Source organism: Cupressus sempervirens, chromosome 7 (assembly GCF_028749045.1).
Source record: "Cupressus sempervirens isolate cs-2001-9-10 chromosome 7, ASM2874904v1, whole genome shotgun sequence".
In the NCBI taxonomy this organism is placed as follows: domain Eukaryota; kingdom Viridiplantae; phylum Streptophyta; class Pinopsida; order Cupressales; family Cupressaceae; genus Cupressus; species Cupressus sempervirens.
This window is the reverse complement of record NC_143124.1, coordinates 847,986,026-848,058,114: the sequence shown is the minus strand read 5'-3', so window position 1 is coordinate 848,058,114 and position 72,089 is coordinate 847,986,026. Positions and strand designations below refer to the sequence as shown.

Below are 72,089 nucleotides of genomic sequence, written 5' to 3'. Positions count from 1 at the left end.
CATTTTGACTTGCAACTTGACCCTGGACATTATTCCACAAAACTTATTTACACTTTTAGCTTTTGACATAGTTCCTTTTATGACCATTTTCTTGATATAATACATTTTTTGGATTTCTCTAATGAATACAATCTCTCTAGCAAAAGTTTTTTGGCGGCTACAAATACTTAGGGTTATGGGCATTAGAATAGAATGAGTTTTTTTTAACTGATAGAAAACAATTGTTATGAGGACCTCAAAATATAAAGAACATACTATAATTCACCAAGGAAACCAGTTAGCTTAGTCTTCACCACCTTCTATCCCTCGAAAGTAGTTATTATGACAGTTATTTTCCTGTTGCTAATGAGATCTCAATGGCAAAGTGAAGAAGAATCCATTCCCTACTTTCTAATTACATTCTTCTTCCTTTAGTTTAACAGTGTCACAACTCTTAGTGTGAGATAGTGCTTTACTATCAACTTGATAAGTATTACAATATATTTGTGATTTTAAATACCAAATTCTACAATAAAACAATTTGCACAAGAGAAGAATATAATAGGAAGTGCACTATAAATACTTGATGAGATGTCACTTGTAGGGTATAAACCAAAAAATATCTCCAATATGAACTCAATTCAATGCTTCATAACAAGAAATTAACCAGAGGCTTGTATATAGTCTCTACCCATGCTTTGGATGTCACTTGGGTTGACAGACATATGACATATTGTCTAATAAGTGCGGGTTTATGTGGATGGATTACATGAAGATGATTTCCATTTTATAGCTAGTGCTTTATATCCATCTATTCCAAGGACACTTCTTACGAAATTAATAGAATTTAATGTGCAAGTTCACACTGACAGGATGATTCAATGCAAATATGGACAAACTGGATCACCGCGGGAGTTTAACTTGCGTGATATATTGTGATCAGGTCGTCTGATTGAAGGTTGTGTGTGATGTAGCAACCAAGTTCATTTGTCTGATTACATTTTGCTTTCTAGTTCATTAACATTGGTAGACATTGCTCAAATAAACCCTCCAGTATTTTATTCCATGGCAATTGAATGTATGCTATTTTATGCCGCAATATGGATAATAGAGCAAGCTTCTTCTATTGACTTAGATCTTTGCACTTGTTGGATTTCTTGGTTTTCTTCAAAGGTTGTGTCATACTTCCCTTTCTTTGTGACTATCATAGAGAAAGAAAATGTTAACCCAATCTCAAAAATGCCTCACATATGTTTGGCAAGAATTGAAATACATATTTTTGAGAAATTTAGTTGTTATCGTCATTACCATATTTTTCAACCAAGTCATTAAAATCAATTCCTTCAAGTGAGATTACAAATCCAATCATCAAAAGGTTGCAACAACTTATCAAAAGGGTTTCTATTCTCAGATGCATCCTGTGGCAATGAAATTGTGGGGATGAAACATTCAAGGCAATTCATAATAGTTCTACAGACAAGAGTTATGCATTGGTTGCTAAAATGTTTGTGTGGTCATATCCTATCTTGAAGAGTCCCAAGGAACTTGAAAATGAAGTTCTTATATTCGGTACATAATTTGTTTGTGATGAAAATGTTGATGAGCTATTCATGTGGGGGCAAGAAAACCATGTTGCATTGTGGAAGGCAGCTAGCAGCCTTGTTGATTCTAATTTGTTAATGATTTGTTGGCAAAGAGTGAAAATTTTTGTAGCCCAAATATTGGATCATGTTCCAAATAAGGAATCTGTTTCCTAGGTATTTGCATTTTATTTATTATCTATAACTTTAATTTTTTGAAGCCTATTATTTGGTTTTTGTTCTATTACTAGTGCCCATTGATACAGGCACAATTTAGCTATGATCCATTATCAAATTATTATTTTTGAATTTTAATACAGGCACTCGCCAAAATATCGGCATCTCGTAGTACATTTTTCAACGAGGATTGTCATTGATGGCTTGACATCCTCGTCAAAAAGCCACCTTGTTTCGTCAAAATTTTGACGTAATAGGCCAATTATTTCAATGAGGACTATCGTCAATGCCTTGGCATCCACGTCGAAACAATATCCTAATTTTATCATACTTTCGATGACATTTTGCAGGATCTTACTACTTTCAAATGTAGCCTTTGGATTGTTTTTCAACAAACTTATTTGTCAATAAATAGATGACACATAGGTTCGTTGAAATTTCAATGATAAATTAGCAATGTTCACTTGTGTCAAAAGTTTGACGATTTCGTGTTGAAAGTTTGATGAACTGTCGTCAAAAAATGGGTCTAGATATACTAGTGTTATGACAAAGACCAAATATAAAAGCATTAGAAGGCTATGTTAGAATCCACCCAATTGAGGGATTTCACCTATTGCAATTGTTAGCGAACAATGGAAAGAATGATTTGTGCAACAACACTACCTCTACCTGATTAGATCCACTTAAAATGAAACTCACTTCTCAACACACTTCTCTTCTTCCTAGTTGGTTTTCACCTTCCACTTCTTCACCACACTAATTGGAACACAACCAACATCAAACATATTCACCTTCCATTTGTTTATACTAGTTTTCCATTTCCACTCACTTAACCAAACTATAAACATATTATTGTTGTGAAATTCAAATATTTCACTCAAATCCAACCACCATAAGAAAATATCATGTGTCACAAACCACTTTACATGGTTGCACCAACTAATTTATCCAATTCCAAGCCAGAGGTCAAACATGTTTTGACCTGTCATATGCTTTCTCTAGAATCTTTTACATAGACTATTCTCAAATAGTGTAATGTCAGATCATCACCTTCACATGTACATCCATGTTACTGGATCATGACTAATTCATCTAGATTCACTACAACCTTAACACATATCATTGATGACTGTTTAACCAATCATTGCTAAAGAACTCATTTTTCTTTAACCTGTCTACATCACAACTTCACTAGTCACTTGTCCTTCCTGAAACTTTATCTGTAATGATAATGAGTTTCTATCATAACTATATTGGCTTCATTGTCTTGTGAACATTATCCTATCATTCCTTTATTTCATTTATCATAGATATAATAAACCCACCAAATCACATATTGTTTCTCACTAATTGTTCTCACAATTTTACTATGACTTCATCACTTAGCTTACTCTTCTTTTCAGCAAATGGTCAACATATACTCTTCAAGAGACAACCCCAATGCTCTCTTGACAACCATACTTACCGATCCTTATTGCAACACTCTATGTACCATAATTATGCTTGGCAACATACTAGGAACACTAGGTCAATAATTAACATCAATGACAACACAATAACTAATCATCATGTAATCAATTCATGGCTTATCACATCATCATGTATGTCAATAATATCCCCATTTGGCATTAATGACAACACATGTTATGCTTCACTTGAATTCATGCACAAACCTATTCAACAACAATCAGTAGGAAACAAAGTATCTCCACTTCTATTGTTACCTCAACTTCTATAGATTCTCCCCTTACATTGCACTTCATTGTTACCACTTTTATTCCTTCATTACTTCCTCCCCTTTGACCTTTGATGAAGCAACTCAATCACTTTCTCCCCTTTTGACAATAATGCCAAAGGTTTCAATAAACACCTATTATTTCTTCTACAACCTTTGTTTCTTCAATACGCATCTCTTCATTCTATAAGTGCTTCCCCTAGGAGTAGCCTCTAATGATAAATTCATATCATAAATATATTCAATGAGGGCAATTGAATTAATGCAACTGCATCTTCTTCTAATTCATCTCAGGTGAAGGAATCACCCCTAACCTACCATTTAGGTATTCATACTTATCCTTATGTAGTGGCTTTGTGAATATATCTATTACACATTCCTTAGTTGGCACATACTCTTAACTTTACTTCCTTTTCCTGAACTTGTTCTCTAAGATAATGATACTTAATTAGTCTCAAAGTGCATTACTTGATTCTTTTAGATATTTATGACACTTGTGTCATCATAGTAGATAACCACTGGTTCAACTATCTTCTCTTGTATTCCTTCCAAAATTTCTTAACGCATATTACCTGTGTACAACTAATTATATAAGTTGCATACACAACTTCAAATATTGACTGAGATACACAATTCTATTTTTTGCTTGTCCACGAAACAAGTCTTTTACCAGAAAAAATCCATCACCACTTGTGTTCTTCGTACCATCCACATTAGGTACCAAATTAGCATCAACGTTTGCATTTAATGAAAAATCTACTTTGTGTCCATACCATAATCCATAGTCTTCAATTCCTTTTAGATATTTGAAGATTCTCTTTACTGCAATCAAGTGAGATTCTTTTGGATTAGATGAAAATCTTGCTACTAATCCAACTGCTTATGCTATATCTATTTTGTTGTGCACCACATACGATAACTTACCGATCATAGATTTGTATAGTGTCTCATTCACTGCTTTAGAATCATATTCTTTGGATAGCTTGAACCCTGTTACCATTGGAGTACTAATTGGTTTTGACTCTTCTAGTTCAAATGTCTTCAATATCTCCTTCACATATTTAGCCTGACTTTTGTAAATGTCATCCTTAAGTTGATATATCTACAAATCTATGAAAATTTTGATCTTGCCGATCATAGACATTTCAAATTATTCCTTCATTACTTTTAAGAATGTAATACACATCACATCGTTACCTCCAAAGATAATGTCATCAACAAATATCTCTGCAATCAACAATTTGTCATCATTTTATATCTTTAAGTACATGTTGTTGTTGTCACTTGTTCTTGTGAACTGAATCTTGATGTATGAATGCAACCTTTCATACCATACTCCAAGTGTCTATTTAAATCCATACATATCCTTTTGTAGCTTTCACACCATGTTCTTGCCTTGTAAATTTGCAAAACTTTTAGGTTGGTCCATGTAAACCCTTCTTCTAAATTACAATTCAAAAATAATGAGTTGACATCCATCTAATACTATTTAAAACATTTGCAAAAGATAAATGCAAGAAGTGCCCTTACCCCTTCAAATCTAACCACAGGTGCAAAAGTTTCTCCATAGTTTAGGCCTTCTTGTGAATAACCTTTGCAAGCTAGTCTTGCCTTGTTTCTAACTACATCACTTGTTTCATCCATCTTGTTTCTAAAAACTCACTTAGTTCTAACTACATTCTTCTCCACTACTCTAGCCACTAATGTCTAGGTTAGGTTTTCTTCAATCTGTTCCAATTTCGGCTCCTTCGTGGCTTTTATCCAATCTTCTTCCTTCAATGCAACCTTTATTATCTTTGGTTCAAATTGAGATAGTAAACAAGTTTTTTCTCTTGCCTTTCTTTGTGTGAGTACACCAACATTCTTATCACCAATTATTTCATCTAGTGAGTGATTTAACATGATCACATACCTTGGCAACACCGGTTCTACTATGGAAACTTCTTCAACCACTTGGACCATTTCTTGTGCACTCTCCAGTTCTTCCACCAGTCCTATTGTGGCATTTTGTTCAATAGATTGTATATAGACAAAATCTATGGTAGTCAGTTGGTTCCTTTAACTTGATTCATCATTATGTTATGAGTTCTCATCAATTCTCACATTTGCACTTTGTATTATCTTGTTTGTTCTCTTGTTGAAACACTTGTAATGATCACTCATACAAGTGTTTCTAATTATCTAATTATCACCGATGTCGATCACGTCTAATTTTCTAATCATCATGTAAATTCCTTTGTTGAGTTGAAATCTATATCCTTTGTTATTTAACTAAAAAACACCTAAAAGATTGTACTTTAATCCTTCAACCTAATAGACATCTTCATAATTTCTTTTATTATTCAAGACAATGGTACCTTTACCATTCACAACACAGGAAATGTTGTTTACAAGCTTCATCGATCCTTCATTACATTCTTCCATTCTAATGAGTTTTTGTTTATCACTGGTCATGTGATGTGAGAAACTGACATCAATTACCCAATCTTCATTATGACTCATACTAGAGACTAAAGCTTTCTCATTGCCTTCAATAGGATCTTCTTTGACTGCAATGGAAACAAATTCTTCTTCTTCTCTTCCATTAAACTCTTCATTGGTAACACTTCCTTCCATAACGTAACATGACTTCTTGTTCTCCTTAAGTTTCCTTTCCTTTTCTATTTCCTTCTTTGTTTTTTTAGATCATCTAAGAGCAATGTGACTTTTCATATCCGAACTAGAAACACGTCATGTTTTCCAACAATGAAAAAATGTCACATTTTACAACATTTTAACATGTGTTTTAACGTGTGACATTTTGCAAGACCACAAACACATCCGAGTTATCAAATATTGAGAACAAAATAGGTTTCAAAATAACTAAAACATGGTGGGATTTCAAATGTCTTTGCCTAATTACAAGTGAGCCCTTTGTGTTTATCGCCTGCTTGCAACTATAGTTCTAAAACCTTTTTCTCAAGTTATATTTCACTTCCACTCAACCTTCCAAGACCCAAATTATACATTTTTATTTATTTTGAGTAGAGCTTCGTTGTGAATTTCCACTACAAAACAAAAAAAACAAGTATGATGCTCCCAAACTTGTAACTTGCAATCTAAAACCTGAAATGCAGCCTTAAGATGCATATTTTACATTTGCAATGCTAGACATTCTCCCCTCAGTTGTAGTTGACCTTCCAAAACCCGAATGTAAGCCAAAATGCACTCAAAATCACTTGAAAGTAGGTCTCCAAGACCCAATTACAAGTACAAACATGTAAATTCCTATTGCACATATGAAATGCATTTTCATTTTTCGCATTTACAAGTAAAATATCTATGGTTTTCCCCATCTACATTGTGTTTATAAAATATCAAAATTGAGTTTTTTTCGCTATCTACTTTACAAAATTGTTTGCTACATTTTCACTTTTTCCCTCTTGTTTAATGAAAGTCACTTCCTTTTTAATCTCCCAATGTAGCATTGAATAATGAAGGCTCGTCACTTGAAACAAGTCACCTTTAATTTAATAATTGGCCACTATAGTCCCTTCATTAATTAAATTAAAATAATGATAAAGTTAAAACTTCGATTTAGCTTCATAAATTAATAACTTATTTAACTTAAAAGCCCTAGACCATATGAAATGTTGAAATAGTTATCAAAACCAAACCCACTAACAACAATAAAAATAGTAACCCTACCAATTGACCCAACTATTACTAAAAATGGTAAGCATTGGATAATTATCCCAAAATTACTCTAGAAAAAGGCATTTTGTTCATAAACCTAATGAAATCTCAACTAATCACTCAAATACTACCAAATTATTGGATAATTGTCTCCACAGTTCCCCTAACCCTAACTCAATAGCCTATAGGAACCCACTAGATAGGTGAAAACACCACCAACTCCACTAATTAGAAAGGGACATTACACTAAGCATCATTAGATTTGTTCAATTTTTATTGTTGATATCAAGCACTTCACTGAAAGGTCAGGATTTAAATATGATTTTGGTACTTAGTTTTGTAGAATTTCAATCAATTAATATTATGTGGATGGTTAGTTTCAGAATATTTCTAATGAGCAGTTAAAGGGAGCATGGGGATAAAGCTAACCAACTGTGAGCTATTAAAGGTAAGGCTAGGGTTAGCAGCTCAACTAAGTACTAACTTAGACCATCTCAGGTGCAAGGCCCAAAGTGGAGTGAGAGGAAAGGATTTGCAAGTTTTGTAAAAAAGGTGTGATTGAGATTGAATCACACTTTATCATTGAGCGCATGGCATATGAGGACATTTGGATCATGTACAAGGTCTTCTGGAAGGTTGGCATAAGCCTCACAATTTATTTGAGGATGAGATAAGGAAAACTACTAGTTTGATAGTCAAGATTTATAGCAAGACATCAGATTTAGAAAGGAATGTGGAGTTTGTATAAGGTTGTGATTCGTGGTCCCTTAGATTCAAGGTCTTGTGGACATCAATAAAAATCTTCATTCATTCATTCAGTTAGTATAGTTGTTATAATTTCAATCAATCGATATGATATGGTCTATCACTTTCCGAATATTTCTAATTAGCAATGAGTATTAATTAGTAATTAATATTTGCTTGTAGAGTATGTTGATTAGATTTTGCATTGTGTCCTTCATGTCTTGTTATGCAAACCAACACATTTGCTAATATTGTAGAACACATTTAGTGTATGGCATATGAGGACATCTTAGATGGAAAAGGCCCAAAGTGGAGTGAGAGGAAAGGATTTGCAAGTTCTGCAAAAAAGGTGTGATTGAGACTGATTCACACTTTATAATTGAGTGCATGGCATATGAGGACATTTGGGTCGTGTATAACGTCTTCTTGAAGGTTGGCATAAGCATGCACAATTTATTCAAGGAGGATAAGATAAGGAAGATCACTAGTTTGATAGTCAAGATTCATAGCAAGACACTAGATTTCGAAAGGAATGTGGAGTTTGTATAAGGTTGTGATTTGTGGTCCCTTGGATTGATGGTCTTGTGGACATCAATAAAAATCTTCATTCATTCATTCAATTAGTATAGTTGTTAGAATTTCAATGAATCAATATTTTATGGGCTATCAATTTTTGAATATTTCTAATTAGCAATGAATATTAATTAGTAATTAATATTTTCCTGTAGAGTATGTTGATTAGATTTTGCATTGTGTACTTCATGTCTTGTTATGCAAACCAACACATTTTCTAATACTGTAGAACACATTCAAACTTGCAAAGCAAAATCACTCAAACCAATCAAATTAAACAACATCCAAAAACTGCAGACCAAATTTCAAACCGAAAAAAATTAGCAACTAGCAATAAGTCATTTCTTGTAAAGTTGCATTCCAAATTTCATCAAACAAAAATATAAATTGTCTTTTCAAAACCAAACACGCATATGAAACATGATGCATGTCGTTCACACACAAAACATTTAACAAAAGTCACTTGCTATTAAGGAGTATGCAACTTTCTATCAATTTGACAAAACTAGTATCCTATCTCATAGACACCCTCTCAAACCAATCTAAATCTCACCAAGCAAACTCCTTGGCCATCGTAAGAGCTTCATCAAACTTCCTATTTTTTAAACTTCTTATGTGGGTCCCTTAGAAGCCTATTTTGAGTGTATTTGCTTGAGTTTCACTAAAAATATTAGCAATTTGTGTTGGCCAGACACCAAGAAGTGGTGTTTGCCTATTTTGGCACTTACAGTTCTTTTTGTTGTTGTTCGTGTTGAAAAACATGAACAAACTCAATGCAAAACTAGCTCATGTTTGCAAACTAAAACTTGCTCTGACACATAAAATTATTATGAAATGGTTTGCTATCGATAACTATTAGCAACTAGCACTATTTAAGTAATTTCTTATAGGGTTGCATATTAAATTTCATCAAAAAATATGTAAAAACCCTATCTTTCAAAACCATACTTGCATACAAAACATGATTCATGTCCTTCAAACAACAAAACATTTCACAAAAGTTCCTTGCAGTTTGGGGGTATGCAACTTTCTATCAATTTGACAAAACCGGTACCCTATCTTATACCCTCTCAAACCAATCTAATATCTCACTAGGAAAACTCCTTGGCCATCACAAGATTTTAATCAAAGTTCCTATTTCAAACCAAAATAATATTGACAACTAGTAGTGTTTAAATCATTTCTTGTGAAGTTGCATTCCACATTTCATCAAAAAAATTTAAAACCCTATCTTTTCAAACCCATACTCGCATACGAAACAAGATTCATGTCCTTCACACAACAAAACATTTCACAAATGTCCCGTGCAGTTTAGGAGTATGCAACTTTCTATCAATTTAACAAAATTGGTACCCTATCTAATTGACACCCTCTAAAACCAATCTAAAATCTCACAAGTAAACTCATTGGCCATTACAAGAGCTTAATCAAAGTTTGTAATGTCTCCTTTTTATCATGACCATGATAGTGGATGGATTTAGGCTATTATTGGGTCCTTGAAGGCTAACACTAGGGATTACTAGGATCCTGTTGAGGGTTATGACTCCATATGGTGGGACTCATTATTTATAGTAAGTCAATGGATAGTCCCGGTGAGCTCAAATGAGTTACAGGAGTTGAATGATTCTCTCAGTTTTTATATGGCTTTTCGTTTGGGCTCCAAGAATCTTGGAGGGAACATCATTTTTCAGTGAATCACCCCATCAAGTTCATTCATTGTCTTTTTTCATCTGGATCACTCGTGTGCTGTTAGATTTTGATTTTTATGCTTCTTTAGTCATTTTTGCAAGACAACTAAATTATGATTATTACTTAATTAAATACGCTGAGGTTGTTATTTTTGTTGGTATTGTATATTGGCCAACTTCATATCATAGCTCATTGAAATTAGTTTGAAGAGTTTTAAATCTTGGGCACAGAAAACAATATCCTTGTGTATCAAAATATCATAATATTGTTGAAAAGGTCATTTTTGGAGCCAAAGGGAGTTAATAAGTTACATTATTCAAATATTTGCCTAAGTATAATGCAAAGGGCTATTAAGTGAAAGGTCTATCTAAGAAGCTACATGGTGTTTGGTGTGATGGTGAAGATTTGGACTTTTAAATGTTATAAAAAGCACTCCGTGAGAAGGATCAATCGTCTATTGCTTGTGTTATTTTATTGTGCACTTCGAAACATTGTTGGAGAATCGTTGGTTCTTCACCAATTTTAGCACTTTGAATCTGTGAAACACCGGTTGAATTGTGCTCTATCTGCTGAGTATTGGTTTGAGATTTATCTGAGGATTGAATGGTGTTGTTGTACACCATTCAATTGATTATCTGACTATGTTTTGGAGATTGACTGGAATGAGTCTCATGGCGTTGAATTTGTTGCAACGCTTCTGCAAATTTGGTGTCGTTTTGATGAGCTATAAAGTGGCAGCGATCTGCATTTTATAGTTGCGATTTCATTACTTGGACTTGCGTTCCAAGTCTGTGCTACGTCTTGTTTTCTGGCAGCGTTTACTATTTACACGCTGCATATTTCCATCTGTTGTAACAACATTTCATTCATTGGGTTTGAATTCTTCACAATATGGAGGGCGTGGTTTATTCTGAGGTTGTGGTTAATAATCTAGGAGTGGCGTTACAGCTAGAGACTATTAATTATTGTAGATCACTTCTAGCCTTCAAGTTGAATCTACTATATCATCCAGGTTTCCCAAGTTCATTAAATGTTTAGAATTAAATTAAATGTTTCTTGGTTGTAGGCGTAGATTTACATGCAAGAATTCTTATATATGCATTTCAAATGATTGAGAGTACTTGTCATTGCTTCTTGTTTCTTTTCTTAGCCATCGTTGAGTTATTTTGCAAGTATTTGAACATCATTTAAGACCATTCCAAGCAAGCAAATAAAAACTGAACATAAAGGACAGCAAGATATAGATTTCATGCAAAGTGTTTTACAAAATGTCAAACATCTAGATGTGAAGCAATTTGATGTTTGCTAGAGTTAGAACCAGCAGGGTTATTACAAAGTTCCTATTTCAAACGGAAAAATATTAGCAACTAGCAGTGCTCAAGTCATTTCTTGCAGGGTTGCATTCCAAATTTCATCAAAAAATATTTAAAAACCCTATCTTTTCAAAACTATACTTGCATATGAAACATGATTCATGTTCTTCACACAACAAAACATTTCACAAAGGTCCCTTGCAGTTTGGGAGTATGCAACTTTCTATCAATCTGAGAAAACAGGTACCCTATCTCATAGACACCCTCTCAAACCAATCTAACATCTCACCAAGAAAACTCCTTGACCATCACAAGAGCTTAATCAAAGTTTCTATATTTGAAGCTTTTTATATGGGTCCCTTAGAAGCCTATTTTGAATGTATTTGCTTGAGTTTCTGAAAAAGTCTCAGCGGTTTGCCCTGGCCAGACACCAAGAAGTGGTGTATGCCCATTTTGGCACTTACAGTTCCTTCTTTTGTTGTTTTGCACAAGCGTTGACAAACATGAACAAACTCAATGCCAAAATGGCTCATGTTTGCAAACTAAAACTTGCTCCGATACATAAAATTATTATGAAATGGTTTGGCTTCAGTAACTATTAACAGTTTACCTTCCTATAGCAGTGACAGTTTCTCCCTGCAGTAAGATGTTATGCAGGCAGGTTGCTTGTATGGCACAAACCTTGGACACGTCAACTAACATGGTGCAACATGGATTAAAGGTAGCATTCCCAAGATAAGAATGTGGTCTCGCAAGGTTGGCGTGGATTTTAAATTAGCCTGATGAGTAGTAAAAATGCCACTTGGCAAAATGGCAAAAACAAATTTAAAACCCACACATTTTAAGCAACAAAAGAACAGTTCAAACACTATTCAAATTTAAGTTCAAACTATTTCAAACTCGCTTATATTATTTTGTCAACATTGGAATGATTTTGACTAAAGTTCAAAGAGATTTTCCAGTAGGGATATTTATCTTCTATAAAGTAAGCCTTGTGATGAGTCAACACTAACAAAATGGTATCAAATCCATGTAAATAATCCAAGACTTAATTGATATTCAGGTATGATGAATCTATGAATAATTTTTTAACAGAACTTAATTAAATAGTGCTATACATTACATTTTTATAGAAAGTATAAGTAAACTATGAACCTAAAACAGATGAGTTCTAAAATGATTTTCCACATAATTTCACATTTATTTTAGAATATATTGTCTAATTAAACTCAAGGTCCTGGCAAAAGAAGTCTCTTAATGGAGAAGAAATTAAAAGTAACTGGTATTCAAACAGAGATAATTGTTTGCTAAATGTTACAAGATTTTTGGGGTCGCTACCTGCTTCCTTATTGTCAGTGTCATTTCACATGAACTGAATATACTCTTTTCAAGATATCCGCTGGGATAGTAGTTCGAAAATTCTTGTTAATTGAGAAACAGATAGCAGAGTGGAGCAGAGACCTCCATTTATCCTGCGATTTATCATGCATAAAATAAACACCAGATGTGATAAAAAATTAACTACATAACCCATGAAATTATTAAGAGTTAATTGAGGAAACAAGCCTTTAAGAAGACCTTTAAGTCTGCTGCAGTACGCAACTTAAATGTAGAAAAATACATTTCTTTAATATCTCGCCACCTGGAGAATAAAACAACATCAGAACTTTGGTGCACATTAGACAAAACCAAGAATAAACTTAAGATGTTAAAACTTTGCACTTTATTTAGAAAGACCACCATTAATATGAAATTGTTTGTATCTATGCATTGACTATTATAGTAAGTCTCATAAAATGCTATCTCAGTTTTCAAATTAGAAAGAAAGCCCATGAAATGCAAATAAGGAATTCAGTAATCTTAATTTGAAGATATGATGGTTCACATTCTACAAGAAAGATGTCATCAAACTTTTTACGCAATAGCCTATTAAGTTATCAAAACAATTTAGGTATTTTAATCAAGGCTACCTTCCAGTTCCAAACTTTTCAACAGCACAGACCAGGCATTCTACTTCTAATTCATCAAACCGATGTGATGGCCGTCTCAACCATGCAGCTTGGCATTTGAGCCTCTTTCTAGAAGTACAATGGTTCTTTTCAGTAGAGGTGTGTACTTCATTTAGGCTTTTTTTCTTTTTCTCCATACTAGGTCGCTCTTCTGTATAATGTTCCTTGAAAGCATATGTATGTTCTGCTGTATTTGATCTCTGCTTCTCACCTGTATTTGAATTCAAAACTTTAACCTTGTTTACTGGAGATTCTGTTAATCTGTTGCTAAGACTATCCATCAAATCCATGTCTTTCCACATCTCTTCTCTAAAAATGTCCTTGTCAAATTCATTCATGCGTTCATAAGCTTGCGATGGTTCAATGGTGTCATGTCTATTGCAATGCTCTGCTGAAGACGATAGCTCCAATCCATTGTACTGCCTATTCTCCTTATTACAGTTGATACCTTTTAATGATCCTCCACTGGTTTGAGGCAACTGAAAGTTTGAAATGCTACCATTATTTCGCAAATCCTTGCATTTTTTGGAACTCTTCTCTTCAACAGAAAGATAGGAAGCGTTTTCCTTTTTGTTCACGAGGAAAATATTCCGCTTACAGATTTTAGGAGGACAAGTATTGGGTGGCATATCCAGCACATTAGTTCCACCATTGCAATGCATGCATGTCATGGCAGTTTCTGCATTGTTTGTCAACTTAGCATTCCATGGCTTCACTGTTTCATGACTCTGTTGAAGAGAATTTATTTCATTTTTACTAATTACCACCAAATTCTCATCCATTCTACAAGATTGAACTGGAGAACTGGGGGAACAAAGAAATCCATCCAGGAATTCATCGTCATTAACATCCTTGCCTTCTTGACCTGAATTTTTCCTGTCTCCATTGTGTATCTGTTGTTTTGAAGAATTATTCATTGATTTATACTTTGTGCATTCCTGGAGTATGTCCAAAATCTTTAGATAACCTTCTTTAGCTTTATTGCTACGTTTTTTCAAAAGAATTTTCTGACAGACAAAACAAAATCAAGTCAAACACAAACCTTCTCTGAAGAGAAACAAGAGCAAGTTTTATCTGCAATAAAAACCATTCATATGAACATGAGATCATATATGACATTTTAGAAGCAAAAAGCAAAAAGCTGGACACTGACATTTTACTGTTGACATAGTCTTCATCATACTTTTTATTTCTAGAAGATCAAATTGAAGGTCTTTGAACTTCTGTCTCTGCATGTCAGTCTGCTCTTGCATTGCAAACTCAATTTCCTGCAGCAGATGATCTGGAAAGATATTACTTCTTGGAAACAACTTATCAATGACATGCACAAAAACATGCTTGTGTGGCCTTAAAACCAAATTACTAAACTGCAATTTTTTATCCTCTTTAATGCTTGATTGAATTTTAAATGCAAATGCATCCACCAGAATATAGCATGTTTTCTGTGGCCTATAAACTGCCTCCTCGGAACCATTAAATAAATACTCTCCAATATTTTACCTTGCAAATACGTTCCACCCTTTTCAAACCAGAACTGCAATTCTTATTAGCGCCAGTTCTGCATCATTGTAACCAATAGCATGATGTTAAAAATTATAGTTGCTTGCCTAATGCTTTGAATAATAAATCATACAGAATATACAAATATGGCATTTAAAAAATTAAAAACAGGGGGTACTTACCTCTGCTTTTTAAATTTTGTATGTAACTCATTAAGGATACAGCAGATGGAAGTCAAAGATTCATCTAGTTTCTGAATTATTTTCAAGTTTAACTTTGCTCTTATTTTGTGCTTGATCTTTGCCATAATGAGCTTGATTTGCCTGGGTATGTTCAAATTCAGCAGCCCAAAAGTTAACGAAAGGCAAGTAATCCACTCTAGTAAAAATGAACAAGATAAGCTTCTCTTAAAATGAAATGATCTAATGGATGAATCTATTTGAGTACTTATCAGCTGATATGGGGCTATAATTTTCTGAATCAGAATGCTTCCAGAATTCATTTACAGGTGCTGACGGCAAACAATGTAAAGAACATCAGTAAATTTCAAATTTTGGTCTCAGACAATTCTCTTTCACCTTTTTGATAGACAACAAGTTTTATTGGAATATTTAATGTACCTTTGTATGTTTCTGATGTATCTTGAATGCCAATATTCTCTACCAAAAACCTCCTAGATGGTTCTTTGCACAGCTTTCCCACCCCTGTAAGCAATAAAATACAGCTATCAGAAAATATTAGGCAATGCACTTCTAGGACACTTTTTCTTACCTTCTTCGGATGGTGTAATATAGTTCTACAAGAAACTAGAGTTACGTAAATGAATGAAAATTTTGATGGGTCCTTCATGCTAAGGTTAGAGTCCCATAAGGGAGGCTTCAGGATCTATTTTAAGGAGTGGGAGGTCCCTTGAAGTCAAAAAGAAATTTCTATAGGATTAATTGGAATATTTTTTCTCAAAACTAGCAGCCCATACTTTTAGGGTTGCAGACTTGCACGGGTGCAGAACATCAGAGGCTAGAAATTGCCCCAACAGCATAGACTTTTTTCTGCCACTTTCAATCATCTGAAGTTTCTCAATTTTTATCTATAATTCCCAGCAAACTGTGCATATGACCCTAGGTATAGGTACTCACCCCCAAGACCAAAAGTGGCTCCACAACACTAATGCCCATCAAGCTCTGTATCACAATGGTACTCCACTCCTTGTAGGGAATCAAAGAAGTTCTCCATCATGCCACATTGATCCCATCCATCATAAGAAGCAAAACAGGCATCTCTCAAAATGAAGATTATGAAATGATAACTCTACATCCATATCAAATAGTAGATTAACTTGAATCTGAAAATAATTGTTGTCTCTTGTAATGACCTCATTCTTTACCAATGACCAGATACTCCCCACATCATTTTGCATGTATGTATATGGTATCCTTCCTTCGTCATTCCTCTCAGCACTACCATTCAGCCCTCCTTCTGAGATTTCAGCTCCATAGATTTTAAGTTCAAGGGGATCTCACCAAAAGAATGAAGTCATTGCATTCCAAGAACAACATTTGTACTCTCATATTCACAACATAAAAATCATTTTTCAATTCAAAGTGATTAAATATGAGCATCAATTGTGGGATCTTCCTCATGCAAGACATAGTGTGACTGTTTGCAACCATGACTCTGAAAGCTAAAAATACCTTAGTCTTGAGTCCACGTAGTGCCACAATCTCTTCATTGATGAAATTATCAATAGCTCATATCCATAACAGCAAAAAATTTCTGCACTTTCAATATACCTCTAACCCTAAATGAATCATTTCTTTTCTAAAGAACCTAGCTAGTATACCTTCAATTTCCCTATCTTTCTTAGACTCATTTGATGATTCTTCTTGCTCACTTTTCTCCATTTCAGCTTGTATGAATTTTTATGGTTCTGAATTATCAGATGAATATGCCTCCAATTGACGCTTTTTTCCCCTTTCTAGCCATTTATCTTGTGGCCCATGTTCCATGCATGTGTAACAAAGGTTTTTCTTCCTCAGGTCCTTTCTAAAGTCATCTTCTAGCTTCTTCATAGAGGGTTCTTTCAGCTGGACGTTTTCCTTGTTCTCATGTTTCCTCCCCTTTTCATCCTGCAAGATCTGGGCCACGAATTTATTTTTGGGGATACCAAACTCTGTGCTCCTAGCTTCCTCATAGCCTTCTATAAACTTGGTAGATCAAAGGCCTTAACCATCCTATAATATGCTCTGTTAGTCTGTCACTGAAAAGGATTATAAACCTCCTCTTTGCAACATTAAGAACCGTAGTTAATAACCTCCAAATCTCTGAGAGTGTAATAACCCCATCTGGTTATGGTTTTAACAAACGTCCACTTCCTTCACTAATTAGAGTTTAATCAAACACTGGGCAATGAACTCAAAATGTTAATTTCTTCGATTTCCAAATTTCCACACTCAGATAATTTAGAAGTCGGGCAATTTCCTGAATAATTCTGATTTAATTATATATGAAGCTTCTGCAAGTAGCATGGATTTCTTAACACAATCAATTAACAAATTAAACTATTCCCTTTGTAAACAATTCTGTGAATGCAATGCCAGAAAACTAACTTAATTCTGCCAATGAAATTGATGGAAAGTAAACACAAACTGTCATTAACTTATTCCAAATGTAAATTGCATATAAAGAACCTGAAATATTTATCTGAGTCTCCAACAAGCTGCCAGTGACTGGATATCAATCTTAAATGCTACTTTCACCAATAACAATGACAGTCCAAAATAGTGGCAAAACCAGGCCTGTGTGTGGATCTCAAGCTGCCTGTTCGTAGGTCAAACTTCAAGGTGAATGATGCCCAGCTTTGTCTGCAATTGTCAGACCCTCTGGATAGTTAGCCGCTGCCCTAGATGCAAAGTGAATTGCATACCAAAAAACTCGCCAAAAATCAGGAGTTAGCTCTGTAACCTGGCGCCAATATTCTGGAAATTTGGGTGCCTTAAATCTGCAATTAAAATCGTCCAGTTTTTGTGCAAACACATAGAAGCTGACCGTGTTTAAGACTCCCCCGCGAAGCCACAAATCGCAGCACCTCTGCACAATTTTGTGAGCCAATTATTGGCACTAGAACCTGCAAACACGGGCCATGAAATTTCACCATGCATGTCCCACAATGACAATGCCAAATGCAACTACAGTGATGTCAATTCCCTAGGCAAAATGTGCACTCAGTTGCAAATGAATTGGAACACATGACTGGATCGTTGTAAAAAAACCCAACCGGTTTAACCTTGACAAGCACCAACTTCCTTCACAATTCAGTGGTTTGACATTTCATCAAACACTTCTCCCTCAAACTGTAAACCATTTCCTGATCAATAGAGATAATGTAATACCCTTTGCTTGGTTGGTTATTAATGCTACCTCCATTTATTTGGATTTTTAATATATATGATGACAAAGAGAATGAAAATGCTGAAAATTAACAAAAAAATTTCAACCAGTTCAGGTATTAAAAACGTTATTACCATTATTTATAAACATCCAATGGACATTCTATATGAAATTTATGAAGTGTGGAACCTGTGATAACTCCAGCATCAAACAATGTCTTCAACACAAGTCTGACTGTAGCTGATATGCAGCAGACAATTCTCCCTCATAGACTAACGCCACTCATAATGAAATTGCAAACCTTAAACTTCCAACCGCAGACCCCAAATTATTAAATGCAGGTCCAAATATGTGCTTGTGGCCCAGCAAAGGTGATTTCAGGCTTAAAATAGGAGAATGCAGACCTCCACGCAGGTCTTCTAAATCTGATGGCAAGCCTCCAAACTTGAACGCAGCTTCACTATATCAGACCCCAGGCCCTCCTAAGGTAAATGCAGATCTTTCTAAGGTGAACGCAGGCCACAAAAGATAACTTGGGGACTTCCAATCATAGCCGCAGCCTGCACAAACTTAAACGCCACTTCACACAGCAATAGCATCCACTTTCCACAGGCCCAAACAATGCCCAAAAAGTCACAACCACAGCATCTATTTCCAGAATATATGATCACTTCAGTTCTGCATATAAACAAGATCAATTTTCCAGGAAAGAAGACCCAAGTTGCTAACAGTCTCCAATGCCTAACTCTAATTACGAATCCCACCTAATTGGATTACCCAGTTGCAATTATAATCCCAGTGATACCTTCAACAAATCCCTACCTTCTGAGTCGCAATAAGCACAGTAATAGAAGACACTCCAGAAATCTCATAACTGATTCACAATACCTCGGCTGTGACTCCGAACCCTTTTACATCAGCAAGGACATAGAAAATCAGAACTTCACGAAAATGTCACAAAGATGACAAAGCAAATTAAGATAATCAAATGATCGGATCCTTTTCTCATCATATGGGCTCATATTTTTAATCTCTGAATGGCACAAGTTTTTCAAATGAACTCAGCAATCAGCTCACGCTCGACAGAGGTCTTATGCAAAACACATTTTGTATTCTAGACAGAGCGGAATACTGTGATATTGACTTTGGTTCATCCGCCTCCATGTTCAATGAGAAAAAAAACTCAGAGGCAAGGTGACATTTTGACAACATGGTTCCAACCATCGAAGAGCAAGAAGAGTAAGCTCCCAAGGACTCTGTTCCGAACCAATATGAAGCGAGAAACAATAGATATCTTGGCCCTGTTGCTGAGACTAAAAGGACATGAGGAAGTCCTTAATTTTATTGAGCACCATTTCTTTCTGGTGCAAGTGATATGTGTTGATGGACAGTACATTGATTGGCCTCAAACCATTTGTGATGAGTTGAGTAGCTAGATTAACTCAGCAAAGGCATTCCAACAATTTTACATGTCATCATATCTGGTATACATTCTGGTGACCCATCATTTGTGGTCGGGCTTGCCAAGCATCAAGGATTTTAACGAAGACACTAAGGTTTATGAATTCTACCCCTGTTTGCAACTGGAGAAAAGCTATGAATAGTATGTGAAGGTAAATGGTGCCTTCACTGTGAGCCTATGCAAAGAGCTAAAAGGGTGCCTAGAACAGAGATTTTCACCAGAGGCAATTTCAGCAGTGACCAATTTGGGTGTTGCTTCATTCAATTTCCTGGCATTCTCTTACATCCGAATTGGTGCATTCAATGGCTTTCCAAAGAGGTTTCCCAGGTACCTTGATGAAAAGGTAGTATTAATTGAATTATGTAGATAGGTTCTGGAAGTTAATACCTTGTGCTCAGCTATTAAGAAAGTGAGAATTCCTTTCCCAATTGTTGAAGGATCACTCTTGGGCATCTAGGTCAGATGCAAGGAATTTAATAAAGGCCTTTGAAGGCAAGATCAAATTGAAAGACTATGAATTCATTAGGCCACAGTATGATCCAGTGAATTATGTGAAGGATCATCTACAACTCGGCTCTAGCTACAAGCATGTGCCTGATATTGAGGATTATTGGGCTGATTGCAATACTGAGATTAAGACCAAAGAGAAGTTTTGGTCTAGGCTCACAACAAGGGAAGTTAAATTGTACAATGTGATCATTGATGTTAGTGATATAGAGGACAATGATTACCACATGAGGTCCTCTACCTATGAGAAAGAAATCAAGGACACTCCCATAGTGTCAACTCCACTCGAAGGTCCCAGGGTAGATAAGATGGAAATCCTGATGGATGACATCATTAAGCAGACCAATAAGTGGGCAGAATGGACAAGAGCCACAAGAAAGAGGATGGGTGCTATAGGCTCATCTGCAGGCATGTCCAGTAGAGCTCAAACTACATCAACGACCACATTTACCGCAGCGGCTACTACTTCAGCCTCTACGGGTCCATCACAGTCTGTTGGCGGAAGAGAAGATCAACCTCCAGAAGAGAACATTCAAGACCCTCTTACTTGTGGAGGAGCTTCTCTACCTGATATAGGTAAAGTTGGAGATAAAGAGTCAGGAAAAGATAAAGAAAAGGAGAAAGAGAAAGATCAATCGGTTGGAAAAGACTCCTCAAACATTCCAATAATCAATCTAGATGGAGATAGAAATCAACCAGGTGATGGAGATGGTGGAGATGGACAAGTGCATGAGACTCCTCAGCAACAACAACAGGAAGGAGATACTGATCAAGGTAATCCACCCGCACTTTCTATGACTAAAACCATAACTTTCCTTTCTCTAGCAGGAAGGAGACACCCCTAGTTGCAAGGAAGTTGTTTGATCCTTCAACACTCCATTCAGTATTGAATGTCCTCAAAATAGAGTCATGGTTGGAGGAAACTATTGATAGAAAGAAGAGGATGGAAGATAGTGCTCCACCAAAGCACCTAACTGCACAAGCCATGCAGCAGCCTACTCCATGCCCCAATTTGAAGAAGAAAAAGACGCTTGCGGCCTTGGCTACTGAAGTGTAAATACCGGACATGTGGAGATTACTACACCGCAGAAGGAGGGAAGATTCAAGAATTAACTCTAGGTGATTTCCAAATGAAGACAATTGACATAGGGCAACCAATGCATGATTCTATGGTTAATATATGGAAATCAACACATGAAAATTCAAGACAGATTAGAAGAATTAAAGTTGGCAAAAGCAACATTGAAGGCCACCAACAAGGAATTCATTGAGTATATCAAAGCAGCGCTTGGACCACTTTTAGTTGTGTCGGTGGACGGTGCTACTACAACTACCTTTGATCCAAAGGGAAAGGAGAACAAAGATTTACTTGTGAAGCTAAAAGAGGAGAGACATTTTGGTCAGATGGGCCGAACATGGATTGAAATTATGGAAATCCAAGGTCCTTCTTTAATTGAGAACCTTGGCAACCTGTTGCTAGATGTTGATAAACTAAAGGAAACAATCACTAGTCATCAAGCCTCTATGCAAGTTGAAGCTCAACGATTGGTAGACGAGGTGATAGATATGAAGAACGATGTAGCCATCAGTCATGGCATCCTAAGAAAAGGGAAAGAGCCATTACACCATTGGAAGCAGTCAGCAGAGTTTAGGTGAAGGTGAATGGTGCCTTCACCATGAGGCTATGCAAAGAGCTACAAGGGTGTCCTGAATGGAGATTTTCACCAGAGGCAATTTCAATGGTGACCCAATTTGGGTGATGCTTCATTCAATTCTTGGCATTCTCTTAAATCCAAATCGGTGCATTCGATGGCTTTCCAAAGTGGTTGCCCAAGTATCCTGATGACAAGGTAGTATTAATTGAATTATGTAGACAGGTTTCAGAAGTTAATACCTTGTGCTCAACTATTAAGAAAGCGGGAATTCCTTTCCCAATCGTTGTAGGATCATACTCGTGCATCTAGGTCAGATGCAAGGAATTTATTTTAGGCCTTTGAAGGCAAGATCAAATTGAAAGACTATGAAGTCATTAGACCACAGTATGATCTAGTGAATTATGTGAAGGATCATCTACAACTTGTTGATGTCAGTTTTGTACCACTACATAACATATAACAATTGAACACTTGATATGGGATATCAAACACTCAATTCCTCTCTTGAAAAGTTAATATTCATGAAGACATGAGAAAAACTCCAATGTTCCTTACACCTGTGGATACTAACTCAGTTATATCGATGAGATTTGCTAGTAATCATGTAGGCAGCCTTGCGTTGTTCATTCAAGGATGACTTGAATTTTGGGTGTGATGGTGATGATAATGGGTTTGTAAAATATACGAGCGCCAGACAATGTTGATGGTGGTGATGATGGGGGTGTGTCTACCAATGATGCTTCTCCCAACTTCTTTCTTCAAAACTCCAAATACTAAACTACTCACTTCTCTACTCCTATTCCTATGAATGGAAAAATTAGCAAATGGATGGGGACCGAATCTGATGAAAGCTAACCAGCGGCTCTACCTCCATAGATGCAATGATTCAAGGGAAAAGGACTAGTTTACCCCAACAAGCCGCTAGGATTCTAGTGGCCTAGTTATAGATCCTTATCAAACATCCACTAATATCACCGTGCAACTATCCATCTACTCTTACTCTTACTAACTTTCTTGAAATAATTTCTACTTTAACAACTTCAAAGGAAATCTAATTCTAACTATTGGAAGTAGAAACCATGCGATAACACCAAATGTTCTTAATCACCATGCAAGTCACAACAATGATAAAGAGAGGCAATTTTGGTATTATCTTAGCAACAATTGTCTTCAACCCTTTACAAAGGAGAGCAAATGGCCTTATATAGAGGCCCAAAATTACAACCAACGGTAGAGATTAAGAGGCAAAACCAACAATCCAAATTGGATCCTAGAAATCCTAATTAGGGTTGCCACCCCATCGGCCAATGAGAAGACACCACCTCATCAATGGACCAATGAAAAAAAAGGGAAAAGTGGCAACCAATGAGAAGGCACCAAAACGGTAGACAATCAGAATCAGACACCTATACTACCCAAGAAGGAGAATTTCTTACATCAAATGATCTTCTAATATAGTTCTACCCCTTTCTTTCATCTTTTTAGCCAAAGCAATGAACTTGGCTAGCTTGTCCTTGACTTCCTTCATGGGAAGGCGATGTGTATGTTTCATCTTGAGCTCAGCTGAATTCATCATGTTGCTTGCTGCTTGTAGTGTTTTCTCATGATCCTTCTCATATTCTTTCGTGTATCCGATAAAGGCATTGAGGGAGGCAGGGGTACCCACATGTTTCTTCTTGATGGTAACCTTCCCCAACTCATCCAATCTTGATCCAAATTTTGTCTCATTAACGTTCTCCTCTTTGATATCTTCAAAATCAAACGCAACCCCAATATCACTCATCATGGTTGAAATGGAAGTGTCAATGCCTGAGTTGTGCTATGCAATCTCGTTTTGTACCTCTTCAAGTATTCTCAATCTGATAGTCAAGGCAACAAACCAAGACTCCACCATACTCAATCCTCCTTCATCTACCAACTTGGCTCTTTCCAAATATTTCTCTGGTAGCTCAATGAATGTTTGTAGTCTAGGAATGGCTTAGTCCTTGACTGGAAGGAAATCCTTCCATTCACCTTCAAACATTCAAAATTTCTCTAATAGCCACTAATGACCTGAACGTAGAGACAAAGGAAGGCAAGAAATTTCGCGCATCTTGGATTGTATCATGGATCCAATCCTTGACTTCACGCAGCTAAGCCAATATCTCTTCCGTGTTGCTCCCGCTGTCTTGAGGAAAAGCTACCTGATGTAATTGTTGGATAGGCTAGCAATCTCTCCAATACCTGTTTTCGGCCTCCAACTTTACAATCCTTTCATTTGCCTTCCTTAACCTTTCTCTAATTGGAACGATGCCTTCCTGGATCTCCTCACATTCCATGTCATTCGTGATCCTTCCCAAGTTATCTTCAACTATCTCATATTCTTGAGCTACAATCTCATCCAATGCCTTGTTAAGCGTTGGTATAGCAATCTAAACTTTTCGGTATCCATCATTGTCGCTCCTATTTACCTTTGCCGTCATTTTTGCAATTTGTTTCTAGTTCTCACTATCACCCTTTTCCATTAGTCCTTGGATATCTTCAACTGTTCAGGCAGTCACTACCTCGCCTCTTGGCATAATCATTTGCCTCAACCATAGTGGTGCAATGCATCTCCCTAAATCTGGATTCGGTTCAACTAGCAAAGTATCACTAACGGCCTCAAGTGCCTAGCTTATTTCCTCAATATCAATTGGCCTATCCTCTTCCTTGCTAGTGATTGTCACATCTTCTCTATGTTGGTTCTTCGAGAGAGGAGAGTATTTGGTGCTGTCACTATAACCGCTTGATTCTGAATCAGAGCTCACCTCTACCGTGGCCCCTTGTCCACTTGTATTATCTTCTTGGCTTCTAGCCTCAATTATGCTCTCCCTTGATGGTGTTACATTTTGTTTCTTTGCTGGATGTTCTTGATGTTCTTTACTCTTCTCAGTCTCCAAACCTCTCTTCTTGCTCTTAACTGTTCTTTGATGTTGGCTACTGCCTTCACCTTTCTGTCCGACTGACTCTGTTGGACCTTCCTTTGGTTTCATCTTCTCATAAGTAAGGTGTACCCTCTAACTTTGTAATTTCCTTAACTTCCTGTTGTACCACGACTCGGTGTGCAGATTAATTGTCCTTGTATTTGCCTCCAAGAAAGGATCTTGGTGATCATCCCAATCCACTGGATTCAACTCTATTCCATCCACTGTGTCATAATCTTCTCTTAGCATATTTTCATCATCTTCTAGTTGATCGGGAATATCAAGGCCTCTCCATCTGATTGCCCTCATCATGCTCACTGACAATTTTGAGAAAGCTAGCTTTCTTACATGAAAGTCATCCTGGGTATTGGCCCAAAAATCTTCTATAGTAGGAACATGTTTAAATGTATTTCTGTGAGATGCCTTGATAAGAACATTAGGATCGAATCCTTGCCTTGCTCTATACCATGCTAGATGATACCATTCTAATTCTTTTTCCACAGCTACAAAGGCGACAAGATTGGGGCAACTATCATTGTCAATTCCAAATGAGAAGGTAATCCCTGTCTCACCTTTAGCTTTCATTATTTTGTCATAATGCTCAAGTTGCCTAGCCAACTCCATCAAAACTACCTTGTTGGGTGGGTAACTTGGAAGTCTCTTGGGACAAATTGTGCTTCCTACTACTCTAATATATGTGAATTGCGGAAATTGGATGAACTCACTCCCATACTTATTAACTTTTTCTTCTGCTTCCGATGAGAGCCTCTTAGTAGGTGTCCCTTGCAATATCCTTACCGTTTTCATGGCAAAGGCATCACAAAACATCTTATAATCTTTGGTGTTGTGCAAATGAAGCTGTGAATAACACTCATGCACCAAACATTGCCCCGACACATTGCCAATTACTCCTAAGGCCTTAAGTCTAGGTTTTTCATATAATCTTGCAATCAGATAGAAAAGATAGGACCCCATATAGAATTACTTTTGATTTTGTACGGTCCTAAGTTGTAATTCTAAATTCTCGCTTATAATCCTAGCCCAATCAAATCTTTTTTTTCCATTTTCAATTCCATCAATAAAATAATACATCTAGTTCTCGAATTGCATACCTTGAGCTAAGCCCATGATCCGACTAAGAAGCACAATGAGATCGCCATACTCTGATTTGAAATCTGACACAGTGAGCCTTAATGATCTGGTAACTCCCTTTTTGCCTTCATGTAACCAATTTTTCTTTAGGTGAATGAAGAAAGTATCCTAATTATCCTAAAATGACTTGGCCGCCTAATCCATCATTACCACTATCATGCCTTTGTACTAGGGGATATTAAATGTTTCTTCGACCACTTATCCGCCGATGTTGGCTAACACTCTCTTCCCCAAAAATGATGAACTTGGTAACAATATCAAAATGGGATGCACACTCCATTACCAAGTTTGGACAAGGCAAGGTAGGAGGGAAAGCCGCTACGTGTACAATTTTGCTCTTGTAGATCTTCTTAGCCATGGGGGATTGTCCTTCCTTCAATCTACCCTTTAACTGCATCATATTCACTGTACCAATATTTGTATCACTTATTCGCCTCACTTTCGAGAAGGTGGTGGTCTTAGGCATCATGTCTTCCTTGTCTTTTTTAGTATTCGTTCCCTTTGAGTTCTTGCTTGCACTAACATCTACCATCCTAAACACTTATTTCTGCCCTTTTGTTCTAAATGATATGGACTACACTTATCAATCTTCAACCTTCTTTTTATCGATGGAATCTAGTTTATTTCTGCTTTGCCAAGTCCTATCTCTACACATCAATCTCCAACCTTCAACCTGGGGGTTGGACTACCAATTATTTTTGTCTCTTTGTTACCTTAGGATGGACTACACTTATATCTCCAAACTTCAACCTAAGGTGGTCTAGCTTATTTTTGCCTCGCCAAATGTCCTATCATGAAATCTACACTTATCTCTCCAAACTTCAACCTATCAATGGAATGATGAAGTGGTGGATGATGAATGCAAGAAGAATATAAGAGAAACAAACCAAGCAAGAACAAGGAGTGGAATCCACCTTTAAACCAATCTTCACCTCTAAAAAGAATAAAATTTTACCTTAATTTTGTTATTACCAATAATCGGGGCCCTCTTCAAGGTCGGATCAGATTTCGAAAATTTCAAGCCTCCTTGCAAATAATGATGCCCTAGCAAAAATCAGAATTTTGACTTCCTTGAAGTTGCCCACATTTGTCAAAATCAAACCCTTGGATCACATGGCCTCTTCGCCAACAAAATCATCCAAATTTAGAAATTGAAATCATAGCCTTTGGAAAGAAAATCAGACATCAACAAAATCACCCAAGATAGAGAAATTCAGATCTGCCCTCATAAAAAAATCACCTAAGGGAGAAATTTGCCCAAGATGTAAGAAGAAAAATGCCACCAAGCAAGGAAAAAATCTGCCCAAAATCGCTTAAATCTGCAAGTTGCCCTTCTAGAGAAAAATCGCTCAACACATGAGGAGGAAAATGGAATGTGGAGATGAGAGTGGGGAGCCGCTCTTATACCAAAATTTCCATGTCTCTCCAAGCTGGCCAACTTGCCCTAAAGGAAAGCAAAATTAAATTAGTGCCTTTATTAATGGCCCAGATTTAAATGCAATGCTAAAATTACTTAGCTCAAAGTGAAATTAGCCCATTTAATTGCTGGTTGTGATCAAAAATTGCAAAAATAAAACACGGAAAGCCTAGGAGATGCTAAAATTTTCATTTAACAACGTTTTGGCAATTAAAATATCATTAAAATCGAATTTAGCAAGCTAAAATCGATTTTCAATTTTAATTTACCAATTTTTTTTAATATTTAAAAATCTTCTAGGCAATATTTCAACCAATTTAATGAAATTTTGCAGTTTAATCCACTTTCAATTTTGCAATGCAATTTTTAACCAAAATAAATGATTTCTCGGGCATTCAAAATCGATTTTCCAATTTCAATTTCACTATCAAAATATCTCTTTTCACCAATAAATTCAAGATTTTCCAAAACAATTAAATCTAAAAAAAAAATCATTTTGAAAATGTTCAAGTCTATATAGTTATTTCCAATTTCCGAAATCCGTCTAAGTCCAAAATTTTGCAAATTTATCTTGTCGAATACTGTTCTAACCATCAAAAAAAGTTATTTTTTATTTTTTGAAACTTGTTTGGCATAAGGATAAAATTATAGGCTCTGGGAAATCAAGTTAACATCAGGTGAAAAAAAGAAATCACATCAAATCCCTCCTGGCCCGAAGGTGCCCAAGATGTAAAATTTTCAAATCGAAAACTTTTGGACAACTCTGAAAAAATTTGCCCAGGCAACCAAAGAAATTCCAAAAATCCGCGAAAATTGCCAAGGCTTGCCTGAAAAAGGGGGTCCCCAAAAATTTTGGGGCGATGGTGTGAAAACCTCACAACACAACTCAGCTCCAGCTACAAGCATGTGCCTGATATTGAGGATTACTAGGCTGATTGCAATACTAAGATTCAGACTAGAGAGAAGTTTTGGTCTAGGCTCGCTATAGGGGAAGTTAAACTGTACAATGTGAGCATAGATGTTAGTGACATAGAGGACGATGATTACCACAAGACATCCTCTACCTATGAGAAAAGAATCAAGGACACTCCCATAGTGTGAACTCCACTTGAAGGTCCTACAGTAGATAAGATGGAAATCTTGATAGATGGCATCAATAAGCAAAATGATAAGTGGGTAGAATGGACAAGACCCAACAGAAAGAGGACAGGTGCTACAAGCTCATCTGCAAGCGTGTCCAGTGGAGCTAAAACTACATTAGGAGCCACTTCTACCACGACGGCTACTACTTCAACCTCTACGGGTCCATCACAATCTCTCAGCGGAGGAGGAAATCAGCCTCAAAATAGAAGATTCAAGTCCCTCCGACTTGTGGAAGAGGTTCTTTACCTGATAAAAAAACTCCAAACCCAACTTAATATAGATGAAAAAATATTAAAAAGAAAACAAGATAAGTAAACACAAATTAAAATTAAAATTGATTTTCTAATATTGTCCTCAATGAGTGTGTTGTGTTGGTGGCTTAGCGTTGCATGGCTAGGCGAGGAAGTTCTTCTAGAGGAACCTTGGGAAAATATTCTTCTCAAATCAGGAATTTTAAGCCCATAGAGATAAATGGATGCCCTACAAGGAGAGATAATAGGTCTATTCTTGTGATTCAGCCTAATTTTGTGAAGGGAGACATTAACTATTTGTCTAATCATGCCTTGATCTGCAAGTTTATGGGTATTCAAGTGTCTTTTCACTTCTTGGATTCATGGACTCATCACACATGGAATTTGGAGGGGGAACCCGATGCATTGTTGGCTGCCACTAGCTATTGTTTGCTGCATCTCAAATAAAAAATGATGTTTGAAAGGTGGCCCTATTTATACAATCAAGTGGGTCTCTTCATTAAGCCATGGCATATTGGATTCAATCCTCTAGAAGAGCTTCCATCAAGGGTTCTTGTATGGGCGAGGCTTCCAAAGTTTTTATTGTAGTTTCGAAGAGAGGACATCTTCAATTTAGTTGCAATGCAACTTGGAAAGCCAATAAGCCATTCCCAACAAACTATGGAAAAAGAGGTAATCACATATGCTCGTGTTTGTGTTGAAATTTACTTGAGTAAGCCTTCACCCAATTCCATGGAAATTCAATTGGGAACTCATGGATTCAACAGCTTGATTATGAACCTCTACCATTTCAATGTTGAATTTGTCATGAATATAAGCATTCGTAGTGGATGTGCCCTAAATGTAAATTTGTGGGGGCTTATAAAATTAGGTGAGAGTTTTCGACCTAAACAAAATAAAGGGAAAGCTCCTATGATGAAGGATCAAGACAGATTCATTCAGGTTAAAACCATAAAAGGGGATGATACCAAAAGAGAGCTCTAAATGATAGGCAAGTGGATGAGGTTTTTAACAAATTTGATGCTCTGCAATCCAGATGATCGAAACCAATTTGATGGAGCTATTGCAAATCTACCCATTGACTAAGATTTCCGTGAGACGGGAGAACTAGTTAATTACAAGAGGAAAGGCTAGGTCTAGAAATGGACAAGGATCTCCCCTTCAAGACCTCGAGAGAGAGAAGGGAACAAGCGGATATAAAGAAATAAAAGATACTCCAAGTCTTATATGCTCTATAGTTATGCGGAGAAGGAATCACAGAGTGATAGAAAAATTAAGGGAGTCGCACATGTTTAGAATTTCATCAAAAAGATCTTAAGCCTCGTAAAATGGCAAGGAAGAAAGATCAAGATAAGGTAAAGATAGTTGATGAAACATTAGTAGAGCTTGGCTCTATAAAGACCATTGACTTCCACTTTTCCCTATTCGGAATAATTGTTCTCATGGGATGTAAGGCTATTGAATAACATCCCTAGACAAATGTCTATTTGAGATTTAATAACTCCTGATGTGGTTTTTATTTGGAAATATAAGTTACGTTTTGATACTATGTTACACAAAGCATTATAAATTTGGGCTTGAAGTCATTTTCAATGCATTTGGGCTCAAGGTGGTTCAAGGGGTATAGCTTTCTTGTACAACCAACATAAGCTTGTTCCAATTTGGTTGATTTCTAGCACATCTTCTATCTCTTTAGTAGGTACAAGTTGTGAATCTGACGAGAATCTTAATTTCACTAATGTTTATGCTATTGGAAAATTGTAATGTTTCTTTAATGGTCATCTTAGTCTTTAGTTTATTAAATAGTTTCTATTTTTTGTTTTTAGTGTACAATTGTTTCTTTTAGAAATATCATCTTTCTAAATCTATTTAATGAACTTCCATCTCCTCAATTTAATACAACTACAATAACATCAATTTCATATAACATGGTATCAGAGTGGGTCAATGGGATTTCTTAAAATTTGGCGACTTTTTTAAGAAAATTTTTTTTTTTTTAAACCTGTAATTGTTTTCCAAAAAATTTTTTTTATTTTATTTTTTAAAACAAAAACAGTGGGAGGTATTTTGTGGAAATTGTGGTTCGTCTTCAAAGAATTTTGCTGAAAATCACCAGCTTAGTTGAGGGTTTTGCTCACACAATTTCCAAGTTTGAGCATTTGAGGGTTTTATGTACTTGCATGTCCTTGTTTGTTGCCTACATGGGCATTTTTTGAGTTGCTTGAACATGCATGTTGCTTGCATGTGTTGTTTTACCACGTGAAGTCACATGTTTTGCTGCATGAACTTTTCTTTGATGAGTTTTCATAATTTTTTCCCTTAAAAAAAGTGAATGGGCTTTAATTAAAAAATTAAAATTATTTGTTGGGATCTAATTAATTTTTCCTCAAAGCTATCTATTGGGTTTTAATAAAAAAAAATCTCAAAAATTATCAATTGGATTTTAATAATTTTTTCCTCAAAAATGATCTTTGTATTCTTTGATCCAAGTTTCTTTGGTTTTGGTCAATTTTTCACCTCAAAAATCATTTCTAGTTTCTGTAATTTGCAAAGGTCACATGGGATTTTATGTCAGGGATTCTTGTTTTCTGTTTTTTCACCATTTTTTCCAAAAAATAATGCTTTGTTAACTTCAAATCATGGTATCTTACAGTTTGTTTTGGGGCATTATGCTTATCTGCAATAGTTTGGAGGGTTTTTTTTATTTCTCCACAAAATCATCTCAGTTGTTCTCAAAGTGTCCCTATCTATAAGGAAGGGCAGTTATGTTATCCAACATCGGGTTGGACATTTTGTGATGATTTATGGTCAAAAATTTTGTAAATTCTAGGAGGGTTAGCAGTGGACTCATCTCAGTGGCAGAGTCAATGGTACGCTCTTATCTCTTATTGTACGGGGCACTTTGAAGAAGGGGGCAGCCTTCTCTGTTCTTTTGGATGGATTTTGGCTACTTTTGGTCATTGACATTCTACAGATTCTCAACAACAGTAGAATATTATGAATAATTTACACCCACAAGACGTGTAAAATCAAGGTATTAGAATATTGTAATGTTTCTTTAATGGTCATCTTAGTTAGTCTTCAATTTATCAAATTGTTTGTATTCTCGTCTTTAGCTCACGATTTCTTTTAGAAACATCACCTTTGTAAATATATATATCTCTTATGTTTAATACAACTACAATAACATCAATTTACCATACCATATCCTCCAAATGATTTCATGGGAAAAACTTTGCTTCAGCCACATTAAATAATACTTTTGCTCCCTTGCTCCTTTATTCTCTTGGATTTTGGCAAGCGATTTTAAAGCAATCTCAAGCTTGGATAACAAGGGTGGTAATATTAGCCTTGATTCTTCAACAATTCTTCTAAGGAACAATGTTGAGTTCTTGAAGGTAGTGGACGTTAAACTATAGTTACGAAACCCTACGAGTCCAAGCCAGAGTCCACCTTTCCAAGGCAAATGGCCTCGGGACTTGAACTCAGCAGAGTCCTGGCAGAGAGTCCAGAGACTCGCTAGATTCACCAAGTGTCGAACTCAAGACTCTCACCGGCAGTTAAAGCAAAAAAGTGCAAAAATAAAATAAAATAAAAGGTTAAGTTGCTTTTTTTTGTTTTGTATAACATCCACTTGACCTAAAATGTCATACCATTCTTTGCTAATGCTTGTGATAGAGAGGAAAGAGTTAGAGAAGAGTATTAAGGTTTTCAGAGAAAAATTAGCAAACCGGTTGGCTCTCCCATGTTGATTGTTGATGGTTTGTACAACTTTGTAGCTTGCACTTAAGCATTGAGAGGAGCTTAAGCTAGCATTTGGAGGAGGCTTCTACAAACTTAATTGCATTTCCATTGTTTGTGCAAATTTGAAGAGGTAAGCAACATGTTGCATTTCTTTGTGTTGTTTTGTAAATTGTTTTACATTCATATTTTTTACTTTCCATTTTTTTTACATTTGTTTTAGTCTCTACTTCTAGTATCTACTATTTAGATTTATTCTAATTTATCTCGATGACAAACTTGATAAGTAAGAAGGCCCTAAATTTCAAAAATCTAATTTGATGCCAACTTTTTTCTATTAATTGTATTAGAGACTGTTGATCCACATGCGGAGTGGAACACAGAGATTGTTGATCCTATCTTCAGTGATGAAGACGTGGAGTGGGTTGACTAGGTGGATCGGGAGGCTGAGGAAGTAGCGATGGCAGTCGAGGAGACCGAGTGTAGGACCCTGCGGCTAGGAGTGATGGATTCGAGTCTGATGATGAAGATTATGAGGATGAGGATGAGGTTCAACCTTAAACAAAGGGAGAGAGGATGGTTCTATAGTCTTCCATGACTTATCTTAGGCATACTCATAGGAGGACATAGGCTACTATGAGCCTTAGTCTTCTACACTCTAGTTGTTATTTTGATATATGTTTTGAATTTTTGATACCATGGATTTCGTAATCCATGAATATTGTAGACATTTGACACTGCAGTGACACTATGTTTATTACTTTATATTGTGTTATTCAATTTTTTTCTTTCAGAAATTTGCTTTTAGACTCATGTGATCTATGCAAAATTGTGTATGTGTATTAAGTAGCTTCTATTTATCTCAATTATTGTGTATTTGATGTTAATTGACTAAAAGATGCATGAAAAAATATTTAAATCTTTAAAAATCTTTGAATTTCATGGGTCTTTCAATGTTCCAAGTCCGGTCACCAAGTCCAAGTTTGAGCCCAATTTTGACTTTCCAAGTCAGAGGCAAGTCCGAGTCCCATAACACTACGTTAAACCCTCAAATGGAGTGTTTACTCGGAATAACAAGATGTGGAGTGGAGGTGATAGCAAGGAGATTAAACAAATTTATGGTGTCAAGCTATTGGATGGGACTAATTGGTGACTGATTTAAAGATTTTATGTTGGGGAGGATATAATCATTGGCCGATCAAGTTTTGGGATTCTAATTTTTGAGTATCAAAGAACCTTTCCTTTAAATTTCATCTTATGTGGCTTCTAGATACTTCCCTAGAAGACCTTATGCTAGACTGGTGGAGTGAGGGGGAATCTTCTTTCGGTACAGCTATGTATTCTTTTGTTAAGAAATAGCAATAAATAAAGTATAAGTTTAAGCAATGGAATAGGATGTGTTTTGGGAATATCTTCTTGGAAAAAAGGGATGCTCGATCTCAGGTTAATGTTATCACTTGTAAAATCAGAAATCAAGATTTCTAAGAGGATTTTTACAAAAAAGAGTCTATTGTGGTGAGAAAGTTGGAAGAATGAGACCTTCGTGAAGAGATCTATTGGAAGCAAAGTCATAGGGTGTCGGAAAAGACAGTTTTTTCATAATACAATAAAGGATAGAAGACATGGGAGTTTGATTACTTCTCTCCTATGCTCATAGTGGGTTCTTCTATTTTCCTATGGGGAGATTGCTCAAGAAGCCACTAGAATTTTTGCAGACTTGTTTACTGAGAATTCTGCAACTATCAGTGTGGACTGTGGAGTAAGGGTTTGTGCTTGACTTTAGTCTTGCCATTGTTAGTAATGAAATGAATAAAGATCTTCTTAGACCTGCCTCTTTATCTGAGGTTGCAACAATGTTGTTTGGCATGAAGATCTCTTAGAAGTGGTGCAAAAATCTTACAGAAACACACAAATGTCAAGGCTATAAATGCTACATTCTTTGCTCTCATTCCTAAAAAGGAAGGCATTAATTCTCTTAATTCCTATAGGCCTATAGCCTTGCGTAATGTGATTTATAAAATAGTCACAAAGTAGATTGTTGAAAGGCTTGAGCCATGGTTTAATAAACTAATCTCGGAAGACCAAGGTGGTTTTGTTGTTGGAACAAAAAATTTGGTTGAGATTAACATAATCAAAAGCTATTCATCCTATGGTGAACTCTAAGGAGAATGCTATATTCATAAATTTGGGTATGGCCAAAGCCTAAATGGGACTTCTTATTTAAAGTACTTATAACCTTTGGTTTTGGAATTGAATGGATTAATTGGGTGATGAGTTGTATTACTTCCTCTTCTTTTGCAATACTTATCATAAGTGAGCCCACATAATTATTTGTTGGTTCCAAAGATCTTCAGCAAGGTGACCCCCTCTCCTCATACTTGTTCATTCTAATGGTTGAAGGTTTGGGAAGACTTATCAAGTCCCGTGTTAGGAAAGGATTGATTCAGCGATGGAAACAAGGTCATGGCCTCCCTCATTATTTTCATCTTCAATTTATGGATCATAATGCATTGATGGGTGTTGTCAAAATCAATGAACTTCATAAATGCTTTGGATATTTATCTAAAGCCTCAAGACAATATATTAATGAAGAGAAATCTTTCATATTCTTTTTTAATACCTCTACCCACATTCAAGCCAAGATTGCTAGGATTTTGAGGTTTCAAATCGATGTTCTTCTTTTCGCATATCTTATAGTCTCTCCTTTGGCATGTTGTTTGCCTAGGGGAATTTGGCAAGATATATTGGATAAACTTCATCGAAAGGTTAGCCTTTGGACTAATAGATTCTAATGTCCCCTTTCGTTTAACACTCAATCACAACTATTTTGCAAGCCTATATTATTCTTGAAAGATAGAGCAAATTAAAATTGCAAGGGAATAAAGTCATTAATTAAATATGGAACTAAGCCGAAGGCAAATTATATGAAAAAATTACAGTGGAAGGCAGCATAGGCTGCTACCAACTAGATCATTGTCGTCACAAAATTACATAGTACATAGCTTAATAGTACATGATACAGGGCTTAACAATGGCTTTTAAAGATACCACAAACCAAATATGAAAGGACCAGCTAATAAACCTAGCATCTAAAACAGAACATCTCAATACGAGCTCACAAAACTCTATCAAAACCTGAATTCTAACATTTGTGGAAGTTGTTTTGAATATAATGTATCATAGTTATGAAGTTGAAGCAGCTGGTACTTGATTCTATCTAAGTGATTGCTGATCTGTAATTGGTTTTTGGTACCTAGCAGCAAGTGAGAGCATTCAAAAATTGTGTGAAATATGATTCCAGAGTAAATCTTAATAGCATTTGACCCCCTAGATGAATATCATGATTTGAAAACACAACCATGCATCTACTTTTCCATATGTTAAATATAATAATATGCCACATAGAATCCACATGTGTAATAGCTGTGGCATTTATATATCCTAAGATTTATATTCTGTTGTAGTTTTGTATGCAAGCATATCTATATGAAGGTGCAAATCTGAAACAATTTGGTGGCATTTCTAAATGCATTTAATGGTCTACATATATGGTAAATACTGCTATTATCTCCACTCTAATTCAGAAGACAGAAAATCATAAGGTTCATTTAGCGAACAGAGAATTACTTGTAATTGGTGGGAATTAGTGTTTTACTTTTCAATTGAGACATCATTGTAATGGTATACAAATTGTATGTCGAAATAAATATGTATTAGAAGAATGGAAATTAGTGTAAGAATGAGAGCAGTCTGAGGCAGACCAAGAGAATGCCATTTTCAATATTGCTCCTCTTTGCTCCATTAAATGTCTTTTTTAGCTGTGAATTCAAACTAAAACATCATAACATATCTCAAGTAACAAAGAAATCAAAAAGTAAATCAGAATTCTAATACTTTAATGCCAAGTATTTGACAAAATGTCAAAACCAATCACACTAAGTTTTGGTAATGACCGATAAGGGATCCTTACATAGATGGCTCTCCAACTATTGGAAGAGTGACTCTTCTAAAGGTTGTGCTTCAGGCTCTTCCTATTTATAGATGTGTAGTGCAGATTGATTCTACAAGCTTTATCAAGGAATTTGATGTCTTTTCCAGGCCATTCTCGTGGACGGGTAATTTACTCGCTTCAAAGTGGAGTTCAGTTGCATGAGATTTCGTTTGTAGGCCAATGCAGAATGGTGGGCTTGGGTTGCGGCAATCAAGCGTGAACAGTTGTCTCTTGGTTGTGAAGCTTTTTGGAGATGGTGCATCAACCAAGATCAAGGATGGGCTGAAATTCTCAATGTTAAGTAAGTAGGGGGAGTAGATGGAAAGGATGTTCCTTGGTACAAATTGATAGGAAATGTTTCCATGATGTGGAGTACTCTTAAGTAGGAAGCATATTTGGTAAAAGGGTACTTTTTGGGGTTTGTAACAGAGGAGTTGAAGCTATCTTCTAGCAAGATTTTTGGGATGGATTTACTCCTAGTCTCCTTCAAATTCCTTATTTCTGATCTGTTTGAAATGGTTTTCTTGAAGCTAGATGGAGTAGAGTCGACGATTTTAAAGCTACCCATAATTTTAGACAAGAAGAAGTTGCTAGATGGAAAGACGCACATGAGTGGCCTCCTAGAGGACCAAGAAAGGATATGGAGGATCTCTTTATAATGTTCTGCTCCACTTCCGTCATGTTCTCATTGGAAATGGCTATCAATCATTCATCAAAAGCTCAAATGAAAGACCGTACGTTAGTTTCTGGCAGACAGTGAACCCAATGGAGACCATACGGTGATATTTGAAGCAGTTAGGAATCCTACGGAGCTCTGAAATGTTCGTATAGGACTAGGAAGATTACCATACAATATTGGGGGAAAGATGTACAGATTATGTCCATACGGTGATTCGGAGCCGTGGAGTGTGATGTCGTACAGTATGGTTGTACGGTGTGTGGGGAGTAAATCGTTAGGCAGGAGGAATAACTAGGTTGTACAATGTAGCAATTAGGATGTATGATAGGTGTTAATTGGAATCACAGAACTGGTAGTGGGTTGTACGGTATGTGAAATTGAGCTATGCTAAGTACCAGAATAGTACATTCACTAATTAATATCAAAATAATTGATTTAATCCATTTACAGAGATATACATATATATGCATCTGCAACAAAGATAGTGCTCCAATTTGCCAGATCCGAGCAAAGAAATACACAGACAGAATAAGGTGAGGTTGAATCCCACCGGAACTGGAATAGCCAAGTAGGGAAGATCTTTCACTTCCAAAATGGCGAACAACAATGAATCTCAAAGGGAATTCACAGTACAAAGAAATAATCCAAATTGCATGACAACTACTACCTACAAGCCTTGCTTAAATACTTGTCAAGGAAACCTTTCCGAGGGTGTACAAAGATAGCCAACGACCACACTTACCTACAGAAACAATTAAATAAAATGGGTTCAAGATATACTAAATCAATCGGCCCATTAACAAATGTTTGATTAATTATTTATTTTATGATGGGAACATTACAGTCCTTCCATCCCAAACTTTGCTTGTCCTCGAGAAAATGCAATGCCAGATGCTACAAAATGTGTTCGCCTTCCTAGGTTGCATTGTCCATGGGCAAGTGTTTCCATTGTACCAAGTATTCCTTCAAAGTACGGTTACATAGGGTCTTCTCACGTACATCAATGATCTCTATTGGTTCCAATATGAGCTTCCCTTCATTGAGTGGCGGAAGGTCTACAGTTACCGTGATGTTCTATCCCACAACTTTCTTTAGGCAGGAGACATGGAAAACGTTATGAATGCAACTTCCCTCTAGAAGTTCCAGCTCATAGGCAACTTCACTGATGTGGCGAGCTACACGATAAGGGCCATAAAATCATGGCTTTTGTTTTTTTTTTCCCCTTTGCCTTCAATGAGGATTGCCTATATGGCTGGAGCATAAGATAGACCAAGTCTCAACTTCAAAACTTCTCTCAATTTGATGCCTGTCGACGTACATCTTTTTGTTGATTCGGTGCCCTTTGTAAGTTCTCTTTCAAACATCTCAAGATATCTTGCCCTTCCTGAAGCCAGTCCCTAGCCCTTAGTGCCCGACTATCACCCAACACCACGTCGACAAATGAAAGGGGGTCATACGTATAGTGCTTTGAAGGGTGTCATCCCAATGGACATGTGGTAAGTGGTGTTGAAACTGTATTCCCCCAAATGCATCCATTTGACCCATGCCCGTCGTTGTGCCGAAACGTAGTTCCAAAAGTAGCCTTCTAGCCACTTGTTTACAATCTGCATCTATTCGTCTATCTGAGGGTGGTAGCCAGTACTTGGCGACAATTTTGTCTAGAAAATACTGATAAATCAACCATCCCGGTCACTAACAATGTTTCGAGGTAACCCGTGTAGTCGAAAGACTCTGAAAAATAATTTGGCTACCCGTGCGGCCTAGAAATCTAAAGAGATGGTGAGGTAGTGTGCATACTTCGTTAGTCTGTCAACTACCACGAAGATACAATCCTTTCCGTTCACCTTGGGAAGTCTAATAATGAAGTCCATCGGGATACTTTCCCACTTCTGTTTTGGTATAAGCAAGGGTTGCAGTAACCAGGCGGGTAGAGTATGTTCGGATTTGTTTTGTTGGCAGACTGCACACTCTCTTACATACTACAATACATCTCCTTCAAGGCCTTTTCATGAAAACCTCTCCCTAAGTTGTCTGTAAGTTTTGAGGAAACATGGGTGTCCAACCAAGGGTGAGGCATGTATCTCCCTTAGGATTTTCAAGCGCTAAGTATATTTGATTGTTATAGTAAATGATGTCATCCACCACTTTGTACCGATCATCTTGAGTGTTGTCATCCATTAGCTCACAAGAAAATGTGTTTTTGGAATATTCCACCAATAAATGTGCTTTTCAATCAGCTAAAATCTGAGTCAATAAGTAGATGGCGAGTTTTCTGGATAAGGCCTCTACAACCACATGGTTCTTTCCCTTCACATATTCAATGTCGAAATCAAAAGCATGAACCTTGCTTACCCATTTTTGTTGCCTCTCATTCAAGTCTCATTGCTCCAGAAAGTATCTCAAACTATTATGAATAGTACGGACGACAAACTTGGTGCCCACCAGATACTGTCGAAACTTAGTCAATACATGTACGATGGCTAACATCTCTTTGTCATAAATGGAATATAGACGCTTTGCTTGTGTAAGCTTCTGACTCTCATAAGCTATGGGGTGTCTATCTTGCATCAGTACCACACCAATGCTTCTCCAGATGTGTCATACTCCAGAATGAATAGCTGAGTGAAGTCAGGTAAGGCGAGTACTGGGCAAGTTCTCATTACTTCTTTCAACTTATCAAAAGTGAGTTGCACCCTTTCATTCCACTGGAAAGAGTCATTTTTTGTCAAATCTATTAGTGGTGTGCTAAGCTAAGAGAATCATTTTACAAACTTCCAATAGTAACTGCACTGTACAAAAAACCCTCGCAACTCAAAGAGTGATTTTTTTTGGGAGGGGGGGCAATCAAGGATGGCCTAAATCTTCTCTTGATATACGTACTCCAAATTTAATGACAACGTGCCCTAGGTACAATATTTCTGGCATCCCGAATTCACACTTGGATTGCTTGGCAAACAAGCACTAAGCCTTCATAATCCTTAAGACTTCATCCAGATGCTTCAGGTGTTCTTCTCACGTCTTGCTATAAATAAGGATATCATCAAAGAATACTAGTAAATACTTACACAATTGTTTGTTGAAGATGCAATTCATGCATGACTAGAACATAGCAGGTGCATTCGTTAATCCGAATGGCATGACCTAGAACTCATAATGCTTGTAGTGAAGCCGTCTTCTCTATGTCTTCTTCCCTCCTGCAGATCTAGTGGTATCCAGAACGGAGATCTATTTTTGAAAAAAAACCACACCACGATCCTAGGAATAGGATATGTATTTTTTATTGTCATTTTGTTCAATGCATAGTAGTCCACACACATGCGCATCGTTCCATCCTTTTTAACCAATACTACTGAGGATGCAAAAAGGGCTAGAGTTGGGACGGATCCATCCTTTCTCAAGCAGTTCCCAAATCATCTTTTCGATCTCATCTTTGAATTTCTTGGGATGGCATTAGGGTGTGGTTATAACTGGTTTGGCACCTACTACCAATTCGATGATATGCTCAAACCCACGATGGGGAGGTATGCCAAGAGGAATGTCTATAAAGACTTTATCATGAGTACTTAAGATATTTTGAAGATAGTCATCTTGGTGAGGTGTTTGTTGTCCTTTTATGATTTCTATTGAAGCAAAACAATGTGCAACCCATAGTTGGAAAACTCGCCAAATGCAAAAACTCACCAAGCCCCCCAAAAGTTTAATCGGGAAAAACTCGGCGATTTAAAAAAAAAACTCGGGAAAAACTCGGGAACCTAAAAAACCGCTGAAATTTAATTAAAAATACATTTATTTTGCAAAATTTAATGAGAAGATGCATCTAATAAGTTAATTAAAGACAATACAAAAGAAAGAAACAAAGTTTAGATATATATAAATGCATAATGCGTACAAAATTGCATTCTCATGCAGAATGCTCATGGTAGGAAGCAAAATAGTAAATTACTAAATAGTTTCAATCCGTCAAACTAGAAGTAAATACTAAAAGTCTAAATACATCAATACAATGTGACAATGCCAATCACATCTTCCTCTTTCCACTTGCACTAGCAAGAAAGCGAGGGGGTCTAGTCCTAGAAGAAGTGCCCCGCACTGGGATAGGGCGTGAGCTGCGTGACTGTGAACTCTGTGGCTGTGCCCCCTCGCTCGACGTCCCTACTGACTGGCTCGGCATCCTAGAAGAGGATGCATCTCCACCTAATGGTAATGTCTGATCCTCGCCTGAATCATCATCATCCTCGTCCTCATCCTCAATGTCATCCATAGTGAACTGAAAATCAATGTCAACCTCCCCCTCCATGGCCTGCCTCTCCAAATCAGCGATCTCATCTGGTGTAAAAAATGGACTTGGCTCCTGTGCTGTCCAATCAGAATAAGGATCTATCTCATCTAGATCAAGCGGACCAGGTAGTTCTAAGAGTTGTGACTTTTTTATGCGCAACTTAAGATTATAGTGCACATAAACAAGGTCATTAAGCCGTTTTTGAGTCATTCTGTTTCTTTTCTTTGTATGGATGGACTCAAATAAGCTCCAATTGCGCTCACAATGGGATGAGCTACAAGGTTGGGATAGGACTCTGAGAGCAAATTTCCTTAAATTGGGGGTATTGCCACCCCAACTTGCCCACCAAGCATCTGCAAAACAAAATTTAAAAAGTTGTAAAGCAATAAAAAACAAAATCAGAAGCACAACTTATCAATTAGCAAAAGTTTTAAAGTTTGACGCTTTACCTGGTGCTTGAGTAGATCTTGCTCTCTTTGCTAGCATAGAAGAGAACAAAGGACCCCTTGATTCCACATAGATTTGTTGTTCGGTCACAATAAGGTCTCTCTCCTCTTCACTTGATATCATTCTCTCAATGCATTTAGAGAGATCTTCCATGACCTCTCCATTAGGATCTGAGTAGGAATCATCAGCCCTAAAACAAATAGAAAATGATATCAAGTCTTACTACACAACCTTAAAAAGTAAAGTAAAATAAAGACTTATTAAAATCCCAACTTCAAGGACAATCAATTATCATAGTACCTGAATTTGGGATTGAGGAAGTAGCCTGCTGCATGAATAGGTTGGTGGAGCATATTGTTCCACCTCCTATCAATTATTTCCCAAATGGAGTCAAATCTGAGACTGTCCCCGTGATAGTAACTTCTAACAACCTCTTTCGCCCTATCCATGGCCTCATAAAGACCTCCCATTGGGGATTGCTGCCCATCACATGTGCGCAAGACTAGAACCAGGGGCAGAGACATCTACATTTGAAATTCGAAAAATACAAATTAGTTAATAACATAGTAAGTTATGAATTGAAAATGAAACTTGAATAAACTAAAAATATAATGAAGTTACCTCCACAATCTCCTTAGCCTTTGCAAAAAAGCTATCATCAAAGACTATTCGTGCCACAGCTTCTCCTTCGGGTTTCTTTGAGTAAGGTGAAGCAACCCAATCAGCACACACAAACATTTGCTTCAAAGCCAATATGTGGTCAAGAATACTTTGCAACGTCAAGAAGACCGTTGCAAACCTTGTCATAGCAGGTCTCATCAAATCTTTGCCTTTAGTGGCTTTTCTCATCAAATTGAGAACCCATGGGTGATTATAGATATATTTCGTGACTCGCCTAGCATCTTCCACAACTGGACTCACCCAATCAAGTTTTCCTATGTCCTCCAAAAGAAGGTCAAGGACATGTGCTGCACAAGGTGACCAAAAAAGTGTGGGATGCCTCTCTTGGAGGATTCTACCTAAAAGATTAGCAAAAAATCAATAATCAGTAACAAACTTTCCATATTTAGTATTTACAAATTACATCAAATCTAAATTGAATAATACCATAGCATTACATTCATGATTCATATTGATTCAAATATAAAAAATTAAATCTACCTGCTGCCACATATGTTGCTGCATTATCTGTGATTATTTGCACCACATTCTCTATTCCCACCTCCATGACAACATTCTCCAACATTAAAGCCAATGTGGCTGCATTTTTCACTTTGTTGGAGGCATCGACAGATTTCCAAAACACCACATCATCTTTGCAAGCAATCAAGAAGTTAATAATGGTTCTACTTCTTCCATCTGTCCACCCATCAGATAAAATGGTGCAGCCATACTTCTTCCACTCTTTCTTTTAGTCTTCTATCAACAATCTTGCCCTACCAACCGCTTTGTCAAGCAACCTACAAAATTTAAGTGTAATATTAAATAAAGTGTAAGTGTTAGTAAAAAATTAGGAAATAAGTTATAACAATTAAGATTTAAAATATAACAATGAACTAAAGTGAATCTCAATTATTTACAATTACTAAATAGTAAAATACTAACCTTCCACTCATATCCTTGCGATTAGGCGGCTTGTACCCTTTGCCTGATATTGTCATTGCATTCACCATATTGACCCAATAGGGACTATCAGCGGCATTCATTGAGATATTGTTGAAAAACCAAAAATCAGCTGCTGCAATATCAGTTTGCTCATGCACCTTCTTAAACCATGCAGTGCCCTCTAATGATGGTTGTGCTCCAGGTGTGTTCCTGGGCACAAAATAACCACCTATCCCTGATGGGGATCCGAATGGTGATGATGAAGAAGTAGGAGATGTAGAAGAAGTGGAACCGGTAAAAGAGAAATTTTGTTTGCAGATCCGTGGGCCACGAAGAGATCCTGGTATGTTCTCAAGTGCTTCTTCTTCCTCTTGCATATCAAAAGGAGCTCCTTCAGATTCAACTATGGCTGCCCTCATAGATAATTTTGCCCTCTCCCTACTCAATTTTTTCTCTTCAGCAGCTGCAAGTAGGGCATGGATGAATCTTTTTTCTTCATCAGTTACCTTGAGACAAGGATTTGAGTCATGTTTCTTTATGCCTGCAAGGTGGTATTTGAGGCGGTTTATGCCTCCAGAAATAATTCTCTCACAGGAAATGCATATCACCTTCCCAATATCATTTGGACTTGGAGCTTCATAGGCATACCGCCATGCCTTATCTCTTGCATTTTTAGGCCGAGTGCCTATATATCCAGATGGGCATGGTGTTTGTGGCCACTCTTCTTGCGGGTTTGTCATGTTTTCTTAATGCTTGTCCACTGCCCTACACATAAATAATTAAATTTATAGAAAAACGAATAAACAAAGTTAGAACTTAGAGTTAAAACTTAGAAGCTAGAAGTTTAGAACAACTAGCCACTAGGGTTTCAACTTTCAAATGATTTGAAATCATTTACAAACAACAACAAAAACAATAAAAGCTTTGCTTAAAACTATAAAAAGTTTTCAAACAATGATAAGATGAATATACCTGGAAAGAAATTTCTCTTCTAAATTCGGTTAGAATCCTCCAAAATCCACTCCAATCTGCCTTTAATCACTTGCAATCAGCTAAAACCTTCTTTGCTCCACACAAATGAAAGAAACAATGCAAAAAACAATGCAAATTTGACCTATTTAGGCGTCTGGCCACGGGTTCCCTGAACCGCGAGTTTTTTTACATAACTCGCCGAGTTTTTTGGCAGGCGAGTTTTTGGGCGATTTACTCGCCGTCCCAAAACACTCGGCGAGTTTTAAAAACTCGCCGAGTAACCGGTGAGTCTTCCATCTATGGTGCAACCCATGCAATGTCATGCCGAAAGATTGCCTCCATCCATTGTACCAAAACTTCATTCCGTCCCTCATTGGCATCCCACGGAGAACAACCTTTTTTTCGTTGACAACAAAAGTGAAGTCCATCTATTTAAAGCACTAAGTGTATTCATCAAGAGTCTCCATCCACTGTATGCCCAGAATAACCTCCATATCATCTAGGTCCAGTATAAAGAAAATCTTTCATCATAGTGTGGTTAGCCATGGTGATCCTTAGTTGGGGAACAAGGTGCATACAAGGAAAAAGTGTCCCTCCAGCAACCTTGACCTAAAATCCTGCATGCATCTTCGTAGGTAGACCTCTTCTTTTTACCAAAGACAAGTTTATGAAGTTTAGAGTGGCTCCGCTATCGAGCATCACGATGAGCCTCTATCCTTGAAGGGTTCCCCGTACACGAAACACAATACACCTCGAGCTCCCGGCTAAGGCGATGGTTCCTCCGTGTCGTATCAAAGCTACAATTCTTCCTGTATGGTTTAGGCTAACCATTTTGGTGTCCTTGTGGGGATGGTTGTCTTCGGTAGGTAGATCGTCCTCATCGTCCTCATCGTCAGATATGACTACAATGTAGTGTATTTTACCTTTACCGAGGCATCTGTGCCCAGGCTCCCATGGTCCCTTGCAATTGCAGCATAATTTCTTCCTTCATAGCTCCTATTTGGTGGCTTCATCCAGCGAAGGCTTCTTTGGCAAAGGTTTGTTATCTTTGTCCTTGGGGAATACTGGTGGTTTGGAGTGCACGTAACCTTAAAAGGATGATATCAATGATGAAGCCATGTTTCGCACCTTCTTTATAGCTTCTGAAAGGGTGGTAGGACTGAAACCTCTTACCCAACCTTTCAGTGGTTCCATCGGTCAGTCCATGAAGAACACTATTCGTCTCCTTTCGAAAATGTCCGTGACCAAAACAGAGAGTTTCTAAAATTTCATGATGTACTGGTTGACCAATCCAGTTTGCCTTAGTTGTGCCAATTCTTTGAAATTAAGTTCAAAAATCTTTACCATCAAATCAATCTATCAATCTTTCAGTGAATTCTGCATAAGTATGTATTTGGTCATGCTCCAGTGTGATGGTGTCATGATGCCACCATTCATGCGCCACTCCCTCCAAGTGTAGCAATGCAAATTTGATTGCTCCTTCCTCTAATTGGATTAAGTTGGAAGTATTGGCATTCATTACCCATACTTGAGCAAATATGGATCCGGATCCGTCAAATGGTGACAAATTTACCTTACTCAACTTTCTTCTGAGATCATCGTTAAAATATCCTCGATTTCCGCCTCCGAAATATCTCATTCTCAATTTTGCATAATCTTTATAGGATATATCCTCCAAATTTGCATTCTTCCAGTCTTCTCTCAACTATCCTTGAACTTCCTCAAAGGTTCTCTGTCGTGGTACCTCCGTTCGTGAAGGGAAAGACGGCATGGAAGGTTGAGAGCATGCTGGATGAGAGTTTGCCTTACCCAACGCCAAGTCCGCACTGTGACCATTTTGTTCATCGGATATTTTATTGTTTACAAATTTTCTGAGAGTTTCTTCCATAAGTCGTTAAGTGTCATTGATCTATGTCTAATTCCTCGAAAGATCTCTTAGCAGCGCCAAGAGTTCAACAACAATGGGTTCTTGTTCCGCCATTCTATCAACCAAATGGGATCTTCTTCTCTTCCAGCTATAAACTCTCATTCACTGTCCACAGGCTAGCAAGATGGTTAGCTCTGATACCACTATAATGTTTCGATCCACTTCCGTCATGTTCCCATTGGAAATGGCTATCAATTGTTTGCCAAAAGCTCAAATGAAAGACCGTATGTTAGTTTCTGGCAAGCAATGAACTCAATGGAGGTCGTATGGTGATATTGGAATACAGTTAGGAATCCTAAAGTGCTCTGAAATGTATGTACGGGACTAGGAAGATTACCGTACGGTATTGGGGGAAAGATGTACAGATTATGTCCATACGGTGATTTGGAGTTATGGAGTGTGATGTCGTACAGTATGGTCATACAGTGTGTGGGGAGGAAGTCGTTAGGCAAGAGGAATAACCAGGTTGTACAGTGTAGTAGTTAGGCCATATGGTAGGTGTTGTTTGGGATCACAGAACTGGTAGTGGGTTGTACGGTATGTGAAATTGAGCTATGCTAAGTACCAGAACAATACATTCGCTAATTAATATCAAAACAATTGATTTAATCTGTTTCCAAAGATATATATCTATATGCATCTAGAACAAAGTGCTCTGATTTGACAAATCCGAGCAAAGAAATACACAAACGAAATAGGGTGAGGTTGAATCCCACCAAAACCAAAATAGCCACTTAGGGAAGATCTTTCATTTCTAAAATGGCAAACAACAATGAATCCCAATGGGAATTCGTAGTACAAAAAAATAATCCAAATTGCATGACAACTACTACCTACAAGCCGTGCTTGAATATCCATCGAGGAAACCTTTCCAAGGGTGTACAAAGATAGCCAACGGCCACACTTACCTACGGAAACAATTAAATAAAATTGGTCCAAGATATACTAAATCAATCGGCCCATTAACAAAGGTTTGATTAATTATTTATTTTATGACAGGAACATTACACTCGCTAGGATATTGGCAGAAAGATTGTACAATTCCCTAGGAGTAGATATTCTTGCTTGGGGCCCTAATCCAAAAGAGAAATTTTCAATGGCCTTAGGATATCTAGAGTTGGATAGTTGACCTTTGGGAAGGTGAAAGTTGCGTAGAATAAATGCCTCACTTGGGAAAATATTCGGAAGAGGGAGTTTCAAGAACCTTCTATTTGCATTTTGTGTCATAATAGTGAGGAGAGTACATTTCATCTTTTCTTCCAATGTTCTTTTACTAGAGAGATTTGGCATTTGTGGTGGGGAGCTTAGAGGCATACTTGTGTTCATGCCATTTCTTTGGTTGAAGTTTGGCATAGTCTCGATACACCTCCTACTAAGACCTCCTTCCTCTATGTTGCTTGGGATATTGGACCCTATTTTATTACCTAGGAAATGTAGAAGTGGAACCAGAAAAAGAGGCATTTTGTTTGCAGATCCATGGGCCACAAAGAGATCCTGGTATGTTCTCAAGTGCTTTTTCTTCTTCTTGCATATCAAAAGGAGCTCCTTGAGATTCAACTATGGCTGCCCTCATAGCTAGTTTCACCCTCTCCCTATTCAATTTTTTCTCTTCAGCAGCTGCAAGTAGGGCATTGATGAATCTTTTTTCTTCTTCAGTTACCTTGAGTCAAGGATTTGAATCATGTTTTTATGCCTGCAAGGTGGTATTTGAAGCAGTTTATGCCTCCAGAAAGAAGTTTTACACATGGAATGCATATAACCTTTCCAACATCATTTGGAGCTTCATAGGCATACCCTATGCTTTATCTCTTGCATTTCTAGGCCAAATGCCTATATATCCAGATGGGCATGGTGTTTATGGCCACTCTTCCTGCGGATTTGTCATGCTTTTTTAATGCTTAACTGCTGCCCTACACATAAATTTATAGAAAAATGAATAAACAAAGTTATAACAACTAGGGTTTGTTTTTAGAAAATCTTATATATTCTTCAAAAAAAATTGTGAAACATAGAGTTGAATGGCTTTCAGATGATTCAAACATAGAGTTAAAATGTTTTTAAATGATTTGAATTCATTTACAAACAACAACAAAAACAATAGAAGATTTTTCAAAACTATAAAAAGTCTTACAACTATGATAAAAAGAACATACCTGGAAAGAGATTTGTCTTCTAGAACTGGTTAGAATCCTCTACAAATCCACTCAAATCCACCTTGAATCACTTGCAATCACCTAAGAATGCCTCCAAACCTTCTTCTCTCCAAACCTAAAGCCTCTAGAGTCCACAAATGCAACAAACATTGCAAAAAAATGAATTTTTTGCCCTCTATTTCCATCACAATGCTTGGGTTTATGGATTGGGTCTGTCATAGCAAGTTTTTACTAAAAACTCGCCGAGTAATCGGCAATTTTCTGAACCTGGGCTGAGTTTTAACTTCCACAAGCTATTCTGGGAAAAACTCGACGAGTGTTTGAAACTTGTCGATATGTGTTCCAACTATGAGTGAAAGTTGCGTACAATAAATGCCTCACTTGGGAAAATATTTGGAAGAGTGAGTTTTGAGGGCCTTCTATTTGCATTTTGTGTCATAATAGTGAGGAAAGTACATTTCATCTTTTCTTCCAATGTTCTTTTACCAGAGAGATTTGGCATTTGTGGTGGGGAGCTTAGAGGCATGTTTGTGTTCATGCCATTTCTTTGGTTAACTTTGGCATAGTCATGGTAGATCTCCTACTAAGACCTTCCTCTATGTTGCTCGGGATATTGGACCGTATTTTATTACCTAGCAATTATGGTTAGAAAGAAAACACATGATTTTTTAGGATAAGAAGTTATTGGTACAACGAGTGTGGTTGTAAGTTATTCACAAGGTTTAGGAAATGGTGATGGCTAAGTGTGATCTTTTTGTGGATTCCTATTAATTTGCATATTGTTCAAAACTTTAACATCTTTGGTAAAGATTTTGCAAATTTATTTTTTGGGGGAGGACAGGTCGAGATGGTAGGTGATCTCTGCCTTAAGGCAGTCTTAAGATCAACACTAATCTCTTTTGAAGGTGTATGGAGGTTACCCTATTCATCTTTAATTGCCCAAATATATTCTTTGTTATGTTTATAATTAAAAAGATTAGAAAAACCTTGGAGCACTTGTTACCCTCTTTGGCCCAATGTAATCTAGCTCTAATTTTAGCACCTTGTCCCTTATAACTATTCATTCTTCGAATTTGGGATTCTAAAGAAGCTATAGATGTTTGTAAATTTATATCATTTGGCTTTGCATTCAATATTTTTCTATCATGCTCAAGTTTGTTCTTTCATTTGGCTTTGCATTCAATATTTTTCTATCATGTGCAAGTTTTCCTTTCATTTGGCTTTGCATTCAATATTGTTCTATCACGTGCAAGCTTTCCTTTAAGGGGTTTCTCTTTTTGTTTATGCTGCCACACCATTATTTTCCCAAAGGCATGTAGAAATTCAACACATTGGGATATAGCATAGTGCCACCATTCCCTATAAGAATCTCCTCCTTTTGGCTTAGGAATAGATTTCCAAAGACCCACTAATGTGTTAGGGTAAATAATTATTATTTACGCTTTACTTAAGTTTACTTAGGATAAATGCATTATTTTATTATTTCTTAAGTTGGACGATTAGGAGTTTGCATACTCATATGAGTTGTCATGTTGACAACACAATTGTTCGCACTCTCAATTTAGCACATGGTGTCTACAACATAATTTTACGTGACACACCTTTGTAGGCTTATCCTCTCATCATCGCAGTAACTCCTATGCCTAATGGAAGATAACCCATTCCTGGTTGACATGTGCTTAGTTGTGAGGTTTATCATATTGCTAACTCCTAGACATTCTAGATGCATCTTAGAGGCCTTTATATACAGGCACCTCTAGTGTACATACTACATATCCTATCAATTACAATCAATTGAATATCATATTGTTATTCTGATCATACTCTGTTGGTCTATTTTGTGCTAGTTATTGTGCTTCTTGGTCTTCGGTGATTTTTCCCTAAGGAAAATTCTTACATGGTATCAGAGCCATAGGAGCGTCATTTCATAGCCATTGGAGACCGATCTTGCTTCACCTCTCTAAGGACACCTCGATTCAAATCCAAAATATCCGCAGCTATTGGGAGCGTCTAGAGCCAAAACATACCTCACCATTGCATCCGAAACGTCGATTCAGTGAAAATTGACTATAAATTCACCTATATTGGGCCATAGTCAATTTTGAGGCAAAATGTTTTTTGCAAACTGGCACCCGAAAGCCCGATTTGCAAATCCGGTATGATCATTTTCAGACCTGCATAATTTTGTTTCAAATCTCTATTTCATTTCTCTATATTTTTCGGAGCATATTGTTCGAAAAAAATTTAGGCCATCAGGCCTGCAGAGAATTTTTTTTTATAGGAACCAGGTGGTAAAATCTTGGCCCCTGTAGGTGGCATATTCTATCACAGATCAGCATATTCCCTCAATATTTCGGTGGTGGTACCATTTAAACTGATGGATTCAAATCCGGCCTTACCAGCGAACAACGGCCAAATTTTTTTGGCGGAGTTCCCACAATACTCCGACAAGCTCCTCCATAACCGGCGAGCACATTTGCATTACCCACTACAGGCTTTGTGTTTTAAATAGTCTACACAAAGCACGGTCGAGTGCATGTGGGACTAATTCCCACTGCCCCCCGCTGGCCTTTTATTATTTTCCACCGGCGTTTAAATAGTTATCAGCGGTCTTCATTTATTCTAGCCCGTTGCTGGTCTTCAACAGCTCCCGCCGACTGATTTCACTTCACTGATCACCGTAGCAAGTTTCCGACAGCGGCAAAGGAAATCCCGTCCACCAGCAACTGCTCGTGTGGAGTCCCATCTGCACACGCGACAACCTCACTCAACGATAGTTCACATGCCCAGTCAACAATAGGCAACGCGTCGAACCACAATGACATGTAGGCGCAAACATCAGCAAAGTGCCATGAAGGCATATAGTCAACAAGGACATGTGTACAGCTGCCACCTTAGCCCTAACACAATAGGCCAAGTGAGCAGATCCGTATACCCAGTTGGCCCAACCACATCATCCACATCCGTACTTTCCATACATCTGTATATTGCCACGTGTAAAATCCATACGTTGACATCATCTGCCACGTTACCCAAGGGGCCATTTTTTGATGATGTCAGCAAAACATTGTCTTAAAATTGACAGCCATCTGATCGTCATCCGAAGGCAAAATTAAACTGCTGCAACGGCCGTTTGATAGTCAAATTTAACCTCTTAGTTTGTTGATCAGACCCCTCTCAAGATTCAATTTTGATTTGACAGTCCATCTTTGGAAGGCCATATCTCAATCATCCAGGCTCCAAATCAGCTACAATTTCATTTTATTTTAGCTAAAATTTCATGAACTTTTTAGTGGTGCTGTTATTTTCTAGTTTTGGTGCACAGATTTGTCAAAAATTGCAGTTTTTGGTGACTGTACCTATCCAATCCTGCATTTTGCACCTTCAAATGCTCTGTATGGGCTCATTTGGACATATTAACAGGTTTTTTTTTTTTTAAAGTGAATAATTTTTCATCTACTTTCCAAATCTGCAATCAAATTATAGGCTTGTGTGGACAGAAATATCACTTTTAGAAATAGGTCCTTTCTTTGCATTGTATTGCTTCAAAATTATTGTATGTTTGAGCTACATTGTAAAGTTCTAGATTTGAACTATAAAAGGAGATTGTAAACTGAAAATTAGAAGTCCACAAAGGTCAAAATTCACAAAGTGGCCCATTGTAATCGCACTACCTATAAAGTGCCAAGTCATGCATTAGGGGGGGTTGATTGATTATTTTTGCATTTTGGGGGGTGCATACATTCATTGATCTCATGGAGTCTTGTCACATATGTCAATTTGGTTTAAGATCGAAGTTGACAACGAGGAACTATCACACATGGAGTGTTTTGATGCTTGATCATATAAGAGAACATCAGGAAGAGTTTCCTTATCTCTACTCAAAGATATTGCCACCTAATCCTACTTGGAAATATCTTTCTAAACTTCTTCGCTTTCTGTATAACAGCATGAGTGAGGACACGTTTGCTCCTCTTAGTATGGTAAGTTTTCCTCATGACGTTTGGATGGCTCTTTAGGAAGCATATGGAGATCCACAAGTCCCTCCCTTTCCAGAGGACATTTTACCACCAGTCACTCCAGTTATGGTACCTCCAACTCCAGATGAGATCACACCTTCTGATACTCCTATTGATTCTACTGATCCAGTTCCAGCCACAGATGCTCCTAATTCAGTACAACAAGAAATACCATGTCTTCCTACTTCAACTTCGTGGGATGATTTCCTTCCAGACATTGCAGGGTTGTTTGTGAAGTCTCACATTGAAGATGTGGGAGACATCGTCGATGACATCAATCTTCTCTTTATTGAGGAGACTTCTTCTCTCGTTGCGAGGGCACACTCTAACCCTCAACCACTTGATTGTTCTGACATGATTGTGGCTTCTTTATAGCAGTTGGAGGAGGACTCTTTCACTTATGAGGAGACATATCAGTCTGAGGAGATTGTATTACAGTCTCCTCAGACATCATATTTTCTGAGGATTCTTCCTACCAATTGGGAAGCATTCTCTACTACACCTATGGCACCATTTCTTCCTACAGGGAGGATGATCATTTAGCTTTCATGGTGCAGCTTTTTCAGTCATCAAGGAGCTTCTTTCACAGGTGTGCCTACATCATTGAAGGGAGGCGACATTGCTTCTCTTCCTACATTTTCCTATCCGGATGCTTCATCGTCTTCGGAGTTTGATTTAGTTTCATTCATGGATATGTTACCTTGCTTGCTACTATATTTTGGGCATCCACCGAATTGGTTCGTGGCATCTACATTCATCAAGGACTTGTCGACATTTTAGCAGACTTCAGAGGTAGCATCCACCGCATACTACATCTGGATCCCTATTCCATCTTCCTATCCACAATGGGAAGCATACTTGCACCTCTACATGGTGTATCTTCTTCCTCAAGGGAAGAATGTTGTTTTTCGGCATTGGATTTTCTTCTATCTTCAAGCACTTATCATCTAGAGATCCTTCACTAAGGGGGGGATTTCATCAAGGGAATCTCTATTGTATATGCAAGATGTATGTCATAATGGGGGGTCTTGATTACTCCATCCATTCATGCATCTTTCTTTATTGTACATATCTCTCTTTTTGGGGGAGGGTTTTTCCCATGAGGTTTTCCCTCTTTCCCCGTTTGCAGAGAGATTGCATTGCATTGTGTGTTCAACATTGCATTTGTACATGGGTACCTAACATGGCCTAGTAGCCAAGACCCATTATGCATTTCATCATAGCTTCTGTGAGCTTAAGTGCATTCCCCTAAGTTGTACTTAAAGGGGGCTGTTAGTGTAAATAATTATTATTTATGCTTTACTTAAGTTTACTTAGGATAAATGCATTATTTTATTATTTCTTAGGTTAGACACTTAGGAGTTTGAGTACTCATATGAGTTGTCATGTTGACAACACAGGAGTAAGCAACTCTAATTTAACACATGGTGTCTACAACACTGGAGTTTGCATAATCAACTGAGTTGTCATGTTGACAACACAGTTGTTCGCACTCTCAATTTAGCACATGGTGTCTACAACATAATTTTACGTGACACACCTTTGTAGGCTTATCCTCTCATCATCGCACTAATTGTTGAGCTTAATGGAGGATAACCCATTCCTGGTGGACATGTGCTTAGTTGTGAGGCTTATCATATTGCTAACTCCTAGAGATTCTAGATGCATCTTCGAGGCCTTTATATACAGGTACCTCTAGTGTACATATCATATCAATTACAATCAATTGAATATCATATTGTTATTCTGATCATACTCTGTTGGTCTATTTTGTGCTAGTTATTGTGCTTCTTGGTCTTAGGTGATTTTGCCTTAAGGCAAATTCTTACAGCATGAAGGGTTTTTCAGATAAGAGGTATTAAGTTTGTATGGAAGCCTTGAGTCATTATTAGATGATATTCTCGTGGCTTTTATTGAGTCAACAAGAAAAGAGCCAATAAAAGGAGATGAGCCTAAAATATAATAAAGGCATCAATAGTTGGAGAATTCATTCATAACTTAAATTATTATTTGGATATTTCTCCCAGCGATGTGTTTTGGGCTCCCAATCCCTAGGACGGCTCTCCTAGAGGATCACATGGCCTAGACGTAGCCTTGGGAAATTTCATTCAAGCATTGACATTCATTTTTTAAGATTAATCAAGCACTTCTAGACAGCGGTTTCGAGTTTCCCCTTTGCAGCGCTTTACATTGCATGAGCGCAATCTGCTGAGGTGTTTTGCATTTCTGTGAAGGCAAAGACTATGTCGTAGATGATTCCAACGTAAGAGGAGCCACATGTGAAGAAGACACATTCACAAAGTTTATAGAGAGGAATGTGTTGTTTCTCAACTATCACGCCAAGGGAGAGAAGTCTTAGCATTAGTTGGGTAGTACAAAGATGTCAGCATATTCATCCTTCTGATAAGATAAATTTGTGACATTACTAGTTGTCTCTTATAACAATGATTTGTGTTTTTGATATTGATGCATATCTCTGTATAGCAATTTTAATGAAGATTATATTCCATATGATGGACCTCTATCTGAAAATGTAATCCTAGTATTAAAAATCACAAAGTGTAATAGCTGTGGCATTTATATATCCTAAGATTTCTATTCTGTTGTATTTTTGGATGCAAGCATATCTATATGAAGGTGCAAATCTGAAACAATTTGGTGGCATTTCCAAATGCATTTAATGGTCTACATATATGGTATATTCTGCTATTATCTCCACTCTAATTCAGAAGACAAAAAATTATAAGGTTCATTTAGTGAACAGAGAAATACTTATATTTGGTGGGAATTAGTGTTTGTATTTTTCAATTGAGACATCATTGTAATGGTATACAAACTGTATGTTGAAATAAATATGCATTGGAAGACTGGAAGTTAGTGTAAGAATGAGAGCAATCTGAAGCAGATAAAGAGAATGCCATTTTCAATATTGCTCCTCTTTGCTGCATTAAATGTTTGTTTTAGTTGTGAACCCAAACTAAAACATCATTCAATACCTCAAGTAACAAAGAAATCAAAAAGTAAATCAGAATTCTAATACTTTCATGCCAAGTATTTGACAAAATGTCAAACCAATCACACTAAGTTTTGGTAATGACCGATAAGGGATCGTTACATAGATGGCTCTACAACTATTGGAAGAGTGACTCTTCTAAAGGTTGTGCTTCAGGCTCTTCCTATTTATAGATGTGTAGTGCAGATGGATCCTACAAGCTTTATCAAGGAATTCGATGTCTTTTCTAGGCAATTCTCGTGGATGGGTAATTTACTCTCTTCAAAGTGGAGTTCGGTTGCTTGAGATTTCGTCTATAGGCCAATGCAGAATGGTGATTTTGGGGTTGCGGCAAGCAAGCATGATGAACGGTTGTCTCTTGGTTGTGAAGCATTTTGGAGATGGTGCATCAACCAAGATCAAGGATGCGCTGAAATTCTCAATGTTAAGTACCTAAGGGGACTGGATGGAAAGGATGTTCCTTGGTACAAATTGATAGGAAATGTTTCCATGATCTGGAATACTCTAGGGAGCATAGTTGGTAAACAAGTACTTTTTTGGGTTTGTAATAAAGGAGTTGAAGCTATGTTCTAGCAAGATTTTTGGGATGGATTCCCTCCTAGTCTCCTTCAAATTCCTCATTTCCGATCTATTTGAAATGGTTTTCTTGAAGCTAGATGGAGTAGAGTCGACGATTTTAAAGCTACCCATAAATTTAGACAAGAAGTTGCTAGATGGAAAGATGTACATGAGTGGCCTCCTACAGGACCAAGAAAGGATAGGGAGGATCTCGCTAGGATATTGGCAAAAAGATTGTACAATTCCCTAGGAGTAGATATTCTTGCTTGGGGTCCTAATCCAAAAGGGAGATTTCCAATGGCCTCGGGATATCTAGATTTGGATAGTTGACCTCTGGGAAGGTGAAAATTGCGTAGAATAAATGCCTCACTTGGTAAAATATTTCGAAGAGGGGGTTTCAAGGGCCTTATATTTGCATTTTGTGTCATAATAGTGACGAGAGTACATTTCATCTTTGTGGCGGGGAGCTTAGAGGCATGTTTGTGTTCATGCCATTTCTTTGGTTGAACTTTGGCATAGTTTGGGTAGATCTCCTACTAAGACCTCCTTCCTCTATGTTGCTTGGGATATTGGACCCTATTTTATTACCTAGCAATTATGGTTAAAAAGAAAACACATAATTTTTTAAGACAAGAAGTTATTGGTGCAACAAGTGTGGTTGTGAGTTGTTCACAAGGTTTAGGAAATTGTGATGGCTAAGTGTGATCTTTTTGTGGATTCCTAGTGATTTGCATGTTGTTCAGAACTTGAACATCTTTGGTAAAGGTTTTGGAAATTTATTTTTTGGGGAAGGACAAGCCGAGATGGTAGGTGGTCTCCTCAGCCTCAAGGGAGTCTTAAGATCAACATTAATGGGCCTTCTAAAGAAAATCTTGGACATGAGGGAATTGGAGGAGTTGGTGTGGATAGTTCGGTAAAAGTGATTTTCTTCTTTTTTGTGGATAAGGGGCAGTAGACAAATAACTATATGGAGGCTCTTGTTGTTCTCTTGACATTAGAAAGAGGATGTGCTCTTGGATGGGGAAAGATTATTTGTAAATCTGATTCTCAAGTTATTGTGGATATGCTAAAGAAGCATAAGGTGGAGGATGTAAGTGGCATATGGAATTGGTGGACACACAAATTCGTAATCTAAGGCAATTTGGATTCAGTTTCCTTTTGCTATGTTCCCCGAGAGTGGAATATGTCTGCATACTCTTCCCTTTGTATTGTTGGATAGTAGAAATCATAGTTCACAAAATCAGATTCGGAGAGTGCTCGACAAGCCCAAAATTCTCAATTTGGCAAAAACTTGGGAGAAACTCAACAAAAATTTGGGGAAAACTCAGCAACTTAGAATGTACTAAAAATTAAAACGTGTTGAAGAAAAATAAATATTACATCTTTAAAGAGAAAATGCAAGCTTTAATAGCAAAAACATGTAAAAACACATTTTACCATGTACGTTTTTGCCCATGCTTTTTTGTGTCTATAAAACCTTGATAGTTAAACTTGGGAAAACTTGCCCAACAAAAAAAATAGAGTACTCAAAGAGTTTGTAAACTATGGTTGGAATATTAAACAGCGGAGTATATTTTCCTAGGAGTATACCAAAGAGTTTGAGACGATTACCATGAAAGATATGGTGGGCTAGTTGTGACCTGTTAGGGATCACCCTATTGTTGTTGTTAATTGATCTTCTCTCTTTCTGGACTTTTTGGCCTTTTGCTTTGCACTATTATTCCTAATTCAATAGTTTTTTACAAAAAAATGAAAACAAGCATTAATTGATAGTTCGCCGTACATACAAAAGTTGGGGGTGACTATGTTACAAAAATGATTAATAATGTGCATGGAAATCAATAAAATAACTATGGATACTTATCTCTAGATCCAACGTTGTGTTGACTGTAATAAATTGTCCAAGAGGATTTCTCCTTGTCTCAAAACTTTGGAACCTATCAGAGGATTTCTCCTTGATGCAAACTCGAATATGAGATTAAGAAATTGATCATATCCTCCCTCGCTAAGAGAGAGTGTTAAAGAAATACCTTCGGTCGGATCTAATTAAATTGATATCAGTATATGGAATAGGTTTACACATATACATACATATATGCATAGGTTTGATTTCCTCCACATTCATATATCACAAGCTATTTGATACTTTATGATCATGCTCGGTTCTTCACTACATTTGTTGTTCTTATGTTCTTGATCTATTATCATGATAACAAACGTATCATGACAAACTACATTAATTCTTATTTATGCTTCTAGTGAGATTGTGTGTAAGTTTATCAGCATCAACGTTTCGGATCATACTCCATGATCCATCATCAGGATGAGAGAGCTAAGAAAAAACATAATAGGTTGTAGACCTAGCCTAAATAAAAAGAGGAGAGGGGGCCAAGGAGGACAGCCTAAGCTCTCTCATCCTAATGATGGATCATGGAGTATGATCCGAAACGTTGATGCTGATAAACTTATACACAATCTCACCAAAAGCATAAATAAGAATAGCATGGATTGTGGAAATATGTTACAATTAGACTACATTAAGTTGATGTCCTGGAGTGTGTCGAAGATCATGATCCTTAATGTGATCAAATTTCCACAATCCATGATAGTCATAATACTAAGTTTCTGGATTAGATTGTGTAAAGATTTTTTCATCAACGTTTCGAATCACACTACGTGATCCATCATTAGGATGAGAGAGCAAGTTTACACCTCTTGCTCTCTCATCCTGATGATGGATCACGTAGTGTGATTCGAAACGTCGATGAAAAAATCTTTACACAATAGTATTATGACGATCATGATACTTGTCATAATGGAGACTATATTAAGGTGATGTCACTAAGATCATGCTGTTATCTGATTGATGACATTTAGTTGTTGTCCCGCAGGGTGTCGGAGATCAAATAACTCATCCTTCTTGGATATATAATAATATAATTATTGGTATGTATCATGATGTTGATGCTAGTGTCTATTATGTATATGAGATGAATGCTAGTGTTTATTATGTATATGAGATGATCATATTGATCAAATCCTACCTCAAGATCATGGTACTCATCATGATGGACTACATTAAGTTGTTTTTCCTTGTGATCATGGCTGTTATCTGATAGACTACATTTAGTTGTTGTCCCGGAATGTCGAAGATCATATAACAATTATCTTTCTAAGATGTAACATATTCTTTTAGTAGGCATCAAGGATTTAATGTCAGTGCACATAAGAATATAAGTATGACGAATATCATATGGTTGATATTTCTTGTTGAAACATACTTCGGATTATATTGAAAGATAACATCTGAGTTGATGGATATAAGTTGATATCCTTAAATATGTCATTCCAGGAATATCTTATTGAGATGATACATCTCTTCATATGTTTGAGAGCATAACATGTTCTATAACAATCCTCCCTAGCTAAGAGGGAGTGTTAAGGTTGCAGCTTCAGTCAGATTGATTCGATTATAAGATAAATTGTTGTCGATAAATCATCAGTTAGACAATTAGACAAATACTCTTACATCTACTTTTATATATTTATACACACACACACACACACACACACCATAGAGACGTGTCTCTTCATGAGACATGTCTCCTACTCTCATATTTATAAGTCATTCAATTCAGCATTTGGAACACACCAATACCATGGCAGTGTTATTACATTTGCAGAAGCGATCCTAGTTATTCAACAAGACTAATATATTTAATATACAAATATTTGGGTCAATTCATGCGGGTGGAAATAGTCTTTGTATGCATAGATTTGATCTAGCAAACTGCAACTCTTCTGAACCTACAAACAGAAATTCACCTTGATGCCTAGACCCAGAATAAAAGATGGTTTTATTAACCAACACCTTTGGGACCTTGCTAACCAAGTATATTCTGGTTGTGAGAAGCTCTACAGATCAGTTTAATGATTTTAAAAAGCGATGGAAGACAACAAGCAACAATGAATGTAAATGATGTTGATGTGGCTATGATAAATGCTAAATGATTATGGCTTGTAAGTTGGGACAATTGAAATTTAATGCACTGTCTCAGAGCGACCTAGCGTAGGGTGCAAGGTTTTTGCAATAATTAACGACTTGGAAAGCTAAATAACATTGAGTGATCCTTAGTGACAAAAAGATGTGGTGGGGTTATGTTTTATAGTTTGACGAGAAACCTGAAAGCTTTGGTATAGATAGCAATAAATAACAGTTAATTGGAAGGTAGTTGACTCATGCCTATGGAGATGTTTAAATTCTTTTGAACAGTAGACTCAAATGCACGCACAGAAATGATCTGGCTCGTTTCTGCACCGATGGACTCAACCCAAGAATATGAAATGATATTCTGAAAGCTGGAGACTGCCTGATGAGGAGTTAGATTCACTAAGACCGAGGGAAGCACCATACCAGTCAAAATCATGCACTATGACTAAATCTTCAAGCGGTTAAGCCAAGACAGTTCCTTCCATTTATGATTAATAAATTTAGCCCTAGGTTTGGCTGTTATCAGAAACTTTGGGAGAAAGTGCACTTTTAGTGCCTTATTACGTAATTTGGAAACCAAAAACTATTCTGCCTTTGCTCGGGAAACTGACCTTTAATGTGGTTTATTTTTACTTTGTAACTATTTTCTATTAGTAGTACAGGGAATAACGGGATCAAATCACAGCTGAATTTTCGGGATAATATCTCTGACACTGGAAAAACACCAAGTAAATTAGAAATCCACAATGCTTTAACGTGTTCCGCGGTAAAGTTACCCTAATTTAAGTCGAGTGCATGAAATTTTAACATCCCAGTGAGCGTGAAATTTTAACATCCAATTAGCTACTTAGCTAGCCAAGACTACGCAATCCAGTGAAAGGGTAAAAAATATTAATTCCAGAAGCCGTATTCATTGATCTTAGTAATTCTTTGTAATAATTCTACCAAATCTTTAAAATAAAAATAATCTGGCTCGCTATTTTACAATAATTAGCAAGTTTCGTCTAAGCGATAATGATCAACAAAATTTAAAAGATTTATCAGAAGAAAACATGAGGCAAAGAACTTGTTAAAAATCTCAAAAAATTGAGAATAACTCCGATAATGCTCACACGAATAACAAAATTTTGATGAAGCTCGTGGATCCGTAATAGTTACAGGAAATAAAGAGGCAACAGAAAAAATGACCATAATTGCGTCGTTTACAGGCGTTTAAAGGAAAGGGAGAAAAACTACGTTTATAAGAAAAATTAAAATGGTGCAAAATGAAATAGAAGCAAAATTTTACAGGCGGACAGTATCATCTTCATCAAAATGGAAATGGTGAATTTGATTATTTGATTATTGAAAACAAAAAGAGAACGAACTTTACAGGCAGAAGGCGAAGGGAGGTCGGAATTGAAGTAATGCGTGCTGATTTCTTCTTCCATTCGACGTGCACTTTAACGGGACAGTCTTTAGTGCCGTTCGCGAAATTGAAATTTAACGGTACGATTTTTACAGAGCCTTTTTAAAGGATATATGAGCCTTGCTGGCAGCACGGAAGTTGGCTTTTTTCTTAAAAAAATCAAGATATGGGTGATAAAAACTAATTGCTTTTTATATCTTAATGTAAATTTTTTCGTTTTAATTTAATATAAAAAAATTAGTGTTTTATAGACTTTATAGTAATATTAATATAAAAAATATTATTGAGAATTTTTAAGATAATGATAATTTATGAATTTTTTTAATCTATAATAAGTATTTGTATTAATATTCAAAAAAGATTACAAGGTTTTGTAATGGATACTCCAGATTCAAACATCATCACATTATCTGTCTATGCATCTTACTGTCTAACTATATCATTGACTAGGACATCACAAAATAGTACTATTAGCTTAGAGTTATCTGATTTCCACAATCCATTAATAATATCAAAACTTTATTTTTGGAATTTGACGCCAAAAATTTAGACACAATCAAATTCCAAAAATAAAGTTATGATAGTACTATTAGCTTTCAAAAAAATTAATTTGTCATAGTGATCAAAATGTGAGAAAACCCAATACCTTTGAAATTGAAACAACATATACCAATAAAAATAACATTAACAACACTAAGATCATAATTGAACCATCATTCTTCAACAACTACCCTAACTAGTGAGTCACACCCTCAGTTGAGAAATTTGGAAACACCTCCCTCTACACTACCTTTGGCTTCTTTGCCTTGCCTATTGTGCCCACATGCTCGTCCTTCTACTCATCGAGCATAGAGACGTCCACCCTCCCATAGCCTATTGCCATTTACCTAACTATGGTGTGCCACCTCATAGTGTGATGCCAATTTGGTATTGTATTTCATGAATGTCATTCGTGCCTATTGTGACATCCAAATTTAGGATTTATCTCGATGGTTGCTCTTTCACTTTGGAAATGAAATCAAGTCAGTCGAATGTGTGTGGAGTACATGGTCTGATCATTAAACCATCATCCTTAATGCCAATTAATACAAGAAATAATGCACATGTATATGTTGTTATGTTTCAAAAGTTCTCCCATAATTTGAATTTTCCGTCAAGTGATCCTGCCACCCCAATGTTGGATAGCTTATTAGCTAAAGAGTTGGCCTCTCTTAGGACATGGGTCATTTTGAATTCATCAACCTCCTGAAGTAGCATCCTAATATGTTTGACATACATGTCTAGATACCAAGACTCCAACTGTCAACAATAAATGACATATAATCAATGCTCATAAATGCTCATTAAAAGATATGTCATAAAATAAATCTCAATTTGAATCATAAAATATGTCATGACATCTAGTCAAATAATTATAAAAGAAATCTCAAAAACATCTCTAGTGCACATCCTAACTTGGCCAACTAAATAACCCATAAAGAAAATCATCACGATAATAAATATCACAAGACTATAAATAGAGTATTTAAGAAAACACATAGTTTACAACCATCTATTTCTTATGTTTACTTTGTGTCATAAGGATGTGTTTAGAAATAAATTAGGAATATACATGTTAATATAAATTGTTATATGAGAAGTAGTGGAATAAAATTAAAAGTCATAGTGAATTAAAAATGAACTTTGTGAAAGGAATGTGGATAGTAAAGTAGACGGCAAAATAAACAATCAAGAAGCAATCGTAATAATATGCTCAAGGTTTAACAATCATTTGAGGGGGAAAGAAATGGCAAGCAACAAGCGAAATATGCAACAAGTAAAATATGTGAATTATGTGAAAGGCAAGTGTGTCGATGAAAAACTAGGTAGAATAAACCCTCGATGCTACAGGCAAAACATACACAACAAAGCAGTGGTAACCAGTGATCATGCAAAAACAAGAGACTATGCTTAGAGTGGAAAGAAATTCATTGGAAAAACCCAGCACTGTGACCCCTTGATTACTAAGAACAACTTTGAAGCATTAATATGGCAACATGAGGTACGGAGCCAGAGTATTGCTATGAAAAATCTTGCAAATCCTAACCAAATTCCTCAAAATCCAAGCCCTTCGTCCCAAAATACCCAAAATCAAGAACCACAAATGGATAGAGGATGTAGCACAGTGTATAACTGAAGGGAGATTCGAAGGCAAAAAAAATGAAAATGTAAGAATTATTTAGATTTCCACGGAAAAGAAGCAAACATTAGGGAAAAAGTAGACATAGAAAGAAGGGAAAAGCAAGCAGTAGTCTTTGAGGAAACAAAATACGCTACCCAAAAGGTAACAGGGCCCTCCTTTTTGTGCCAAAATCCTGAAGAATGATTTATCTAAATTCTTTAGCTCCATTTGGTAATCCTCTGAAACCCCCCAATATATCAAAAGAAAATAATATTCCAATCAAACCATGGTCCAATAATCCCAATCCATCATTGACAATATGATCCCCCACTAAAACCCTTATTTCAATTCGAGAATTTTGGCAGCCAAGAATCTGATATTGCAATCTCAAATCCTCACCATCACGAACAAAAGGAAGCAAATGAAGCACCTACGATCGTCATGAGTAATAAAGTGAGTGAGGATTGATGGTTTGATTGCAAAAATAATGGAGTTTATGGTATATGGACTGGACCAAAGTTAGCTTGGATAGATCTGGTTAAGTGGTTCGAAGCCATGATTGACAAACAGGTAGGTATCACTTATTTCTCTGATTTTTTAACTTTCTTACACTATAAAGATTCTAAACATAGGTAGTCTTTTTTGGAAAATCATCTTAGCTTTGTTAAGGGGCATAGCTTAAACTTCTTAAAATGGTTTCCAATTTGTAATGAAGATTTGATTAATTCCTTAAATTTACCAGTATGGTTAACACTTAATAACATCCCTGCTAAGCTCATTGATCTTAAGTTACTCGTTCAAATCGGGGAATCCCTAGGAGGTCTTAAGGGTTTTGAACCTCACCATAAGGGTTCCAACTTAGTAAAACTCTTGGTTAATCTCAAACCAATACTATACCATCAAAAGGATATCAAAATTATTTCAAATAGATCTATATACAGGGTTAATTACTCAATTTACAAAGGAGAAATCAAACATATCTTGCTTCTTAAAGATAGGAAGAAGGTAGCAATTGATTCCTTAGATTTCAAAGAGGTAAAAATGGAAACTGATTGATAGAGGGCCACACCACCCTTACCCACTCAGAATCAAGAAAGCAACAATATGGAGACCAATAAAAAAAATGCTTCACAAGAAATTTTATTATACTTGAAGATCCTTACAGCACCCACAAGATGATATCAAGCTTCTCCTTGAGCTTCTCCTTCCACAACTCCTACTCCTCAAGCTTCTCCTTGAGCTTCTCCAAGCTTTCCCTTGAGCTTGATTACAAATGATAATAAGCCTTGCTTAAATAGGCACTTCTAACCCAAGACATTACAAACACAACCAATGTGGGATAAAAAGGTAAATACAACTATCTTTAAATAAATATTAAATTCCCACCCAAATACAACTCAGCACCCAACAAATACTAAATACATGATTTATCCAAAACCTTCTAGAATTTCCACCTACACACCTCGATTAATGGAATGACAACTATTTCCTATTTATGCCACCCATGCACCTCGAAAATAGAAATTCCTCTTTTCCTTTATTCTTATTTTCTATTTTCAATTATTTCTCCTCTAATTTTCGTCACTTTCTCTCTCCTCCAGATTTTTTTTTTTTTTTTTTCAAATTTTTTTTTTTTTTTTCCAATAATTTTTCCATGCAAGATGCTCCTGCATCAGACTCCCCCAGTAGATAGAAAAGTGTGTCCCACACTTTGACACCAAAAAAGAAAGATCTACCACCATCTTCATCTTCACCAAAGGTTTCCACCTTAACAGGGACAACAAAACTAGCATACAAATCTTCCACATTTGCATCACTTTATCAAACACCAGAATCTCAACCATCCAATCAACATGCTCATTCCCAGGAACAAACTGAACATAATGCTTCATTAGCAAACTCCCATTCACATCAACAACTAGTGAATCCACACTAGCAGCAACAAACCCCGCATCAGCAACAACAAACTTCATATCAGCACCAACATGTAGATCTTCATCAATACATGCCAAACTCTCAACACCAGCAACCTCATTGCTCACAACAAGATGCTCTGCAATAGATAACTCACCTCCAAGTGCTCCATAATCTCCATGTCAAATTCAACCAATTGATCATGAAAACCAACCTCGGTCCCAACATCAACAACAGTAGGAATATCTTCAGCAACAACCTCTAGTTGCTCTGCAGGTTTTGCATCAGACTCCACAGACTGATCAACAAAACCAACCTCTTCCACCTCAACCTTGTGATGCCATCTTCTCTCACGAACCTCCTTAACTTGATCAGCCAATCTATCATCCAACCGAGAAATCATCTTAGAAAAATTCCTCTCCACTATATCATGGATTTTGGCAATCATCTTAGGGTCCAATCCTCTTGGAGCCATCTTCCAAGATCTTCGTAAACCCTCTGCAACAAATCCTTCCCACGCTCCTTGCGACAACCAAATTGTTTGCAAGTCAGATCGCAACCTTCCACCTCACACGAACAATCAGGAACCACATCACAAGTCTAGGACAACGGATTTGCAATCCACCAGCTCTGATAAACTTCACCCAACCAAGGTCTTGGTACAAACTGCCTCACACTTCGGCGATCTGCTTGTACACTCAGGAACTCCTGCTCTGATACCACTGATAGAGGGCCACACCACCCTTACCCACTCACAATCAAGAAAGCAACAATATGGAGACCAATAAAAAAAATGCTTCACAAGAAATTTTATTATACTTGAAGATCCTTACAACACCCACAAGATGATATCAAGCTTCTCCTTGAGCTTCTCCTTCCACAACTCCTACTCCTCAAGCTTCTACTCCTCAAGCTTCTCCTTGAGCTTCTCCAAGCTTCCCCTTGAGCTTGATTACAAATGATAATAAGCCTTGCTTAAATAGGCACTTCTAACCCAAGACATTACAAACACAACCAATGTGGGATAAAAAGGTAAATACAACTATCTTTAAATAAATATTAAATTCCCACCCAAATACAACTAAGCACCCAACAAATACTAAATACATGATTTATCCAAAACCTTCTAGAATTTCCACCTACACACCTCGATTAATGGAATGACAACTATTTCCTATTTATGCCACCCATGCACCTCGAAAATAGAAATTCCTCTTTTCCTTTATTCTTATATAGAGGAATGCTACCCAGAAAGAAGAGCTCAATTGCAAAATGCCTCCCACAAAAGGAATAATGCTAGTCAAGGGCAAGAAACTACAAGAAACCTAGACTCTATTACTGCAACAAACAAGGATGAGGCAGAAGAAGGAGAAATAACAGAGCTAGAAATCCTACAGAGTGTTCTTAAAAGTATAAAGAAGAGGACCAAAATTACAGGAAAGGAAGATCTAAACCAAATCACCCAAATAAGATTTAAAGAAGGTATTGATTTGCTCAATATTTTGGACAAACAGGCTTTACTCTTGAAAGAAGGAATTGTGGAAATAGATGAAGAAATAATGGAAATTATAGAAAACATTTCCAGTATTAGATCTCTTAATGAGGAAATGACACTTAAAATCAATGATACTTAAATAGACCAAAAAGTATTAGCTCAACAAAAAACTCAGAAAAAGAGAAAGGAAAAAAAACCAAAGGGAGATCTTCATCAGAAAAAGACACAAAAGAAGAGTAAGATTGAAAAAAAAGAACCCAATAAGAAGCATTCTGTAATCATAAACAACAAACCGTGCCAACAGAGAATATCGATAACAATTTTGAAGAATTCTTCGCTATAGAGGAGACAAAGAATGCTTGGTTATTTTCAGTAGTAGACACAGAAAATAATGGGAAGTTGCTATCTATCAGAAGTGAGGGTGGGGAAATGAACAAAATAAAACTAATAGTTGAGGAAAAAGGCGATAAAGTGGAACCAACAAAAGGAATTAAAAAGGTCACAAAATTATGGCAAACACTTGAACAAAGAAAATTAGAGGCCAATGAACTAAATGATATAAGGAGCAACAGTAGAGAATTTAACAAATGGGGGAAAAGGAAGAAGATCATCCATGAAAATATGAGATATAACAAGAAGCATTAGACAAAATAGAATATTTAGAACAATTGATAGAGAAAATCAATGATGTCTTTAATGAAGAAACAACTGAGGAAGGAATGGAAGAACAAAAAGTAGAACTAGTTCGGAAACTTTTGGAACTTGGAGGAGACAACTACACTTTTAATGATTTAAGAAGAAATGTTGAAGCTTTTGACCTGGAAACAGAGATAGGAAGTATAGACCAGTCAGAGCAAGCCTTAATTGCTCCAAATGTAACAAAGATACATAAGAAAAGAGGCAAAAAATCTCACAAGGAACTACGTAGTATAATTACTACAGCTGAGGGACAAACAAAGCTAACAGATATTTATGATGTAGGGAAGGGGAAGAACCTTCCCAAAGAGGTATGAAGATACTATCCTAGAATGTTAGGGGCCTAAACGTCACTAGCAAGCAGTAGCTCTTAAAAAAATGTATTAATAAATATAAACCTGACTTTTTATTAATTCAAGAAACAAAGTTAAGTAACTTAGAACTAGAAAATTTAGGGAAAATTTAGGATTTAGAAAAATTATAGGAGTACCTTTAGAAGGAGCCTCAGGCGGGCTAGCAATCATTTGCAACCCAAAAACTTACCAAGTCAAAACCGTAAGGAAAGAAAAAAATTGTTTAAGTGTGAAAGTAGTTGATTGAAATAATTATTTAACCTTTAACTTGATTAATGTCTATGGATCTACAACTAACTCTGACAAAAAAGTAGTATGGGTAGACATCAATCTACATACTCAGCAAGAAATGATCTTCTCCTTTAGAGGGGGAGATTTCAATGCCATAACAACCCTAAAAGAGAAACTAGGAGCAACGTCTAAACTATCACAAGCTACAATTGACTTTAATTATTGGATCCAAACTACTGAGATCCCATCCAAAGGTAATGCCTTCACCTAGAATAATAAAAGACTAGGCAACTCTCAGGTGGCAGAAAAACTAGATAGATTTCTCACCATTGGCCCACTTCCAACAGTAGTATCCCGTATTACTTCATAAACTCTTCCTTATTCTTGTTCATACCACTTCCCTATCTACCTAACAGTAGAAATGGAAGCCACCAAGAAATTGAAATTTCTCTTAGTTAGATAATGAAATTTCTTTTATGTTTATGTCATATGGTGTGTTTTAGAAAGATGTTTATTATGTCCTCATGATGATGAGATATTTATGTTATAATATGATGTTATTTATATTCATTTCTCTTAATTAGTTAATGAAATTATTTTTATGTTTATGTCATATGGTGTGTTTTAGAAAGATGTTTATTATGTCCTCATGTATGTATGTATATATGTATGTGTGTGTGTGTATGCATGTATGTATGTGTTTATATATGTTAGATTATGGTGACTGATCAGGAAAGTACTATACATACTTCATAATTAGTAAATTTTTGGGTCGTGGCCGACGTTGTAGCCGACATATTATGGCCAACATATGGCCAACATGTTGTAACCCTAAAACGGATAAAATACTTGTATAAAAGGGTTTAGGGTTAGGTATTTTCATTATGTTGTGATGTGAAATTGCTTCTTGCAGCGGTATTGAGCTGTAAGGGATTACAGACTATAATCAGGTTGTAATCACTAGATTATAATAAGATCGGACTTGTTGTTTGGTGGACGTAGCCAAGGGATTGGGTGAACCACGTTAAATCTTGGTGCCTTGTGTTCATTTTTGTGTGATCTATTATTTTTCTGTTATTGGTTATATTTGCATGTAGTTTTTATTTCTATCCATGCTTTATCCTAACAATATACATATGTATACATATGTATATGTTTATATATTTGTATATATACCTATATGCACACACATATTTGTGTGTCTATGTATGTATGTATGTATGTATACAAAGAAATCTTTTGGATTGTGGATTATGGATTATAAACAAAAAAGAAAAGAAAACACAACATTAATCAATCCCCATTTTTTTGATTGATTGTGGAGAGTTGCATGTGAAAGAGGGTGGATAGTTTCGAATGAGAGTGGAGAGCTCTGAACATTGGTGGAGATCAATGGAGATCTAGGATTTTGTTGTCATGCCCTTCTGACCATTGCATCTCATCGTCATGTTGTGCCTTTGTGATCTCTATGCCCTCACTCTATGATTTTCTTCAAGGGGAGAAGAGGTACCTATGTAAATGTTCCTTCTTTTCCTTCTAAATATGTATCTCTTGTTCATATATAATAGCTTTGGTTAGATTCAAGGATAACTAACTACGATGATTTTATGCATATGTGCATCTATGTATATATATCAGTTCACTATGTGAACTTCTTTACATGCATACATACACACTTGCATAGTACTTGTGCTAAATTAAATTAATCATTCATGTCTTGAATTCACACAAGCAATTATTATTGCATTCAATTGAAACTATTCATACCAAACTAAGTATGTAGAAATATGTACTCACAGATTATATTATCTCTTGGTGATTGAGCAAAGATCTCATGCATAATATCATCCAGGTAATGATCAAATGCATTCACATTAAGTCATAATAGGATTGAGCAGATGATCCATTTATGTTACTTCATACTTTTTTATTGAACATTTTGCTAAACATAATCAACAATACTAGAATTATACAACTACATCTAGTACTCTTTTTTATTTTATATAATCATATACATTTAAGACTATTATTTTTCTTAAAATTAGATTGTATATTTGTAATAGGCTATATGAAGGATTGCATAAAATAAAAGACCATATGTATGTCAGCAAATAATGCCTATGTAATTCATGTCTATATTTGACCATATGGATGTTAGAGAATAAGGGATGCATGCAACTCTAGTCCCTGCCTATGATGGGGTCGAAGGAAGGTGTGTGTGGATAGATTTGGGAAATTAAAGATGACAATAATGTCTAGAGGAAGGAAATGGTAGAGGGTAATATCTAGAAACAAATGCAAGAAATTCTAATCCATCACTATTCATATCTTTGAAAAAAATGCAAATAACTACAGACCTGAATTTTACTAACATAGAATGTGCTCCATGTCCCAAAAAGTAAAGGGCTTTTACAAATGGTGTACAATTTCCCACTCGATGGTGAATACTTGCTCTAGTGGTAGAAGCAACTTTTGTAACTCGGGGTTTTTTCATGAAAAATGTATGATACACGTGACTACCTTTGGCCTATGATCATTAGATATGAATCCATATAAGTTGTCTGCAAAACAACATCACAATAATTTTATCCAAATCTCATCTCAAACTTTTATCTTCTAAGTGAGTAGGGATTCTGAGTAGTAGGGATATTATAATTTTAATAGTGGAGATATCAATTGGTCTTCAAGAATGACACAAGCCAAAAGTATATCTCTATGGCTCCATTATAGTGTCGTCTTACTAGTAAAGTAGTATTAATTCCAAAGAGTCCACAAGTTTGAATGTCTCTCATGGTATGAGCTTTCTATATGAGTGTAATTTATTATTTGGATAAATATCTGGAACTGTTATGCAATTTGATAAAATGATAATGATGGATAGAGTGTGATCATTGAAAGGTCAGGTTTGGAATACTCAATTGCTTAATTTCTTGAGTTCATCTCTAATATAATTATGATTATGTATAAGAGGATTATATGTTTCTTCATTGTTTCCAATATCTATCACCATTTTAAATATGTGCTCTTGCTTGTGTTTAGCACACTCTTTAACAATAAATCACCTTTCGACTGTTGTTAGGGCCTAAGCTCCAGAATCAATGCAATTTAACTTGCATGGTAGTATAATTTCTTAAATTTATCAACAGGGTGCTAAGTGGAATCCAAAAAAATTGCATTTCAATTCTCCTTTGGGGACATAATCATATTTTATTCCTTAATTTTGGATGTAGTAATGAGGGTTTTAGCTCAGGCCATGTGAGAGCATTTGAGTTGTGAACATAAAATTGGGAACATTTGAGCTAAAAACAACATCTAATCTTCTGTTAATCTCTCTCCTCTAAAGATCCAATAGATAGAGCCACAATTATCATGCATAGACTCACTCTCCTCAGATGAATTCAATTGAAACTATTCATACCAAACTAAGTATGTAGAAATTTGTATTTATAGATTATATTATCTCTTGGTGATTGAGTAAAGATCAAATACAGTTTTCCAAGGTGATAAAATTGCATATGCAAGTGTATGTATGTATGTATGTATGTATGTATGTATGTATATATGTA

General features: G+C 36.5%; 3 protein-coding genes across 7 annotated transcripts; all 3 read right to left on the bottom strand.

Annotated features, from left to right (window-relative positions):
* Positions 1-12,634: 12,634 nt before the first annotated feature.
* On the bottom strand, positions 12,635-61,805 carry LOC149550078 (uncharacterized). Of its 5 annotated transcripts, none has more exons than XM_089793219.1 (10): positions 61,638-61,805; positions 15,595-15,678; positions 15,422-15,485; positions 15,157-15,297; positions 14,975-15,032; positions 14,628-14,742; positions 14,517-14,548; positions 13,436-14,412; positions 13,044-13,107; positions 12,635-12,937 (listed from the first exon to the last, which is right to left on the bottom strand). In XM_089793219.1, exons 1-10 carry the CDS (start codon positions 61,693-61,695, stop codon positions 12,824-12,826), a joined length of 1,707 nt encoding a protein of 568 aa, XP_089649345.1. In that variant the 5' UTR covers positions 61,696-61,805; the 3' UTR covers positions 12,635-12,823. The 5 variants fall into 5 exon arrangements, with proteins under 5 accessions (XP_089649345.1, XP_089649347.1, XP_089649349.1 ...); XM_089793221.1 differs by having other exon boundaries at positions 14,658-14,742; XM_089793223.1 differs by having other exon boundaries at positions 14,658-14,742; positions 61,633-61,718.
* LOC149550080 (uncharacterized) lies at positions 41,148-43,487 on the bottom strand. The gene is made up of 5 exons (XM_089793224.1): positions 43,189-43,487; positions 42,649-43,046; positions 42,328-42,551; positions 42,030-42,217; positions 41,148-41,933 (listed from the first exon to the last, which is right to left on the bottom strand). The coding sequence occupies exons 1-5, from the start codon at positions 43,271-43,273 to the stop codon at positions 41,320-41,322; spliced, it is 1,509 nt and encodes a 502-aa protein (XP_089649350.1). The 5' UTR covers positions 43,274-43,487; the 3' UTR covers positions 41,148-41,319.
* LOC149550079 (uncharacterized) lies at positions 43,375-44,416 on the bottom strand. The gene is made up of 2 exons (XM_089793225.1): positions 43,633-44,416; positions 43,375-43,487 (listed from the first exon to the last, which is right to left on the bottom strand). Exons 1-2 carry the CDS (start codon positions 44,370-44,372, stop codon positions 43,439-43,441), a joined length of 789 nt encoding a protein of 262 aa, XP_089649351.1. The 5' UTR covers positions 44,373-44,416; the 3' UTR covers positions 43,375-43,438.
* Positions 61,806-72,089: the final 10,284 nt, after the last annotated feature.

Bases quoted from the DNA above. Each gene is read 5' to 3' on its own strand.
- LOC149550078 (XM_089793219.1), bottom strand. From the start codon at position 61,695: ATGGAAGAAGAAATCAGCACGCATTACTTCAATTCCGACCTCCCTTCG. The intron at 15,486-15,594 runs GTACATTAAATA...GTTTGCCGTCAG, and splicing joins TACATCAGAAACATACAAAG to CACCTGTAAATGAATTCTGG. The intron at 15,298-15,421 runs GTACTCAAATAG...GAACATACCCAG, and splicing joins AGCCCCATATCAGCTGATAA to GCAAATCAAGCTCATTATGG.
- LOC149550079 (XM_089793225.1), bottom strand. From the start codon at position 44,372: ATGACAAACCCGCAAGAAGAGTGGCCACAAACACCATGCCCATCTGGA. The intron at 43,488-43,632 runs GTTAGTATTTTA...TAAATTTTGTAG, and splicing joins CGCAAGGATATGAGTGGAAG to GTTGCTTGACAAAGCGGTTG.
- LOC149550080 (XM_089793224.1), bottom strand. From the start codon at position 43,273: ATGTTGGAGAATGTTGTCATGGAGGTGGGAATAGAGAATGTGGTGCAA. The intron at 42,552-42,648 runs GTAACTTCATTA...TTTCAAATGTAG, and splicing joins AGGCTAAGGAGATTGTGGAG to ATGTCTCTGCCCCTGGTTCT. The intron at 41,934-42,029 runs GTAAAGCGTCAA...TTTGTTTTGCAG, and splicing joins AAGATCTACTCAAGCACCAG to ATGCTTGGTGGGCAAGTTGG.